The following is a 56,329-nucleotide window of genomic DNA, read 5'->3' as shown; positions in this document are numbered from 1 at the left end:
TTTTTTTCTCTTAATTAATTGGCCTCTCAGAGTTGGTAAGACAACTCCCACCTGTTCATGCTCTCTGTATGTGTGTATATATATCTCCTCAATATATGTTCCATTCTATATGCATCCGAAGAAGTGGGCTGTAGTCCACGAAAGCTTATGCTCTAATAAATTTGTTAGTCTCTAAGGTGCCACAAGTACTCCTGTTCTTCTTTTTGCGGATACAGACTAACACGGCTGTTACTCTGAAAAAAGTTCTCTTATGTGCCATATAATCTGCTCGTGGGTAGACCATATCTCAATTTCCAATGAAAAAACATGCTGGGAAAAAGCACAGACATTTATGCTTCACAAACAAAAATGTAGTCCAACTTTGACTTTGCTTTGCCTGTTATCTTAAAAGAGAGCAGTTCTGCAGAGACGGGGGTGGAATACAGCACGCAAACTGCTCTTCAGCACGGAGCTGCATTCTCTCAGCTTTGCACAGAGCAGTGCATGTCACAAAGAAGGCAATCACGAGACCACACAGCACCCGTCTGGCCTCATTCATTGCACAATGAACTGAAAGATTTGCTCCCAGAAAGATAAAGAACCAAAGAGCAACTGTGCTCTTCACTGTGCCTGTAGGGGTGCACTGGGTTGTGTCTCCGCTGGGCAGAATGGCTGAGGAAGACCTGACTGAGCAAGCTGTATTGCGTTTCCCATACGGAGTGACATGCACTCCGCAGTTCCTGATAACCAACACTAGCAGACCTCAGGAGGCAGGATCCTAATCTGCCTGGGCACACACTCTTGGCGCCATGACGTGCCATTGGCTGCACTAGTGCTGTTGCATTCACCCTGGATCCTGATCCTTTTGGCAGTAGATGGTGTGTTAAGACTGATATCCATCGTCATCATATTGCAGTTCAATCATGGGCATCTGGGCAGACATGCTCAGTCCTATCGAACCGTCTTGACGATGATGGCTATCAGTTTTAGTACACTATTTTCTGCCAAGCGCCCAGTATTTTCTGCCAAGCACCCAGAAGATGCCGAGGGCTATCAGTCATGCTGCACCGTCGCCTGCCAGCTTAAGATGTAAAAAGTAGATGGACCAGATTTGTTCTGTATTCATTTGCTTCCCCCTCTCTCCATGAAATCAACGGCCTGCTAAACCGAGGGTTTTGAGTTCAATCTTTCGGGGGGCCATTCTGTGTGACAGTTGTTTGTGTTTCTCCCTGATGCACAGCCACCTTTCTTGATTTTAATTCCCTGTACCTGTACGCCATGTCGTCACTCGCCCCTCCCTCCCTCCGTCAGATACTAGTTTGGTGCCTTTTTTCAGACCAGACGCCATAGCACTGGGATCATGGAGCCCGCTCAGGTCACCGCGGCAATTATGAGCACTATGAACACCACGCGCATTGTCCTGGAGTATATGCAGAGCCAGGACATGCCAAAGCAAAACCAGGACCAGCCGAGGAGGCGATTGCAGTGCGGTGACGAGATTGATGAGGAAATTGACATGGACATAAACCTCTCACAAAGTACAGGCCCCAGCAATGTGCAAATCATGGTGTTACTGGGGCAGGTTCATGCCGTGGAACGCTGATTCTGGGACCGGGAAACAAGCACAGACTGGTGGGACTGCATCGTGCTGCAGGTGTGGGACGATTCCCAGTGACTGCGAAACTTTCGCATGCGTAAGGGCACTTTCATGGAACTTTGTGACTTGCTTTCCCCTGCCCTGAAGCACCAGAATACCAGGATGAGAGCAGCTCTCACAGTTGAGAAGTGAGTGGCGATAGCCCTGTGGAAGCTTGCAACGCCAGACAGCTACCGGTCAGTCGGGAATCAATTTGGAGTGGGCAAATCTACTGTGGGGGCTGCTGTGATCCAAGTTGCCAGGGCAATCAAAGACCCGGTGATATCAAGGGTAGTGACTCTGGGAAATGTGCAGGCCATAGTGGATGGCTTTGCTGCAATGGGATTCCCAAACTGTGGTGGGGCGATAGACGGAACCCATATCCCTATCTTGGCACCGGAGCACCAAGCCACCGAGTACATAAATCGCAAGGGGTACTTTTCAATGCTGCTGCAAGCCCTAGTGGATCACAAGGGACATTTCACCAACATCAATGTGGGATGGCCAGGAAAGGTACATGATGCTCGCGTATTCAGGCACTCTGGTCTGTTTCGAAAGCTGGAGGAAGGGACTTTCTTCCTGGACCAGAAAATAACCGTTGGGGATGTTGAAATGCCTATCGTGATCCTTGGGGATCCAGCCTACCCCTTAATGCCATGACTCATGAAGCCGTACACAGGCAGCCTGGACAGTAGTCAGGACCTGTTCAACTATAGGCTGAGGAAGTGCCGAATGGTGGTGGAATGTGCATTTGGACATTTAAAAGCGGGCTGGTGCAGCTTACTGACTCGCTCAGACCTCAGCGAAAAGAATATCCCCATTGTTATTGCTGCTTGCTGTGCGCTCCACAATATCTGTGAGAGTAAGGGGGAGACCTTTATGGCGGGGTGGGAGGTTGAGGCAACTCGCCTGGCCGCTGATTACGCGCAGCCAGACACCAGGGCGGTTAGAAGAGTGCAGCAGGGCGCGGTGCGCATCAGAGAAGCTTTGAAAACGAGTTTTGTGACTGGCCAGGCTATGGTGTGAAACTTCTATTTGTTTCTCCTTGATGAACCTTCCGCCCCCTCGCACCCGGTTCACTCAACTTCCCTGTAAACCAACCACCCCACCCTGCCCTCCCCCCTTTGAGCACCGCTTGCATTGTTACTTCTCATTCATGCAATCTTTATTAATTCATCACACAACTAGGGGGATAATTGCCAAGGTAGCCTGGGAAGGGTGTGGGAGGAGGGAAGATAAAGGACACACTGCAGTTTAAAACTTTAAAACTTTAGCACTTATTGAAGGCCAGCCTTCCCATGCTCGGGCAATCATCTGGGGTGGAATGACTGGGTGGCCGGAGGCCCCCCCACCGTGTTCTTGGGCGTCTGGGTGAGGAGGCAGTGGGACTTGGGGAGGAGGGCTGTTGGTTACACAGGGGCTGTAGTGGTGGTCTCTGCTCCTGCTGCCTTTCCTGCAGCTCAACCATACGCTGGAGCATATCAGTTTGATGCTCCAGCAGCCGGAGCATCGACTCTTGCCTTCTGTCTACAAGCTGACGCGACCTATCATTTTCAGCCCGCGATTCATCCCGCCACCTCTCCTCTCATTCATATTGTGCTTTTCTGTAGTCAGTCATTGACTGCCTCCACGCATTCTGCTGTGCTCTGTCAGCGTGGGAGGACATCTGGAGCTCCGAGAACATATCATCCCGAGTCCACCGTTTTCTCCTTCTAATCTTCGCTAGCCTCTACGAAGGAGAAACATTTGCAGCTGGTGGAGGAGAAGGGAGAGGTGGTTAAGAAAAGACACATTTTAGAGAACAATGGGTACACTCTTTCACGTTAAATTTTGCTGTTCACATTACACAGCACATGTTCTTTTGTTACAAGGTCGCATTTTTCCTCTTATATTGAGGGCCTGCCGGTTTGGTGTGAGAGATCACTCACGCAGTGCCAGCAACAGATTTCGGCTTGCAGGCAGCCATGGTAAGCCACTGTCTTTTGGCTTTGTTAACCTTCTTAACATGTGGGAATGGTTAAGAAGGTTAACAAAGCCAGCCCTTAACAGTAGCGCCCTCATTTCCCATACCAAGCACCCGTTGGGTTGGCCATTTAAAATGGGTTTGCAATGTAAAAGGAGGGGCTGTGGTTTCTGGGTTAACATGCAGCACAAACCCAACTAACCTCCCTCCCCCCCCCCAATTCTCGGGGATGATCACTTCACCCCTCCCCCCCACCGCGTGGCTAACAGTGGGGAACGTTTCTGTTCAGCAGAGCAGGAATGGGCACCTCTGAATGTCCCCTTAATAAAATCGCCCCATTTAAACCAGGTGACCGTGAATGATATCACTTTCTTGAGGATAACAAAGACCGATAAGGAATGGATGTTGTCTGCATGCCAGCAAACACCGGGACCATACGCTGCCATGCTTTGTTATGCAATGATTCCAGACTACGTGCTACTGGCCTGGCGTGGTAAAGTGTCCTACCATGGCGGACGGGATAAGGCAGCCCTCCCCAGAAAACTTTTGCAAAGGCTTTGGGAGTACATGAAGGAGAGCTTTCTGGAGATGTCCTTGGAGGATTTCCGCTCCATCCTCATACATGATAACAGACTTTTCCAGTAGCTGTACTGGCCGCGATTGGCAGGGCAAATTAATCATTAATTATTAAACACGCTTGCTTTTAAACCATGTGTAATATTTACAAAGGTACACTCACCAGAGGTCCCTTGTGTGCCCTCAGGGTCTGGGAGCACGCCTTGGGTGAGTTCGGGGGTTACTGGTTCCAGGTCCAGGGTGATAAACATATCCTGGCTGTTGGGGAAACCGGTTTCTCCACTTCCTTGCTGTGAGATATCTTCATTGTCTTCATCCTCATCTTCCTCATACCCCGAACCCGCTTCCCTGTTGCGTGATTCTCCATTGATGGAGTCAAAGTACAGGATTGGGGTAATGGTGGCTGCACCCCCTAGCATTGCATGCAGCTCCGCGTAGAAGCGGCATGTTTGCGGCTCTGCCCCGGACCTTCCATTTGCCTCTCCGGCTTTGTGGTATGCTTGCCTTAGCTCCTTAATTTTCACGGGGCACTGCTGTGCGTCCCTGTTATGGCCTCTGTCCTTCATGGCTTTGGAGACCTTTTCTAATATTTTGTCATTTCGTTTACTGCTACGATTCATCTCCCCATATGGCGAGCAGATCCCGTACCTCCTGTTCGGTCCATGATGGAGCTCTTTTGCGATCATGGGACTCCATCACGGTTACCTGTGCTGATGAGCTCTGCATGGTCACCTGTGCTCTCCACGCTGTGCAAACAGGAAATGAAATTCAAACGTTCGCGGGGCTTTTCCTGTCTACCTGGTCAGTGCATCTGAGTTGAGAGCAGGGCCGGCTCTAGGATTTTTGCCGCCCAAAGCAAAAACAATTTTGGCCGCCCCCCTGCCCGTTTTTTAATTACCCCACCCCCGGCCCCACCTCAACTCCGCCCCTTCCCCAAATCCCCAGCCCTGCCTCCTCTCCCCAGGCTCTCAAGCCTAGGAGGGAGGGAGGGGGAGAAGCGGCGCCTGCGCCGCGGCCACTTGGAGTCTCCCCCTCCCTCCCAGGTTTGAGAGCCTGGGAGGGAGGGGGAGACCCCGAGCGGCCACGGCACGCGAAACAGCTGATTCGCGCGCCGCTGCTCCCCCTCCCTCCCAGGCTTGAGAGGCTGGGAGGGAGGGCGAGTAGCGGCACGCAAATCAGCTGTTTTGCGCGCTGTGGCGAGCTAGGGCGGCCGGGGCACATTTTTAGGGGCGGCATTCTGGCGCCGGCCATGCCTCCCCTAAAAATGTGCCGCCCCAAGCACCAGCTTGTTTTGCTGGTGCCTAGAGCCGGCCCTGGTTGAGAGTGCTGTCCAGAGCGGACGCAATGAAGCACTGTGGGATAGCTCCCGGAGGCCAATAACGTTGAATCCCGTTCACGCTACCCCAATTCCGACCCGCTAAGGTCGATTTTATCGCTAATCCCCTCGTCGGAGGTGGAGTAAAGAAATCGGTTTAAAGGGCCCTTTAAGTCAAAAAAAGGGACTTAGCCGTGTGAATGTGTCCAGGCTTAATTCGATTTAACGTTGCTAAATTCGACCTAAACTCGTAGTGTAGACCAGGCTCAAGAAGAGGCAGGGAATGTCGAATTAACTGACCGAAAGTTATTTTTCAATCTGTTCTTCACGTCCATTAGCTCGTAATCTGGGCTGAATGTTGATACAGTGACACAGTGAGAAGCATTGCTCCAGGTCTATGCAAGGCGCGCTATGGACGTGTGAGTCCTTTTCACTATGGTTGTGTTTATCTATCCAATGTGATACTGTACCCTGCTGCCACTCAATGTATCTCATTAGAGGAGTGATTCAGATCCAGCCTCCAGCACTTAGCTAACAATTATCAGCTCTAGACATGGACACCTTTCATTAGCAAGGCAATTGCTCTTTTTACACTTCTGAAGGACATGTCTTCTGCAGTGCAAGCTATGCTATGGGACATGGTGCTCTGTAATTACAGTGAAATGTGCTTCCCTGATAAGCTGGGAATAGAAAGATTATTACTGACACTGCAATATTTTTTGCAAACATAATTAGAGAATTATCTGCTTTTACCTTGAGTAAGCCCCTTTGGGCAGAATCCCTGACTTTTATGTGACTGACATCTTGCTCCGTGTCTAGGGTCAGATTTTCAGCAGTGCTTAGCATCCATTTAGTCACCTAACTAAAGTGGCCAGATTTTCAGCTGGTGCTGAGCTCCTTTGAAAATCTGGCCTTTGACTGGCCAGGCCCATGGAATGCTGTAATTTGAAAACCGTGCACTGCTGGAAATCTACTTGGGTGAGGAGAGCTCCTGATTAGCCTCAGTTGTTATTGGAGTCTCTTAGGAGTGCCCCTTATTTATGTATCATTGTAATGGTCATTACTGAAAAATCATCTTTTAAAATTGCATTTTCACAAAATGCATGTTTATCAGATCACAGTGATCACAATTTTCAGATGTGCTGGATTCATACTCTCTCGTTTTGTATTGGACAAAGTGTTAAACAGCTGCTCTGCTGACTAAAATCCACTCACTGTGTTTGTACAACAAAGAAATACAGATTCTGGCTGTTAGATCAGACTGAGGGGGCTCTTTCACCTTTTCTCCTTTGTGGTCTACTTTAGACTAGTATAAAATGGAGGGAACTTCCATGGAATACCCTCTAGCATGTAAATCACCCCAGCCATGTCTGTGTGCAGCCAGTCATGCCTTTACTCTTACTAGCCTTAAAGATTACTACAGGGTGATTCCCCAACACACTCCCAGTCCCAACTTTCCCCCCAGAAATATATGTCCTGTACTGCCGAGCCCTCTCCTGGACAGTACAAATATATTGAGCTCATTATTCCTTGGGGGGTATAATATGCACACGACTTGTCACCCCAAATGGAGTTATCCAGACACTTCAACTTGAACACACAGGATTAGAGAAAACAATACAACAAATGTATTAATTACAAAAAGAGAAAGATTTTAAGTGAATACAAGTAATAATCCAGCCAAAGTCAGAAATGGTTGCAAAAGAATAAAGATAAAATGTGAACTGCTGACTAACTTAACAAACTATGTTAGATTCAATGCAAAGTTTTTCACCACATGCTTTCAGCAGTCTTACTGATCAAGCTCTTTAGGTCAGGACCCTTCCCCATGAGTCCAATGGTTGCCTTATCTGTGCATTTCCATAGTTTAACATGTTTGGATTTATTTTAATTTAATCTTAACTGTGGATTTCTGAATGTAGATTTTTCATGACTAACTAGTTGAGAAAAGGTGTATCTGAACCTTTGTCTCCACAGGTGCAGTGAATGTGAAGGGCAGGGAGAGAGAGAGAGGGGGATGTCTGTTCCTTCTTTTTATAGTCGTACTCCCCTACCATTTGAGAAGGATTTCTAGCTGGGAGCAAGGTGATAGGCTGTCTGTGTGGAAGGAAGTTCCATACTGTTCCCTTGAGAAGATGTAGATTTTTGCCCCTGCCCCCTTTCCTGCCAAATAATGGCCACTTAGCTGGTAATGGTCCATTAGCCTTGTTGACACCTGGCTGAGGCATTAGATTGCCCTATGTTTTTGAGGAACAGGTTTGCCCACTCCCCAGACTTATCTGGAAAACATACTTTAGTCATGATTTCAGCTTGTGTGTATAACTTCACATATAAGGCTGCTACTTGCATTTTGCTGTGCTATTATTGATCAGCAAATTATGAGTTTTTAAATGATCCCTCACAAGACATGCCTTGCAACAAACATTATTACAATAGTGTGTAGGGTGTGAACATAGGGAACACATACTCTGTCACAGTGTCATTGGAACACTGTCAAGGTCCTGCTCACCTTGGACTCTAGTCCTTCTACTCCTTGCAGAATGGTCTGTCCATTTTTCTTAGTATGGAGTCCCCAGTGAAGATTGTCTGTCTTCTTTGGCCAGTTGTGGATGCTCTCTTGGGTTTGTCCAAGGTCAGTCTGGTTTAAACAGAGCAGCAGTTCTCAATTCCTTCCTGCACTATCTGTAGGTCCTTTCCTCCAGTTGGTTCTTGCAGCTTGTTCTCTTCAGACATCTTGCTCAGCCCCCAGTAGTGATTCCACACATCCATCTGTGAAGTTTTTCTTTGGGGTCTCCTACTTCTGTTGCTGATAAATGTCCAGTCTTCTTCATTTCCTTGCCAACCCTTATCATGTGACTCCATTGCCTACATGTAGGTTGTGCTCTGTTATACAGAAGATCTTAACTCTGCCCTGTAGTGCCATCATCCTGAGGGGAAAAATAAATAACTCTGAAAACAATGTAATATGTGTTTAAAAATCAATTAAATCTATAAACATAAACCATAAACACTAAAATGCCTTAATCATAACTGCATGGTTATTGCAACACATCATTACAAGGCAGAGTTAAGGCTATTTGGATGCCTTACCTGTGTATTTCCATAGTTCAATATATTTGGATTTATTTTAATTTAATTTGAACTGTGGATTTCTGAATATAGATTTTTCATGAATAACTAATTGAGAAAAGGTGTATTGGAGCCTTGATCCCTTATTTTCTCTTGTTTTCCATTTTTGGTGGGAGGCACGTTGCACTCCCACCCCAGGGGCCAGCTCCCCGCTGCAGGGATGGAACATCCCTCTTGTGCTAGAGGAGAAAGCTGCTTGCAAGGTCCCTTCTGGTGCCTCATGCCCACTGCCCTCAATGGAAGCCAGGCAAGGGGCCCTCCTGCCTGCAGGGGAGGTGGGGTGTGGTAGGATGAGGGAGCAGGCAGGGAGGATTCTCTTGTTCTTTCATCAGTTGTTGATTCTCAGCTGCCTACTTGTAATGGCAGACTGTCACACAAGCCTTGGCCCTCTATGACTCAGCCTTAGCCCAGGCCTGGCCAGCATTAGCTGTACCCCAAGTAGGGCTTAGCCATCCGCCTAAGGTTTCCATGCTGGCCATGTGTGAAGGGACTCCAGGAAGTCAAAGAGGACCGTAGAGAGCCAGCAGGACTCCCTAAACTCTGTCACTGTGGGTATCATTTCAGGACATGCTCCCTATGTTTGGCTCCACATCCAGGGAACCAGCATAATCACATAATTGAAGACTATATCATAATACATAAACACAACAGGGGCAAATTAAGGTTGCATAGGAAAATGTAACGCTGTATTTCCTAACTTTTGTAAAGTCAAGGCACAGCCGTAACATTCTTTTAATGTAGTGTTTTGGATGTAATTTCCTATGGTTTTAATAAACTTAAACACTGAAAAAAACAAAAATGTCATTCCATGGGACCACACTGGGGCCCCCTGATGGATCGTCAACAAGGTTGCGACCTTTGGATTCACAGCGCACACTTCCACCACTAGAGCTAACAGAGTAACTGATAGCAGTAGAAGGTTGTTATCTTTTATGTGAACCAGCCACTAAAGGGGGATAGGACACACACTTTGCCAGTGGGTTTCACAGCTACTGCTAGACAGCAAAGAATGTTGAGACTCTAAACAATGGGTTCTAGTTCAGATCTGGAGTGGAGCGTTCTCTAGTGGTTACCAAGCCTTGTGTCTCTGCCCCCCCAAGCCTCTACCTGCTCCCTTCTGCTCCTATCCCCCTTCCAATTCCTGCCTCTTCCCCTTCCCTGCTACTATCTCCACCTAGCTCCCGCCCACCCAATTCCTCCTGCTTTCTCCCCTCTGTTCCTGCCTGTCCCTAGCTCCTGCCCATGTTGCCCTGCTCTGGTCCTATCCTATCCCGCCCCCAGCTCTTGTGTGTCTCTCCCATTTGTTCCTATTCCCCCTCTCGTCTATTCTCCCCTGCCCACATCCCCTTTCCCGCCAGGTTTGTATCTCTCCCTCTCCCTGCATCTCTTCTCACCCACCCCAGAACTCCTTCACCCCTCTACATTCCAGCCAGGCTGCTCCTCCTCCATGCTGCCTGGGGTCCAGCAGGTTTAGCATTCAGAGCACAGAAGCACAATCACCCTGCTCTCAACTCTGGTGCCTGGCCCCACAATGGCCCCTGACAGCTGGGACCAGCAATTGCAGGGAAAGTCCTGCTCAGTCCCTGCTTCCCTAGGTTGGTGTATGCACAGCTGCTTAGTGGGATGGCTTATTTGCAGTCCGGGTGGCATGTAGGAGATGGGAGGGGATGCAGCATACACAGTTCCAAGTACGCTGCTGGGGGGGGGGGGGGGGGGAAATTGGGGGGGGGCACGCGGGGGGGGGGGGGGGGGGGTATTTGGGGGGGGGTACAAATGGGGGGGGGGGGGGCAGTGTTGCTCCCCGTTGCGGTGGCAGGGTGGCTGGTGGACGCCCAGGATTCAGCAATAGCCATCACTCAACACATTCCTGTGGGGACCACCTCCCCAGGGCTGGGAGCCAGGGCCTGGGTGGGCGGGATCTGGCAGCTGTGGCTGCAGGAGAATGGACCAATCAACCGTGGATGCAGGGACGGGACCAATCAGGAAGCGGACCAATCCGGGCTCTTTCTGAGCTGCAACGTCTGCTCTGCAAAAATCCTAGACATTATTTGAAATATCTGCCTGGACAGAGGACTAGGATTGCCAACCCTCCTGGTTTCACCGGGAGTCTCCCGTAATTGGGCTCTATCTCCCGGAGGCTACTGAACCAAACTGGGAAATGTTAGGTGCTAAAAGTCCGGCAGCGCAGCAGGGCTAAGGCAGGCTCCCGGCCTGCCCTAGACCCACACCACTCCTGGAAGTGGCCAGCACATCCCTGTGGCCCCTGGGGGTGGAAGGGCAGAGGGGGGGTCTATGTGCTGCCCCTTTCCCAAGCACTGACTCCGCAGTTCCCATTGGCCGTAGTTCCTGGAAGTGGCCAGCACATCCCTGTGGCCCCTTCCCTAGGGAAGGCAGGGAGGCTGCCTTAGTCCCGCTGCGCTGCTGCCTGGGAGCTTCCTGAGGTAAGCGCCTCCTGGCCGGAGCCCATACCCCTCACCCACTACTGCAGTCCTGCCCCAGACCTGAGCCCTCTACTGCACCCAAACTCCCTCCCAAAGCCTGCACCCCACATCCCCTCCTGCACCCCAATCCCTTACCCCAGCCCGGAGCCCCCTCCTGCACCCAACTCCCTCCCAGAGCCTGCACCCCTTACCCCCTCCGACTCCTCAATCCCCTGCCCCAGCTCCGAGTCCCCTCCAGCACCCAAACTCCCTCCCAGAGCTTGCAACCTGCACCCCCTCCTGCACCCCAGCCCAGAGCCCCCTCCTATACTCTGAACCCCTGGGTCCCAGCTCAGAGTCTGCACCCCATCCTGCACCCCAACTCCCTGCTCCAGCCTGGCGAAAGCGAGAGAGGTTGTGGGAGAGCAAGTGACAGAGAAAGGGGGGGATGGAGTGAGCAGGGTGGGGCCACAGAGAAGGGGTGGGACAGGGGGCAGGGCCCTGGGGAAGGGGTGAGGCACTGGGCGGAGCAAGGGTGTTTGGGTTTGTGTGATTAGACAGTTGGCAACCCCACAGAGGATGGAGCCTCAAAAAAGAGGCAATGTCTGGGAAACCCTGGATATATGGTAACCCTAAGACAGAGAATTTAGCTGCCGGACTCTAGCATGTCTCTACTTAGCATGTGCACACTGAGATTTGTCAAAGATTTATTACTTGGCCAAATGTGGGTGAATTTTCATAGGACTAACATAAGGCACATCCCTGTCACAAAGGCCACCTCTTTGTCAGGTTTCACTTCCCTCTTCCAAACCATGGGGTTGCTACAGCTGCTTCATTCAGTGGGTGTCAGAAATTTTTTTAAATAGGGAAATCAATGTATTTCCCCCAATCTAATTTTCAGCAACACCTGATGTATTTTTGCTGAAATTCTGTTTAGAAATCTGGCCTGAGGCAGATGCCTGGCACAGAAAATTTCAGCCTAAACAGTTTAAGTTTAGTTATAATCAATTGAAGGTGTTGAGCAACTTTAGCTGTGGGCAGTGCTACCTGCTTGGCCTAGAATAACAACTAAATACAACAATAGTTGATAACTTTGCGGGGATGGGCCCTTCAGGGCACTCAGTTGGTGGGATGGGCATTTTGATTACTGACTATCTACAAACTGGTAGTGACAGCCATCTTGGATACCCAGAAATCTACCCAAAGTAGAGGGTTCATGAATGACACTGGAAGCATCCAATGCTAACTCCAGAAAGTATTTTTGTCCTGGGTAAGTGTACTGTTTAGAATGACAAAAGAAATGGCATGTCCCCTTGGATCTGTGTGTCTGTGAAAGGCAGGGCATTTGGTGTATGCACTAACAGATTCTAGGCTTTGTCTTTAACCTGGACCTGGAGCAGGTATGGAATTTCTCATTAATGCTGGCTATTTTTCCTATTAGATGATGGCTTTCAAACTGTTTAAAACAGGAAGTGATAGAAATGTATCTTCTCTGGTAACAGGTGAACTGAGTCGTCAGCTAGAGGAAAAGGAAAGCATATTGTCCCAGCTAACCAGAAGCAAGCAGGTACTTACTCAGCAACTAGAGGAACTGAAGAGGCAGCTAGAGGCAGAGACCAAGGTATTAATAACTGTTGAGTGGATGCTAAGCTCTAAGGAAATATTTGGACCTGATTTCATTAAGAAAACATTTTATATTCTAGATTTGAAACAGCATTGATATCTAAATCTTCATCTTTTAAATGCAGCATTGATGCATTTTAAGCATTGAAGCCTAAATCTTAATACCATATATTGTCATTCTGGAGAGATATACACAGTAAGAATAGAATGTTCATAGTTTAACAGGAGTCCTGTCTAATTCTAGGTCTCTGATGGTGACCCACTAAAATTAATTTCAGTGGTAGGTAACCTGTCCCCTGGATCTTAGTCTTAACATTGTTGATCTGTAATCTGTTAGTGTTGAGCATTTCCAGTCAGGGAGATATACAACCCACAATAAGGAGCATTCATCTTTGTCTTCTAGTGGTCAGTCCACATAAGAGATTCATGAGTCAGCAATAGGTACGGCAGTGGCTCTCAACCTTTCCAGCCTACTGTACCCTTTTCGAGGGTCTGATTTGTCTGGCATACCCCCATATTACATGTCACTTAAACTACATGTCTACAAAGTCAGACATAAAAATAAAAAAGTGTTACATCACTCTATTACTGAAAAATTGCTTTTTTCTCATTTTTACCATGTAATTATAAAATAAATCAATTGGAATATAAATATTGTACTTACATTTCAGTGTATAGTATGTAGAGCAGTATAAACACGTCATTGTATGAAATTTTAGTTTGTACTGACTTCGCTAGTGCTTTTCATGTAGCCTGTTGTAAAACTAGGCAAATATCTAGATGAGTTGATATACCCCTGGAAGACCTCTGTGTATCCCCAGGGGTACATGTACCCTTGGTTGAGAACCACTGAGCTAGGGGACTTAGTCTTTTGCTGAAGCACTAGAAGCACATGCTTTGAGTTTGAGAGGATCTGGGTGCATTCATTGCCACTGGCCCAAGTGCGGTCAGTTACAAGTTGATAGTATTTTGTTCAAGTTCTAGGCTAAGAACGCACTGGCCCACGCCTTGCAGTCCGCTCGCCATGACTGCGACTTGCTCCGGAAGCAATATGAGGAGGAGCAGGAAGCCAAGGGTGAGCTGCAACATGCCCTGCAACAATGAAGTTGCCCAGTGGAGAATCAAATATGAGACAGATGCCATTCAGCGCAAAGAGGAACTGGAAGAGGCCAAGTACGTGCTGGGGTGGTGGAAGGACTGGAAGTGTCCAAATTTTCTTTAGTATCTATATAGAGCCTCTTATTGGAAGACACTGCATCATTTCATCTGAGATTTCATGAATCTTCTGTAGTTCAAATAACAATCATTTATTGAAAAAAGAACAGGAGTACTTGTGGCACCTTAGAGACTAACAAATTTATTAGAGCATAAGCTTTCGTGGGCTACAGCCCACTTCTTCGGATGCATATAGAATGGAACATATATTGAGGAGATATATATACACACATATAGAGAGCATGAACAGGTGGGAGTTGTCTTACCAACTCTGAGAGGCCAATTAAGTAAGAGAAGAAAACTTTTGAAGTGATAATCAAGATAGCCCAGTACAGACAGTTTGATAAGTGTGAGAATACTTACAAGGGGAGATAGATTCAGTGTTTGTAATGGCTCAGCCATTCCCAGTCCTTATTCAATGATAAGTTGATTGTATCTAGTTTGCATATCAATTCCAGCTCAGCAGTCTCTCGTTGGAGTCTGTTTTTGAAGTTTTTCTGTTGTAAGATAGCCACCCGCAGGTCTGTCATTGAATGGCCAGACAAGTTAAAGTGTTCTCCCACTGGTTTTTGAGTATTATGATTCCTGATGTCAGATTTGTGTCCATTAATTCTTTTGTGTAGAGACTGTCCGGTTTGGCCAATGTACATGGCAGAGGGGCATTGCTGGCACATGATGGCATATATCACATTGGTAGATATGCAGGTGAACGAGCCCCTGATGGTATGGCTGATGTGATTAGGTCCTATGATGATGTCACTTGAATAGATATGTGGACAGAGTTGGCATTGGGGTTTGTTACAAGGATAGGTTCCTGGGTCAGTGTTTTTGTTCAGTGGTGTGTGGTTGCTGGTGAGTATTTGCTTTAGGTTGGGGGGTTGTCTGTAAGTGAGGACAGGTCTGTCTCCCAAGATCTGTGAGAGTAAAGGATCAGCTTTCAGGATAGGTTGTAGATCTCTGATGATGCGCTGGAGAGGTTTTAGTTGGGGGCTGAAGGTGACAGCTAGTGGTGTTCTGTTATTTTCTTTGTTGGGCTTGTCTTGTAGGAGGTGACTTCTGGGTACTCGTCTGGCTCTGGAATCGGAACAACAATGCATTTGACATTGAAGCAATTTATTAACTGCACAGACACAGCGATATCACATACAGTTAGGACCAAATTTCTAGTGTTTTTTATTTTCACAATGACTGCACTGAAAAAAACAATGACACTGGAATAGCACAAAGATTTCCTTACTTCTGCCTGGTCTCAGGACAACTGTTTAGTAAGTTTAGAAAACAAGTTAGACATGTAAATATATAAAAATAGCAGTTCCACTAGCTATCAAAGCTATTACAAAGACTATTGGTCCTCATGTTTTAGATCATAATTTCTTCACTAGATGTACTCAGAATGAAATTTGCACCTGCATTATAATACTGCACAAGCAAGTGCATTATGAGGCTTTTACACTTCTCTTCACATTTACTGCGGAGCTCTGTCTAATTCTAGAAGGTCTCTGACTTTGGCTACTAATGGAGAAAGAATACCAGATTAATCGTTGGGCTTCTCTGGTGCTTCAGTTTCTTGTGAAGACATGCATCCAGATGTAAAGATTTAGAAGCAGGGTAAAGTGTTAGAAGAGCATGTACTTAATTACATAAATTGATTATTATTTACTTTCTTTAAGGAAAAAACTTGCTCAGCGCCTGCAAGAAGCTGAGGAGCAGGCTGAAGCGGTGAATTCTAAATGTGCTTCACTGGAAAAGACTAAGCAGAGGCTCCAAGACGAAGTGGAGAACCTGAGATTGATGTTGAGAGAGAAAATTCCCTGGCAGGTGCTCTTGACAAGAAACAGAGGAGCTTTGACAAGGTGCCATATGAGCTTTGAGATGAGCAATGGTACCTTTTAAACTTCTCAAGGGCCCAAATCTACAGTCCTCACCCAAGACAAAAACTGGGGCTGTAGAAGAGCCTAATCATCTGTAGATCCTTCAGAAGGTGGCTATGTAGTGAAATGGGTTTCAGATGATATGGAGACATGAACAAAATAAACAATAGTTTTAAACACTGGTAGTTAATCAACCATCTTTGATGCCTTTCAGGTTCTGGCTGAGTGGAAGGCAAAGTATGAGGAGAGCCAATCGGAGCTGGAAGCTTCCTTAAAGGAATCACGGTCACTAAGCACAGAACTTTTCAAAATGAAAGATGCCTATGAGGAAACCTTAGATCAGCTTGAAACAATCAAACGAGAAAACAAGAATTTACAGCATAAGTGGTTTTCTTTGGGCTGCTTGTTTCCTTTTCATATTCCTATTAGAACAATGATAATGCACAATACAGAGCAAATCTGGACAGAATCAGGAAAATAAAGCAGAAACCCTGGCTCTCAGTTACATGCTTTAGCGCCAGATTTTCAAAGAGAGTTAGGCACATAGGCATTTTTGAAAATCCTATTAGGTTCTGTATTGTTTGTTCTGTATTGTTAGGCACCCAAATACCTTTGAAAATCTGGCCCTTAGCCATAAGACCTATTGTAGCCAGGATACAGTGCCATGTAGGCCTAGAAATACTGAGATTTTTACTGTCCAGTCCATACCCCCAAAATATCTACGTGCCCTCTGGCCCATCAGGTATCTTGCTGTGGTGCCAGAAATCCTGGCAAAAGAAAGCAGTACTCAAGAGGCTGATCTGATGTCACTAGCAACTCAGCTTTTTGAAAGTTTCGTTTTGCAGAAGTGATGCTAACAAATATTAACAAGGACAATGTCAAAATAGTGGATAAACAGACACCGTCATTAAAATAGCCTCCAGCCTGTGGATAGGCCGGAGCTATCTGAAGCTTCATTGAGGCACTTGTCCTAGCTCTTTTGATGTCCCTAGTCTGTATTAGCTGTACGTTCTGCAGCTTTATCTATTTTATTTTCCCATGTGTATCTGTATAAGGTGCTGATCTCAGTCACTCGAGCTACATTTTAGTGCTTCTCACTTTTCTCTGGCTCCTTTTCACTTTATTTCATTTGTGGTGTTTATTTCGTAGTGAAAATAGCTGACTTTACTGAGGAAATTGCAGAAAATGGCAAAACCGTCCATGAGTTTGAAAAGGCCCAAAAACCAGATTGAGATAGAAAAATCTGATATGCAGATGGATTTGGAAGAGGCAGAGGTGAGTTCATTTGAAATATCAAAGGAAGAGAGGAATATTCTGTGCAGGGTTCTGGACTTGCACAGAACATTTATGTGGGTGACCATTGCTAATACTCCCTAGTCAGATCAGTGGGAGAATAAGAACATAAGTGATCTCTCTCCTGCCATCCATCTCCACCCTCTGACAAACAGAGGCTAGGGACACCATTCCTTACCCTTCCTGGCTATTAGCCATTAATGGATCCTGAAGAATATTGTTTTCCTGAAATTTAATTTTTGCATTATTACCCACTCTCCTAAAGGCAACTCTTGAGCATGAAGAGGCCAAAATTCTCTGTGTTCAGCATGAACTGACATAAGTGAAATCAGAAATTGATAGAAAGATCATTGAGAAAGATGAAGAAATCGATCAGTTAAAGAGGAACCATCAAAGAACTGTGGAAATCATGCAGAGTGCTCTAGATGCAGAAATACAGAGCAGAAATGAAGCCCTGAGGCTAAAGAAGAAGGTGGAGGGGGATCTGAATGAAATGGAGATCCAGCTGAGCCATGCCAGCCCCCAGACTGCAGAGGCACAGAAGCACAAGGAGTGCTCAAGGTCTTTGCTTTAACTCTCCAACTGATACTTTTTTTTATGAATCATACAAACAGTTGCCAGCATGCTCAGTAACAAAATCAACTCTCCTTTATATGTAGGACATGCAACTGCACTTGGATGATGCTCTCTGAGGCCAAGACGACCTGAAGGAGCAGGTGGCCATGGCTGAGCGCAGAGCTAACCAGATTCAGGGTGAAACTGAGGAGCTAAGAACAGCTCTGGAACAGTCAGAGAGGAGCAGGAAAGTATATGAACAGGAGCTCATGGACACCACTGAGCAGGTGCAGCTCCTGCATACCCAGGCAGCTCACATTGCAGGGCTATACACATTCCTGGTTCTACAGAAACACCGAGTAATAACCAATAATAATTCCAGGATCTTTTCATATCCTTTCCCAGGACAAAGGATCAGAGACTCAAGAGTTACTTCACTCTCTCTCTCTTTTGTAGAACACCATCCTTATGAATACAAAGAAGAAGCTGGAAACCGATATTGCCCAAATCCAAAGTGAGGTGGAGGAGGCCAGTTAAGAGGCAAGAAATGCTGAAGAGAAGGCAAAGAAGGCAATCACAGATCTAAATGTTTCATTTCATTTACTTCTTTTACCATTTAGTATTTGCCCTGTGTGCTGTGAGATAAAGTGTGTGGTGTCAGAATCTAGATGAGAGATCTGTTTGCAGCCATGTATGAAGATGCAGGGGGTCACACGGGGCAGTGGGGCTGGTGTGCGAGGGATCAATGCAACCGTTAGCAGTTTCACAGAATCATAGAAATGAAGGGCTGGTGGGGAACTCAAGAAGTCATTTAATCTGTTCCCCCCAATGAAAAGATTAAGTAAACCTAGGCCATACCTGACAGGTGTTTGTCTAACATGTTCTTAAAAACCTCCAATGATGGAGATTCCACAACCTCTCTAGGTAACCTGTTCTAGAGCTTACTATCCTTATGGTTAGAAAGTTTCCCTAATATCCAACCTGAATCTCCCTTGCGGCAAACTAAGCCAATTATTTCTTGTTCTACCATCTGTGGACATGGAGAACAAGTGATCATCATCTTCTTTACAACCTTTTACCAGTTTGAAGGCTGTTATCATGTCCTCCCTCAGCCTTCTCTTCTCTAGACTAAATTCAAGACTTCCTTTCAACCTTTCCTCATAAGTCATGTTTTCTAAACCTCTCATCATTTGTGTTGCTCTCTTCTGGACTCTTTCTAATTTGCTCATAATTTTCTTAAAGTATGGTGCCCAAAGCTGGACACAGAACTCCAGTTGAGGTCTCACCAGTGCTGAGTAGAATGGAACAATTACCTCCAATTTGTGTGACTGTGTAAGAAATAAAACCCAAATTGAGTACCTGTACTGAGCCCACAGGTTCCCAGATCAATGTAAGTGTTTCTGTGTAATAAGTGCAGGGAGAGGTTACTGATGTTTTACAGAATAGTACATACCACTAAGGAACAATTTGTGTTTAGTTGCAAAAGAAAAGTTAAATCATAAATATTGTTAAAAACATAGCTAAGGCCAACATATTAGTCTGGAAACTCATAACATCTCCAGGGGCAGTCAGTGAATGTTGCTGATACTTGGATTTAATTCCTAAGGAAGAAAACTCAGAAGAAAGGAGATAAAAAATTTACACAATTTAGAAATAATGGTCCCTTGTGGCTTCACAGAATAGCAGGTGCGACAAAGTTCCTCCTCTGCCTTGGTGGGCCCTGTGCTTTTTGCAGATTTGCTCGCCTCAGAGATTCACGGCCGCCCTCAGTTTGGCCCCTTCTGCTAGAGGCTCAAACCTGCCATTCACTCAGCTAACCTCATCACTGGCCAGCATGGGGGAAAGGGAGAACAATCCCAGCAGTCTCTGTGTCCCACCTAGTGCGTCGGGGACAGGCCAGATCTCTTTCCAAATTAGACCTTCCCTTCTGGTGTTGCTCACAGATCAGGTCAACTCCTCCTGTGTCCGATCAGGAGTTGGGGGGAATGGGGTGAACCCGGGTCCGCCCTCTACACTGGGTTCCAGCCCAGAGCCCTGTGGACAGCAGCTGTCTACAATGTCTCCTGTATCAGCTGCATGACAGCTACAACTCCCTAGGCAACTTCCCCATGGCCTCCCCCCAGCACCTTCTTTATTCTCACTGCAGGATTTTCCTCCTGAAGCCTGATCACATTTGTACTCTTCAGTCCTCCAGCAGCACACCTTCTCTCTCCCTCCTTGCACACCCCCTCACTAACTGATGGGAGGTCCTTTTTAAACCAGGTGTCCTGATTAGTCTGCCTGCCATAATTGATTCTAGTATGTTCTTAATTGACTCCAGGTGTCTTAATTAGCTTGCCTGTCTTAATTGGTTCTAGCAGGTTCCTGATTGCTCTAGCACAGCCCCTGCTCTGGTCACTCAGGGAACAGAAAACTGCTTATCCAGTGGCCAGTATATCTACCTTCTATTACTCTGCTGTACCCAACTGGCCTGGGTCTATCACACAGGTTAAATGTTCAGCTAACTTGTTCACTTTATATTGTGCACCTAATGACGGCCATCACCTTTCCCCAGAACTAGTTGCCTTGCACAGCTTAGAAAATACGCCCTGTCCGTATGTAGCTAGCATCACCTCTTTAGGCAGCTAATATACCTGTTCAGCTAAACTCTGCAGGTGAAGCTCCTTAGCAGCTAGTCCTTGTTCTGAAGTTAGTGGGCATGTGGAGCTTAGGTATGCAATTATTGACCTAGCACTTGTGTGAGACACAGCCATTCCTACACGTACAGCTCAGAACTTCATGGAATTTTGTATTGTACTTCGTAACTTTAGAATCAGTTCTTTTCAAGTGTAGCTGTACTGCTCACTAAGGCCTATTATGATATATTCCCTGAATTTCCCTGGGGATAGTCTGAGCTTTGGAGACCAAAATGCTAGGCTGCACACACGCTAGTTTTGTTTTAAATAACATTTATATTGTTTTAAATCTTTTCTGCAACCTCAAAGGTAACCACAAAAGTTGGCCGTGTCTCTGCATGAACAATGTATGCACATATACAGTACACACATATTGACATACTCGACACACCCTGTGAGTAGAGTCCATTTGATTGTGCAAATGCCTTGCTTCCATTATCAGGACTGTAGCGTCCCCACTCTATCCCATTGCAGGTGGAAGGTCACAGTAATAAGCATTCAGCAAGCAGCTAATAAGGTAACAGGAATCCTGTGGCTGGAGTCATAAGCAACCCCTCAGACTGCCCGTATCTTTGTATCTGTTTGTCCGAGTCCCTTACTGAGTTCATTGTGTGGTTTACCTTTCAAGGCAGCCATGATGGCGGAGGAGATGAAGAAGGAACAGGACACCAGCACTCACCTGGAGAGGATGAAGAAGAACCTGGACCAGACAGTGAAGGAACTGCAGCTCTGTTTGGATGAGGCAGAGCAGCTGTCACTGAAGGATGGCAAGCAGCAGCTTCAGAAGTTGGAGTCCAGGGTATGTGCTGGAGCTGAAGGCTGGTGGCGAAGAATACAATTTCAGCCTCTGCCTCCTGTAGTAGAGTTGGTGCCTAATTTCTCAATTACTTCCCCAGATCCAAGAGCTCGAGTCCGGGCTGGAAGGAGAGCCGAAACGAGATGCAGATGCCATCAAAGGCATTCGGAAATATGAATGGTGCATCAAGGAGCTGACTTTCCAGGCAGGTGCAAAAGAGAAAATCCACCTGAAATGTTTTTTTCTCATCAAAAACGTAAAGGTATGGCATGGTCTCTTTTCAATAGGGTGAAGAGGACAAAAAGAATGTGCTGAAGTTACAGGACTTGGTGGATAAACTTCAGTTGAAAGTCAAATCCTACAAGAGACAAGTTGAGGAGGCTGTGAGTCATTTAACAGGAACAAACATTCATTTACAATTTGCTGAGATGCCCACTTCAGCTCTGATACTCGATTCCAGGATGTCACTTCTCCTTGGGCTTAGTTCCTTTTGTATTTTGGTTACAGGATGCACAAGTCAATGTTCACCTCTCCAAATTCAGGAAAGTACAACATGAGCTGAAGGAGTCTAAGGAACGAGTAGATATTGCTGAGTCTCAGGTCAATAAGTTTAGAGCTAAGAACCTAGAAGTTATCTCCACAAAGGTAAGCCATTAATGTTAGACGGAACTGTGCAGTTTGCACTGAATGCTTGAAGGTGATTAAGTTATCTTAGAAATCACAGCTATGCTCACCAGTAAGATAGACTCCAGGCTTCCCTATGACAAACAAAGGAACAAACCTCAAGAAATTGGTGTACAAAAAAGACAGAATTAAGACTAAGGAGCCACAATCTTTGCTGGTGTAACTCCATTGAAATCACTTTGGCCCTAAGTTTGTAATGGGATGTGATCTTTTATCTTGGTAGTGTCATCGGTATGGCCAGTGCTCAGAAGCTACCTACAGAAGAGGCGTAGAAATAACATGATCACCCTAAAAATGCCTAATGTAACTTCCATTTAAGTAACTACTGCCTCCTCATAATTTACCTTAACATATTCTGTATGAGTACCTGGTCAAAGCTGCATTGCCAGTTCCATTTTCCTTTTTTTCTATACTGCAGCCCTTTTTTGCTTGCACTGTTCATAGTATCTCCTACTTGCTTTCACCTTCCCCGTCCAACCTTCTTAGCCCCTTTCCTTCTGAACAAGAGGCAGTGGATGGGAGGGACTGACCCCTAGTGGAGCCTACTCACACTGCTCCTTCAATTCTCTCACCTCTTCAGCACTCTCAGGACACTAGAAAACCGGAGCTGGTAGAGCTGAGTGAATAACTGATTTTTCAGTTCAAGTTTTGCCCTGAAAAAAAACAACAACTGGTTCAGGGGCTGAAATGAAAAACCAAAAAGTAAATTGTTTTGGATCAGATTAATCTTTCCTTTGACCCCAAAGGTTTTTTTTTATTTAGTTTTTTATTTAGTTTTCAGTTGTTTGGGGGTGTTTTTCACCCCCTATTTGTTTAAAATTCTAAACAAAACCATTTTAAAATGAAGTCAAAATTTCTAGTTTTGAAATGGTCAGAAACAAAACATTTCAAATTTTTTTGAAGAAAAAAAAAGTTTGCACAAAACTATTTGCTGCATTTGACGTGAATTTGTGAATAGTTTCAGTGCCCTGGAAAATGCATTTTTAAGTGAATTTATTATTTGCTGGAAAATTTCTACTCTTCTGTAAGGGCTGGATATTTCCCACAAGGTTACTGTTATATCCCCACAGTTTACCCTTCTACCGCACATTTTTAGGGACAAATTTCAAAAGTAGCCTGTATAATTAGGGTTATAATTTTATGACTGAAACTATTTTAAGTACTAAATCTGCCTTTGCATGCCCATTCAGGCAGTTACATTGGGAATGCTGGCAGTTACATAGGCAGTTACGTCACACTTGCATGCCCATTCAGGCAGTTACAGAAGCTGTCATAGAATCACTGAAATTAGAAATTTAAAAGACCCGTTAGGTCAGCCAGTCCATCTCATAGGGGCCAGGGCAGGATTATTCCCAAGTGATGGAACTTCCCCTACTGCCCTGTGGAGATTATTCCAAAGTCTAATAGATCTCATTGTTAGAAATCTTGTCCTGCTATTTAGCTGAAATTTGCCTTAACAGAAATTTTATGGAAAATGATCTTTTTGCTAAGGCACCAGACTGGGACTCAGGACAGTCAGGTTCAAATCTTGGCCCTACCACAGGCTTTCTGTGTGATCTTGGGCAAGTCACTTAGGACTAGATTCAGAAGGGTACTTAGGTGCTTAACTCCCAGTTTTAGGCTCTGCTGCGACGCACAAAACCCCAGTCAAACCCTGTCGGTGCTAAACGCACTCAGAGCCTATATGTTCAGGGTAAAAGTTCCCTTGGTGCCTAGGAGTCTGTTTCTGGGCATGTGCCTAGAGACCTGTCTCCTGCCTAAGCTGCAGAGTGATTCACGAACAGGGGGAAGAGAGGCATTTGGCTGCCTATTCTCTGTGCGGGGCCAGATCCAGGCTGAAGTTCTCCTGTTGAAGCTGTCCCACTGTGGATAAATAATTAAATGATCAGTGGCATGCTCAGATACTCTCGTGATGAGCAGCACTCTAGAAAAGTCAACAAATACTTTTCTCCATTACATTCCATCTCTCCTAGGGTATCACACTCAATAACCCCCGCATCCCCCTCAGCTGCTTGCACCGTTCAGAAACTCAAAGATTATAGTCCTGTTTCCTCCCGCTGTCTCTTAGCAAAGCTAGACAGTTCCATCCAGCCTCACTGTGCTCCCCTGTATGGCTTTTGAATATGCAAACAAGTGAGTGCACAACACTTGCAGGTGCCATTTTAGAAATTGGCTGAGGGCAGCTGAAAATCCAATCTTAATGTCTAAAAGGAATAAATAATGTTTCTCTCTTTCCAGGTAGTAATAGAAAGGGAAGCGTGAGTTTCCTTCAGGACAAAAACAGGAAACATGCATAATGTATGTTTCCCCTGTTGCTGACTGTAGCTGTTGTGTGGTTGTCCCTCTTTTACACTTACAGAAAACAAAATTCCCTTTGCTTACAGAGATGACCAGTTTCTTCTCTCTGTCTCTGCTGATGTACATGTCTCAATAAAGCAGTTATTTACTATTTGAGTTGCTCAAAACTGACCTCTCAGGAGAGTACAGATTTTTTTTTTTTGCATGCAGAAGTCATTTCATTCCTTTACTACTGCATCCCTCCACCAGAGAGCAGCGTAGGTGCAATCTGTGAGCAGAGAGCCATCACGGCTTTGGTTCCCACGAAAGTAGGGTGACCAGATGTCCCGATTTTATAGGGACAGTGCCGATTTTTGGGTCTTTTTCTTATATATGCTCCTATTACCCCCCACCCCCATCCCAGTTTTTCACATTTGCTGTCTGGTCACCCTATGCGAAAGACACTGTTATTGCCAGGAAGTTCCAAGATGATGCTATATGGTCGTGTAGCTAAAAGAGATTTATCAAAACTGCTGCTCAGCCTACCTGACTCCACAATGTAGCATCACCTACAGCTGCATTTGTCATAGTGTGATCAGCAGAGCACATACAAGAACACAAACCTCACTACTGTATGAAAGAACAATAAAGAAATGGCTCTCTTTTGGATTCCAGTGGTTTTCAGGAGTGAGAGACCTAACAAGGCCAGGTGGCAAGTGGCAGAAATCTCAGCATATACTCCGCTTCCCATTAACCTTTAGAGCAGGGGTTCTCAAACTGGGGGTCGGGACCCCTCAGGGGGTTAGGAAGTTATTACGTGGGGGGTTGGGAGCTGTCAGCCTCCACCCTAAACCCCGCTTTGCCTCCAGCATTTATAATGGTGTTAAATATATAAAAAAGTGTTTTTAATTTATAAAGGGGGACGCACTCAGTGGCTTGCTATGTGAAAGGGGTCACCAGTACAAAAGTTTGAGAACCACTGCTTTAGAGAGCCTGCTTCACTGGCAGCCCATAAAATCCATGAGTGTCATCACAGTTGCTTCTGCACTCTAGTTCCTTGGTTGAGAGTCAGAGTGGCTTTGTTATATCACTGAATGTCTCCCTGCAGTTGAGGTTTGCTAGTCCTAGACCTTCTACGCCTTTAATGATTTTATGGGGTAATGCAGGGGGGCTGGAACAATTTTTATAGTGGGGAGCTGAGAGCCATTGAACCAAACTGTGAACCCTCTATATAATGGAAACCACTTCAAAACGGGGGTGTGGCAGCACCCCTTCACTCCTAGTCCCAGCACCTATGTTGTAATGTACTCTACAAGGGCAACACCTATAAACCACTCCAAACTTCAGCTGGTGCAGGTTGTGACTGCTGGGAATAAATACCTCTGCTGCCAAGGAACACCACTGGCTTCCTAGTGATCTCCAGGAACAGATGTTGGTCTGCGTAGTGTGGATCCTGGAAGCTGAGAGCCATCACTCTCCCTCTCCCCTACCCATGGGCTCTACTAGGGCTGGTCAAAACACAGAATTTCCATTCTGCAGGAAATTCCAACACTTTGAAACTTCCTTTCATCCCAATTTGGGATGAAAATCACAGTTTTGAAATGTCCTGCCAAAGGACAGCTCTGAAAAATTTAGGTAATATCAAAATGACTTTAACAAATCAGTGTAATTGTAGCTGTGTTGGTCCCAGGTTATTAGAGAGACAAGGTGGGTGAGGTAATATATTTTATTGGACCAACTTCTGTTGGTGAGAGAGCCATGGCCCCTACACATGCCTATCACAACATGTGGTGTACTTCATCCAGTGTATTAACTCCCCTAATACGTGAGTGAAACCAATCACTATGCTCTCCAATGAACTCAACTAAGAAACTGACAAAAGACAAAACCACCCTATCATCTGTGGGTGGTGAAGCACTGGAATGGTTTATCTAGGGAGGTGGTGGAATCTCCATCCTTATTGGTTTTTAAGGCCCGGCTTGACAAAGCCCTGGTTGGGATGATTTAGTTGGTGTTGGTCCTGCTTTGAGCAGGGGATTGGACTAGATGACCTCCTGAGGTCTCTTCCAACCATAATATTCTATGATTCTATGGTCCACTCCAAATAATTGAGGAGGAGGTGTCAATACCAAGGCCTTGGCTACACTGGCGCTGTACAGCGCTGCAACTTGCTGCACTCAGGAGTGTGAAAACGACCCCCCCAAGTGCAGTGAGTACAGCACTGTAAAGTGCCAGTGTAATCAGAGCCTGCAGCGCTGCACGCTCGCTCGCAGCGCTGCAAGCTACTCCCCTCGGAGAGGTGGAGTACATACAGTGCTGCGAGAGCTCTCTCTACAGTCGCGCTTCACAGCGCTGTTGCGGCACTGCTGCCGCGGCAGCACTGTGAAGTTCCGAGGGTAGCCAAGGCCCAAGAGAGGCAAAGTTGCTTTTGTAGTGAGCCAGCCACTCCCAGTCCCTATTCAAAGCCCAAATTAATGGTGTTAAATTCCACCACCTCCCTAGGTAACCCATTCCAGTGCTTCACCACCCTCCTAGTGAAATACCACATCCAACCTGATTGAATTGGCCCTGTCAACACTGGTTCTCCACTTGTAAGGTAACTCCCTTCTCTTCATGTGTCAGTATAATAATGCCTGCATCTGTAATTTTCACTCCTTGGCAGCAGCTAAAGGACTTTATTACAGGGCCTATGAATAATTATTTTAAATGATTTCTAATGCTTGTGCCTGTGCTTACTGTTTCTCAAAGCCAGGTTCCTGTGGGGAATTCGGCAGATGGTCCAGTGCTTAGCTCTCTTTTTCTTTGTGGGTTCCATATAAGTGGCACTATATCAGATTATGCAAAAGTCTCCCAGGAGAAATGCTGGACGGACTTGGGCTATTTGAATGAAAAATGGACAAAGCGCTAGCAAAAGTACAAAGGTGGCAGGAGGAGGGACTAGCTGACCTAGCAGATCTTTTCCATTTCAATTTTTTGGGATAGTTTAGTTCCAGAATGTGACCAACATTTACATTGTGTTCCAAATACATTAAATAATATGGCCAGGGCCACTAGTTATATTGTAATTCCAGAGGTTTTGTTGTGATGTAACAAAGGGAGCAAAAAAGTAGCTAAGAATTCCTGAGCTCAGAGCTGGGCAGATATAATCAGTCCGCATTTGCCTGCAGCACAAGCAAAGTCTTGTGGACTTGAGACTTTGACTTCCATGGAAATTTACAGACTTATATACTAGCCTCTAACTCCTGCAGCAGTGGGAGGACTCAGCTCACCAGCACATCTCCTAACCCTGCTAGCCATACACATAGAAAGGAAGCCAAATCAGGGCCTGCTTTGCTCCCTTCTGGCTGGTTGGGGCAGGGCACTGCGCTTCCTTGGGGCTCCACTGCAGACTCGTTATCAACAATGCTTGTACCAATCTTAAATTGCTTTACAAAGCCATGATCAGGTCTGTGCAAAAAGGAGCATGTTGGGAATGGCTGAACAATGATGAGGGGAGGTCGCTGTGCTTGGAGGGGCTTGGATGGTGGCCTGCTTGAAGCAGGGTCTGGCCTGTGTTCTCAGACTCTGCAAAGGGCTGGCTTGAGGGCTAAAAATAACTGTCCCTTACAAGACTCCTGAGCTGGCTCATGTCTGCTTATGCTGGTGACACTGTTCTCCTAATAAACATGGAAGACATTCCGCAGGGGCTAGATTGCCTCCTGTATCACACTGAAATGTACCATGATGTCAAGATGTTGGCAACTGTGTCATGCCCTAAAATGGCAGATTCTATTCTTATCTCAGAAAGATTTACAAGTTAACAGTTCCTTCCCCAGCTGAAATGATGGTGTAAATTAGCAACAGGCCTGGTTGTGCTCGCACTCCCCTAACTGTAAATCAGGAGTGACCCCTTTGAAGTCAAAGGAATGACACCTACTGTCAGTGCAGAATCTGGCGAGGACTCTATCCATGCTCTCTTCCATGTGCTCACAAAACTGAGAGCTGTGTATTCACTTCAAGGAGAGAAGAGCTACCCAAATATTTGTGACAGCTGATCATAGAAATAATAGAAATGTAGGGCTGAAAGGGACCTCGTTAGGTCATATAGTCCAGTCCTCTGCACTACGGTAAGACTATTATCAAGACCAGTCGGTTTTTCAGTCTTTTTGATACCAGGGACCAGCTTGCTGCCTTCCTAAACTGTGTCAGGGAGATCTCAAGGACTGGCGCTGGTCCCTGGGCCGGGTGTTGAGAAACACTCATCTTTAGATAGCGACATCTTGTGGTCAGAAAGATTGACAGCAAGGTTTTAGTTTTCTTTTCCTTTCCCCGTCCCCTAATTCTGCTCTCAGAGTGGTGAGTGCACGGACCTCCAACTCATTCTGTGAAGAGGGACACATTAAGTCTGTGGGCTAGAGACTGAATCAATGGGAGTTTGGCACAGAGATTGAGGGTAGGCTGTGGCCTTAAGTCTTAACTAATTTAACATGTCTCAGTTTCTTTGTGAAACAGGACATTTCCCTACAGGGCCTGGGGGTAAAGCCAAAGATTTTATAGATGGGGCTAGAAAAGGCCACCTCAGCCCAGAGACACTGAATGGGAGGATGGTCTTCGTGTACACACACACCCTCTCAGATTCTGGTGCTGAGGGCTACATCAGCTAACACATCGAACCAAGAGGCTATAACTCTCAGTGTAACACTCTGGGTTCCCCAGAGGTCTCCTCATAGTCACAGCATCTCAGTAAGATGGAACCTGGATATCTCCATTATGCCAGGCATGAAATGCCAGGGATTGGCAACAGAGATCTATGGAGTTGACTCTGTCTTGGGAAGGACAGAAGCATCAGGAAAAGGAGCTAGTTTTAATTCATACAGAAATTATGTAAAAATTTAGTGCACACAAGGGAAAAATCCCTGATACACATGTCACCAAACCCAACCAAATATAAGATTCAAGTCCATTGGGAAACTGGATGAGAATGGAGAGACAATGTTAGAAGGCAAGGGAAGAGATATAAATGCAAAGGCCATTTAGTAACCAGGACAGGAAGGCCCCAGTGGACAACATAAGCCCTTTACCCCTAGGGTATGTCTCCACAGCAATTAAACACCCATGGCTGGCCCATGTCAGCTCATGGGCTCAGGCTGTGGAGATGGGAAATTGGAGTGTAGACATTCAGGCTTGGGTTGCAGCCCAGGCTCCAGGCACCTAAAGAGGCAGTTAAGTGCTTTTGTGGATCTAGCCCAAGTCTCCAGCCCATTAGACTCTTCCCTGTTCTTCCCTCCCACACAAAAATGCTGGAGAGGAAGATGTGCTTGCAGCATGCTTTGTCAGACCAAGCAGGGAGGCGACAGCCACAGCCAGGTGCACTGAAACCAATCCCAAGACATTTACAGCTAGGGAATGATTAGCAATGCAGTTTACATTAGATTCACCGATGAGTTCATATAATAGAGGAAATCCTTCTCTTCAGCCCCTTCTGGACACTCTTCTGAAGGGCATCCTACAAAGATGCTCCATCATGGGTGGCGTGTGGACCCCCCACTTTGGGGAGGCTAGCCCCTGGCCCCGGCCCTTCTGCCCCAGGCCTCACCCCCACCCACCAGAGCCGTCGCACTGGTTGGCCTGAGCACTTATTTCCCCCAGCCCTTAGTTTAAAAACTGCTCTACAAACTTTTTAATTTTAAGTGCCAGCAATCTGGTTCCATTTTGGTTTAGATGGAGCCCATCCTTCCTGTATAGGCTCCCTCTTTCCCCAGTTCCTAATAAATCTAAACCCCTCTTCCCTACACCATCGTCTCATCGATGTATTGAGACTCTGCAGTTCTACCTATCTAACTGGCCCTGCGCGTTGAACTGGAAGCATTTCCGAGAATGCTACCATGGAGGTCCTTGACTTCAATCTCTTACCTAGCAGCCTAAATTTGGCCTCCAGGACCTCTCTCCTATTCCTCGCTTTGTGATTGGTACCTACATGTACTATGGCCACTGGCTCCTCCCCAGCACTACACATAAGTCTATCTAGATGTCTCGAGAGCTCCACAACCTTCGCACCAGGCAGGCAAGTCACCACGAGGTTCTCCTGGTCATCACAAACACAGCTATCTATGTTCCTAATGATCAAATCACCCATGTCTCTTCCAAATAACTGGAGTTCCCTCCCCCAGAGAGGATAGTTCAGTGTGAGAGGATACCACAACATCTTCTAGAAGGAAAGTCCCAATTATGGGATCATTTCCCTGTGTTCCAGTTGGATGTTCTTCTTCACTGAGACTTTCATCCTCCTCAACAGCACAGAGGCTGTCAGACCGGGGGTGAGACCGTTTTACTATGTCCTGGAAAGCACCCCAGTAGCACCCCAAAGGCCAATCAGAATTTGGAACCCACAGCACTAGGTGCTGTACAAACAGAGTGAGAAACAGTCCCTGCCCTAAAGAGCTTAGACGGTAAGGGGAGAAATTAACAATAACAGGTAGACATTGGGGAGTGAGAACAGAGGAGCCAGGTAATGGTGACAGGAAGGTGGGAGTTGGAAGTGAGTATGTGAGTAATTGTGACAGGAAAGTTGGGTGGTGGGGAGCTAGGATGCAGGTTACAGTGACAGGAAGGCGGGAGGGAGGATGCAGGTAACAGTGACAGGAAGGTGGGAGGTAGGAGGGAGGATGCAGGTAATAGTGACAGGAAGATAGTGGTTGGAGGAAGAATGCAGTTAATGGGACAAGGAGGTGGGGGTGGGAGGGAGGATGGAGACAATGGTGAGGAAGATGTGAGGGAGGATGCAGGTATCGGTGACAGGAAGGTGGGAGGTAGGAGGGACGATGCGTATAATGGTGACAGGAAGGTGTGGCGTTAGATGGAGGATACAGGTAATGTGACGGAGGTGGGGCGGTCGGAGGGAGAATGAAGGTAATGGTGACAGGAAGGTGGGAGTTAGGAGGAAGGACGTGAGTAACAGTGACAGGAAGGTGGGAGGGAGGATACAGGTACTGGTGACAGGAAGGTGGGAAGGAGGATACAGGTACCGGTGACAGGAAGGTGGGAGGAGGATGCAGGAAATTGTAACAGGAATGGATGTAGGGTGACCAGAAGAATTGTTTCATGGGCTTAGTATCAGGAGAATTTGTATTGAGGGCTATTTTTAAGGCAGAAATATAAGATTGTATTAGTGATGAGATACTCATAAGGCCTTGACAGCATCACTTATCCAGGAGGAAAGAATAATTCTAGTATGAAGAGGGCTGCATAGAGTGGGTGCTACTTTCTAATGTGATAATTATGTCACATTTTAGTGAGGTGCCTCAAAAACCAATCTCCGGGTCAGCTTGAATCTTTTTATATCATGATACTGCCCGAAGACACCCACAATGCCAACTCTTACCTGGACACTAAGTACATGTTAGTAGGGATGCATTGTGCAGTATCAGCCATTGCTGGCTGCACTTCTCCAGCATTGCTTTAATCTTATTCTGTTATTAAACTCTCAACAAAGGAGCATTTCATTGACTAAATCCAGGGTTTTCTGGGTGCACCAGACTCCCCATTCATAATGCCTGATCCTAGCTGCCTACATGCTAAGGAGACGCTGCTCAGTTCTTTGGGATCCCTGGGGACCTAGCTGCCCAACACCCCTAATGGGGCAATAAGATAGTCATAAGAACACAAGAACAGCAATACTGGGTCAGGCCAAAGGTCCATTTAGTCCAGTATCCTGTCTTCTGACAGTGGCCAATCCCAGGTGCCCCAGAGGGAATGAACAGAACAGGTAATCATCAAGTGATCCATCCCCTGTCTCCCATTCTCAGCTTCTGGCAAACAGAGGCTTGGGATACCATCCCTGCCCATCCTGGTTAATAGCCATTGATCCTCCATGAATTTATCTAGTTCTTTTTTGAATCCTGTTATAATCTTGGCCTTCACAACATCCTCTGGCAAGGCATTCCACGTGTTCACTGTATGTTGTGTAACAAAATACACCTCTACCCCGATATAACGCTGTCCTCGGGAGCCAAAAAATCTTACCTCGTTATAGGTGAAACCGCGTTATATCGAACTTGCTTTGATCCACTGGAGCGTGCAGCCCCGCCCCCCCGGAGCGTTGCTTTACCATGTTATATCCAAATTCGTGTTATATCGGGTCGCGTTATATTGGGGTAGAGGTGTACTTCTTTTTGTTTGTTTTAAACCTGCTGCCTATTAATTTCATTTGGTGATCCCTAGTTCTTGTGTTATGAGGAGTAAATAACATTTCCTTATTTACTTTCGCCAGTCAGTGCTGGAGCATTTTTAGTTTTAAATGCATAATGGCTGATGTACAAGTCTGTTTGTTTAAAAAAACTAAGATAATACCATCCTTGGGTAGGCTCAAATCACCAACCTATTTGTTATTAGCTGAATGACCCTAGTAATTGCACCATCGAGACAGCTATCACATAAATAATAGTAATCAAGTGCCTTTTGATGTGATGCACTATAACAGCAGCAGCAGCAGCACCAAAAATGCACTCAGCAACATTTTTGACCATCTCCAAGTTGTAGGTTTGGAATAACTCGTGAACCCTCAGCAGGGCTTTCAATGAGAACCAGATGTTGCTGAAGGTCACAAAGCCTTCTTTGATGAAGCTTTTCCACCATAACAAAAATTACACTCTCAACCCTAACACCTTTCTTCTCCACAAAAACTTGACCCCCCCCCCAAAAAATCTCCCCCAGAACACTATCCAACCAACCAGCCAAAGAAAATCATAACCCTAGCACAAGCAGAGATTTCATTCCGTGAAGAGAGAAGAGCCAAACATTATCAAGTTCATGAAGGACTTCACTATTTCTAATTGATTTTATGTGGAAGGTGCTCAGATGCAACAGTGCTGGGTGGGAGTTCAGAACCCTGAAGCTATATAGATGTCATGGGTTTGTGCTCCCCCTTCTTTCTGCCCTAAGCCACCTCATGCAGACTGTTCTCTTCATCAAGCAAATGTTTCCCTGTATAAAACTGTGCTGGGTGGTGATACGTAAGGCCTTTTGCAATGGTTTTAGTTAGTGTTGTGACACTCAGCATTGCAGCACCTAAATTTTAGGCACCTAGAAAATCACAGGAACGCACTGCAATTCACAAAGCCTGAGTTAGGAACCTGGGTACCCTATGCAATGTGTGAGGAGAGACAGGGTGCTTTATCCAGGGCCGGCTCCAGGCACCAACCCTCCAAGCATGTGCTTGGGGCGGCACCTGGAGGGGGGCGGCGCTCACCCGGGGAGAGCGGGGCCGCGGCCGGGCTCGCCGTCCTTCTCTGGCGCTCCGGCCGGTCAGGGAGAGTGGAGCCCCAGCCTGGCTCGCCGCCCTCCTCCCCGCGCTCCAGCTGCCGGGGAGAGCGGAGCTGCAGCGGGCTCGCCCCCCTCCCCCGGCGCTCCGGCCGGTTGGGGAGAGCGGGGCCCCGGATGGGCTCTCCGCCCTCCTCCCGGCGCTCCGGCCAGTCGGGGAGAGCGGGGCCCTGGCCGGGCTCGCTACCCTCCCCCCGGCGGCCAGAGCGCCGGGGAGAGCAGAGCCGCAGCGGGCTCGCCGCCCTCCCCCAGCGCTCCAGCCGGCCAGGGAGAGCGAAGCCCCGGCCGGGCTTGCCGCCCTCCTCCCGGCACTCCAGCTGCCGGGGAGAGCGGAGCTGCAGCGGGCTCGCCACCCTCCCCCGGCGCTCCGGCCAGTCGGGGAGAGTGGGGCACTGGCGGGCTCTCCGCCCTCCTCCCGGTGCTCCGGACGGTCGGGAAGGGCGGGGTCCCGGCCAGCTCTCCGTCCTCCTCCCGGCGCTCCGGCCAGTCAGGGAGATGGGGCCCCGGCGGGGCTTGCCGCCCTCCCCCGGTGTTCCGGCTGGTCGGGAAGAGCGGGGCCCCGGACGGGCTCTCCGCCCTCCTCCCGGCACTCCGGACGGTCGGGGAGAGCGGGGCTCCAGACGGTCGGGGAGAGCGGGGCCCCGGACAGGCTCTCCGCCCTCCTCCCGGCGCTCCGGACGGTCGGGGAGAGCGGGGCCCCGGATGGGCTCACCGCCCTCCTCCCGGCGCTCCGGCAGGTCGGGGAGAGTGGGGCCCCGGCTGTGCTCGCCGCCCTCCACCCTGCTTTCCGGCTGCCGAGTAGAGCGGAGCCGTGGCGGGGTCGCCGCACTCCCCTGGTGCTCCGTCTGGCCGGGGAGAGCGGGGCCGCGGCCGGGCTCGGCGCCCTCCCCATGGCGCTCTGGCTGGCCGGGGAGAGCGGGGCCCCGGCCGGCCTCACCGCCCTCCCCCTGGCGCTCTGGCCACTGGGGAGAGCGGAGCTGCAGCGGGCTCGCTGCCCTCCCCCGTCGCTCCGGCTGGTCAGGGAGAGCGGGGCCCCAGGCTCACAGGAGCATGTGCTAACCACGGAGCTATGAGATAGCAATCTCTTCTGTTGAAGCAGTTCCACTGGGGAGCAACGGACTGGCCTGTTGGTCCCCCACCTCCTACTTGGGGGCCCTAACCACCGGGCTACAGAGTTATTTCCCCCTTCACTGGCCCAGTGATGCTTCCATCATTTATCCACAGTGGAGTCACATCAACAGGGGGGTTGAGGGAGCTCCCATGTCAGAGTGCCCCACAGCTCAGTGGTTTGAGCACTCACCTCAGAGATGTGGGTGACCCCTGTTCGAATCCTTTCTCCCCTTCTGGCAAGGGGGTAACTGAACATGGTCTCCCACATCCCCAGTGAGTGCTCTAACCGCTGGGCTAAAAGTTAGAGTGCGGCTGGTGCCACCTCCTCCTTGTCTAGCTAGATTCTGAAGGGGACATGATCAAGTTGGCAGTCTCTGAGAACAAGGGTCATGGTGGATTCTTCATCAGTGCAACTTTTAAATCAATATTGGCTGTTGTTCTAAACAATCTGCTCTAGTTCCCAGTCTCTTCTGAATCATGCTCCACTTTAATAATTTTTTTTAACGTGGAGCCCCCCCACCCACGCCCGCTTACTGTAGCCACAAGGATATTGCCACCAAGCATTGCTAATGTATTTGTTCAAGAGATACCAGGCCAATTACTCAAAATACAAGTCAAATTGTATTATAAAAATACCCCTTACTTGTATTAGTGCTGGACTCCAAGTAACGGGAGAATTTACCACTTCTCTTGATAGTCTGTTTGATGGTTAATTACATTCACTGTTAAAAATGTGCATCTTATTTCCAGTGTACACTTTGATGACTTCAACTTCCTGTCAGTGGATTATGCCTTAGTGTCTATTAGATTAAAGTGTCAGATATCATCTTCCTATGTAGGTACTTATAAACCATGGTCAACTCAACCCTTAAACTTCTCATTTATCACCTAAATGGATTATGTTTCTTTAGCTTCTTATTGTAAGACATGTTTTCCATACTTTGAAATTACATTAGATTTAGCTTTCATCTCTAGCTGTGAAATTTTTAGGGCTGCTACTGAACTTGTTGTGATGTGTGGTGTGTTTAGCTGTTTAACTGTAAGGCTATTTTCTATGAACTTCACTTTAAGTATAAAGTAGACACACTAGCCGGTCTGTAGGGACACTACCCACTGAGTCTGTTTAAGATGGCTGCTATAACAGAGTGAGTCACACACACTGTGCTCTCTCACAGAGACTTTATACAAGTTTTTTCTTGGTTTGTTGTTTCCCCTGAATCTAAAATAAGACTAATCCTCTTGGAATGTACAGGTTTGCTTTTTGTCTAAGGAAAAACATAGCAAAAAGAAGGTAATGATGAAGTTCACATCTATTTAGACACTGGTGACAATATTTGACAGCCAGATCTCAGTCCTGAATGGTACCAGTGTTCCTGTTTGTGGGAGGCTGTAAATGTCTCACTATGCCTGATAATTGCAAATAACAGGGACGTTTTGTTCCCAGGGAATGTTAATCTTGGAGTGTTCTGTATGTGTTGCTGTTGTGAATCTGTAAAAATTCCTAGTGAGGAAATAGTTCTAATTTCAGGAGTATATTTATTTAATTAGTTGAATACAAAAGATACTGATTACAGTTTGCGGAATATATTTTAAAACAAATTAATTTATATTAACTTTGGATAAAGTTTCAGTGACCATCTGGAGTTGATGAACTGACAGATATGTGACTTAACTTTTAAATGATCTTGAAATCTGCTTGGAAAAATGTAGGCTCTTTTATTTTTCAGAATGTGATTGTTTTAGAAGAAATTCATTCTAATTTTTAACTTGGAAAATATAAATATTGTAGTTTCACTAACTTTAGCTAAAAATCTCAGTCAAGGTATTTTATGCTAAATGTCATCTTTAGAAAATTCACACTAGTCCTATGTGTTTTGCTGTGCTGAGCTGGTTGTGCTATTGAATGGAGGATCTCATAAAGCATGATGGATTATCAGGATCAAAGTGAAACATTAATGAGAGGGGAATGGAAAATTAATTTCTCCTCAGTTTGTGATTTGCTGCCATACATGGAGGACAAGAGTCACTTTGCATCAACACACTATTTCTGGACTCAGGCTGTGCGTCAGCTGGTAAGTGCTGATGCAAAGGTAACTGATCTTGAGAAACATTGGTCCATAATGGCCATAAAGGAACATCACTGGGAGAAGGTTTAAAATAGATGCTGCTAATGTGCTGCACCCAAAGCTGCTGCACCATTTGCACTACAGAGGCTTTTAAACAGTATCAACAAGAGAGAGTGGTGTGTATTTACGGATGCACCAAAGCATCATTCCCACTAATACCACCAGAATTTCACAAAATGCCCCTGGGATGCAGAAAGACATTTTCATTCAGAGCCTTCCAGTCTACAAAGCCAAATCCAACGATTCAGTTCTCCATACACTGCCTAAACAGTGTGCTAGTACCTCAGCAAACCTACCTGCTGCAAGAGCTGATTTCTCTCTCATGCATGAAAGAAAGAAAGAAAGAAAGAAAGAAAGAAAGAAAGAAAGAAAGAAAGAAAGAAAGGTTTGTCAAGCTGTTGAAGTCTGACTTTAGAGCTGTACCTACTCATATTTGGTAGCATTCACACATGTGAGTAGTCCCTTTGAAGTCAATAGGGATACTGGTGTGAGTAAATGCTATTCAGTATAAGAAGAGATTACTGAATCATGTCCCTAATGGGCAAAGTTGAAGGGCAAAATGTGTAACTGAGAGAGCCCAGTAACCTAGAGGAATCTTTGGGAACATCTGCCCATGGGGTCCTCTACATCTGGGCAAGTGGATTCATCTGGGTCTTAGGCTATACTGTCTCTCTGACCCTTTATTTTGTGCCCATCACCTGCCTTCAGATGACTGGTGTGTTTGGAAACAAATGTGGTTTCTGAATGTGTACTTTCTCTTGGCATTCAAGGGGTTAAAGTAGAGTATATAGCACCCAATACCTAATTTTCATTTTGTAGCTCCAAGCAACAAACAATCCAAGGGGCCTAGCCAGGGGAGAACCATGGGCAGAAACTAATAAAATGAGATGCATCCTGCCAATGAAACATTGGAACAACTTACCAAGGGCTCTGGTGGATTTCCCATTACTGGCAATTTTTCAATCAAGATTAGATATTTTTCTAAAAGATCTGCTCTACTTCAAAAAGGAATTATTTTGGGAAGGTTCTATGGCCTATAGGGAGTCAAACTAGACAATCACAATGGTTCCTTCTGGCCTTGGAACTGAATCTATGAAACATCCTTCATGAATTGGGAGGCTATGAGTCCTTCACTATGCAACTTTGGTGTGGCCTCAGATGGAATATTAAATTCAGTACTAGGCAGGGCCTTCCAGAAAGATCGTGACAAATGAGGGAATTCTGAAGAGAGCAAAGCCAGAGGGACTGATTTAGCAGGAAAGAGAGAAATCTGTCCAGCTTGGCAAAGCGATGACTAAGTGGCATGGGCATTAAATTCTTTGGTGATACAATGAGTATAATGATGTGAAGTTAAATAAGGAAACATTTAAGCTGAATACCAGGAGATGCTGCCTGGTAGCATGAAGTATAAGGCTGTGGATGAGTCTCCCAGGGAAGTGATAGGGGCCCCATTGCTTGCCACTGTAAAAACTAGACTGCAGCAAACATTAAAAAATATACTATAGGGACCAATCTACTCTGCCACTTGGGAAGTGGCCTGGTAGTATAACAGGTATTTTCCCTCTATTCAATATGGTCAAGTGTATGTTAAAGGCTTGGATAAGTTACAGTGTAGGTATACCATCCATTAACAGCATCCACAGTCAGACATCAAAGCTGAACTAAGCTTTCTTCATCCTGGGATCTCTTTCCTTATGTCCCAGATGGAATGTCAGGGAAGGAACGTGTCACCTACTCCCTCTTTTTCTAGAAGCCAGTTGCCAGCAGCTGCTGTTGCTAATATTATACTCCTAGCCTCCTTTACTCTCCTTGTCACTTCACTGTCCCTCTCCTTCTTCCTTCTCCTCCTTGTCTGCACTCCTTCTCCTAACCATAGGCTTCTCACTCACCTGTTCTGTAACTTGAGCCCATCAGCTGTTCTGCTGTGTGATGAGAAGGGCATTTTGGAACTTCATCCTCTTCTGCTAGGACTCGCTGCCCAGATAGCTTTCTCTGGTGTTTACTATAGAGATAGGAGAAGTTTGATTAACCAGGAAACTCTGATGCATGATCAAGAGCTGCCTACCCTAAAATCCCTGGTAGCTGGGTTTTTTACCTGTCTCTCTACTGTTCAGAAAGTTGCCACTTGGCCCCTCCTGGCGTTTCACTCTCTCCCACTCTCTAGCTTCCAGAGGGAAACCTTTCAGATGTCATAACTGGAAACAGAAGACATCACTCACCTGGAAATCCCTCATCTGCCTGGCTGTGGGGCTGAGGCAGAGCGCTCACGGCCCGTTCCTGGGAGAGTGCAGGGCCAGGGACAGAATTAGAAGAGAAGGCAGCCATGTCAGTCCCCTGCATGCCCAGCCCATTTGACACAAGCAAGGGTTCAACAGCTAAACTCTCCATGGGATTACATTTAGCCTCAGAACCCTTAGCTTTCATGCACTATAAGCCAGAACAATAGCTGGCCCAAATTGCCCTTCAGTCAGGACAATTAGTTGAAGTCTCTTGTCAGTTATGAGCATCAATTTGTTGTTCTCTGAAATCAGTTAATGTTTCCAGCTCTGCTGTCGCCCCAACAGCATGGGACTCTACTCATAATGGTATATCAGACCCCTCGAGGACATTTCTTAACTAGACAATACAGTATTCTGGCAGCAGACGGAATAGGTTAGTGCTGCATGGAATACACAAAGCTCTCTTTTTATATGACTTAATCTGACCCAGGACATCTCAGCAGCATAAACAGAGCCTTTTAGTATGGAAAATGTATTCTTACCACCTCCAGGGTCCAGTGCCCAGCAGTGTCTTAGCAGAAGTGTAGGGGTTGAGACGTTTTGCCGGCAGGATTACCATGCCAGCATTTCTGTTTGACTTATGCCAAGATTCCTGGTAGCTCTAATTTTACAGGGAGAGCAGCAGAAATGCTGCTGCAATCTGAGGCTGTGCATTCCTCTTCACACTCTCCATAAGGGACCTGCAGGGCAAAGAAATCTCTCCAGGCATGCCCTACTAATATTGACAGCATGGCAGACAGCAGCATTTGCAAGCTGAAAATCCCACAGGGACTGTTTTTAGAAAATAATTAATGTACCAGCTAATCCAGAAGCAGTACAAAATCTGGCCAGCATCTCAGAGTTTCACTGGAAATCTCGAAAGGTTCTGCTCTGTTTTCGGTCATGTTTTACTATATGCCGATAAAGGGCGTGACGTTGTCCCAGCCTCTGCTCTTACTGGATGATGGTTTTATTCTTGTATTTGGAAAGCAACATGTCCTGATCCCATTGCTCATGATGAGGGATAGTTCCACTGATTTCACTGGCATAAAATACTGCTCCGTGTCAGGAAGGATAACAAAAGCAGGCCCAAATGAGTCGAAATTCAGACTTTTTGAAGCTTGGTTTCACTGGGAAGTTCATGTTGCTGGGTCAGTGTCAAAGCACCGAAACAAAACAATTGTTTTAAACAGAATTAAATATAATATGTTTAAAATCCAAGATCTTTATAGAGGTGGAACTAGGTGATTTGGATCCAGGGTCAGATTATATGTGTTTAAAAGTGATTCCTGATAAACATTACCTCGAATCGGGACAGCCTGGCCTGGGTGAGGCTGCCAATTGGTGACCTAGACCCTCTGTACACAGTCTGATGTGCCACTGATTTTCTCTTAGAGAAAAGCCTGAACCAGAATGCCCAATATGGATCCCTCAGAACTTTGGGAAAATACAGACCCCGTCCCAGGAACTCTCTGTAATGGGGCTGAACTAAAACTGGTTCTGCTGAAGCTGTGCTAAAGCCATTGAGAATCCTAGTGCTGATGAGGTTCTGGTGTCTGGACCCCTTTTTACCCTTGCCTCCTGTAGCCTTTCTGTTCAGTAGGAGTAACTAAAGTGGTAGCAACACAAGTATGGCTGCCAGAGAATTGTCTTCACTGGGGCTCCCACTGGCTTAATGACAGTTCATTTGAAGACAATGTTAGGGTCTGTGGGACTTTTTGTAAGCTCCCCAGTGTAGCCAGAGCCTTACAGAGCTTCTCCTTCCTTTGCCCCAAATAGGAGATGACCCAAGGGAAGCAGAAGCTGCTACACCCCCCCAATCAGTTTAGGAAGGGGGCTCTGCCAAAAGGCAAACTGAGGTTTATAACTGGCTCAGCAGGGAAAGTTCATGATCTCAGATCACAGAGGCTGATTCCAGGGTTCCCTTACTCATGCTGGGTAACATCTTTCTCCACAAGTAGCCCCAGTGAGTGCAGTACTTTAGAAAGAGTAAAGTTATCAGAAGCTAGTCCACAATGGGAAAACCTTCCACGAGATTGTCAATGTGGTAGTAGAAACTTCTGTTACCTTAAAAGATGCTGATACCAACGGAAGCAGGGAATGCTAGTGAAGTGGTTAAAATCTGGAGGAAACACATAGGGAAACTATTCATGTTATATCTGGGATCAGATGGGGGAGACTACTTCCTTCCCCCAAAGAGGCTCTCCAGTCAAAAGACATTTGCAGGCAATATGGAGATAAAGACCACTAGAAACTCAGTCAAAGGGAAATCAGCAGGGAATCCCTAGGCTGCTGATGTGATGGGACCACCCAGCAGCTGTTCCATAGACAGAACACCCATCCCAGGCTCAGAGGGAGCCCACGTTCTCTGATACTGTAACATTCCTGTGTCACAAAAGCAATTTCCCCTCAATCTTCTTTTTCCACTGCAGCATGATGGTAGGTGGATGCCATATAAACTACTAAAATAAAGTACCTTTTCCACTTACCCAGGTGTGCTAGGAAGCTGCGGTAGGAAGTTAGTGACTATTAAACTGTCTGGCTATTAAGTGTCCTATAGTTAACTCAGATACTTAGGTCTGTATTAGACTTTCTGACCATTACAATGGCTGGAGATGCTTGGATAAAGTAGATTGCTCAGTAAACCCTCCTTTAACAAACAGTAATGTTGCCCTTTCGACCCGAGTGACTAGTCAAAGTTGGGGGTTCTGTGGGATATTCCAGTTGGAAGTGGAAACTGATGGTGTCTGATGTTTTCTTTGATGCCATTGTGTTTATTTACAAGGAATCTGCAAAGTCCTGTGTCCCTGAACACAGAAGGAATCAAATAGCAAGAAACAGCTTCTTTTGCCCATAGCACCAAGAGTTGGCTTTTCAGCCGGCACCCCGACCCAAAAATCTCTTCCAAGTTTCTTCCAGGGTCAGCCACCATGCTTTCAGCTTGTGCTTTCAGCTGTCTCTCTCTCTCTCCAGTCTTTCTTGTCTGTTCTCAGTTTCTTTGTGTTCTGCCTTCTCTCTCTCTCTCTCTCTCACACACACACATACACCCTCCTCCCCACCCAAACAATACTCCTGGTTGGGTTCACACATTCCTTTTGCAGGTGGGTCTTATGCTTACAGTTATGTTCACTGAAGGGTGAATTCATACACCTATCAATCTCACCCTTCATAACATTTCACTCAGCTCATAACAGTAGCTTCTCATTCAGATATGTCAGGGCTATCTGAGATGGGTGCTGTATTTACACTCCCTGAGTTAAAGACAATCTAACACTGCTCTCAACTCTATCTTCTCAACTACACAGTTGAGCTGTTTATTTTCTCTTAAACAATTTGCCATGCTATAGAAGCAACAGTTCTAATTTCTTCCATCGCTTTCACCAAGTCTTCCATCAAGTTTACCCCAAATCTTGCTCTGTATGCTGCTTTGCAGCATTTAGCCTCTGCCTCTGTCAGAGGATGTGAGACAGCATCTGTGTGACATTGTCCCCAGGTTCTGCTTTTTCACCAGCTGAACAGCTTTATCATACAAGCTTATTGTTCTTCCCCAGAACCCTTCCCATGACGCTGCTTGAAACAGAACTCTTGTCTGTAGCAGATGGGCCTAAAAATTCAGAGCTTTAACATTTGTCCAGGTCAGCCATTATTTACTGACAGAGCTACTAGTGCATAATAATTTGGCTACATATTTACTCAAGACCACCACAGGGAGGAATTCCCTGTCCACTTGTTAGGATGGCAGGAGCACTTCTAAGGCTTCAAGAGATGTCCCCCCATCCCAGGATCCGCATCTCTAGCTACCAAGATCCTATAGGATATGTTGTCCAAGACAAGATTTGAGTCATTAATACCTCAAGGGCTCTTGTGCTGGGCTCTGAAGTCTGCTCCCACAGCAACAGCATGAGAAATAATTGTTGCTACAAAGTGTTCTTTAATATGCCGAACCTGTTGTATTTCTCCTGCCATTTTCATGGGCTGATTATTAATGGCCATCAACTTTACTCCTGTGGAAGTAGTTCTCTTCCCCTTCAGCACTCAGGGTTCTCCAGGAATCAAGTAAATTTGGGAAGCTGAATCCAATAATAGTGTAGTTCGCCAGTAATTAACCACCCTGGTGACAAGCACATCCACTGGTTCAGATGCCAGTTGTGGTGTTTGTCAGAGCTAGGATAAGGTGGGAGTTTTAAGCTGGAATGCAGTGCTGACTGCTGATTGCTATGTGATAACTAGGGGAGAAAAAACACTGCTGCTTTGGTTGATTTTTGTATTGAATTTAGTTTGCTGTTGTGCAGATATTGGAGAATCATGACCACTCCATCAACTTCATTCCTGTATGACAGGTTTCAGAGTAACAGCCGTGTTAGTCTGTATCCGCAAAAAGAAGAACAGGAGTACTTGTGGCACCTTAGAGACTAGCAAATTTATTAGAGCATAAGCTTTCGTGGACTACAGCCCACTTCTTCGGATGCATATAGAATGGAACATATATTGAGGAGATATATATACACACATACAGAGAGCATAAACAGGTGGGAGTTGTCTTACCAACTCTGAGAGGCCAATTAATTAAGAGAAAAAAAAAACTTTTGAAGTGATAATAAAGCTAGCCCAGTACAGACAGTTTGATAATAAGTGTGAGAATACTTACAAGGGGAGATAGAGTCAATGTTTGTAATGGCTCAGCCATTCCCAGTCCTTATTCAAACCGGAGTTGATTGTGTCTAGTTTGCATATCAATTCTAGCTCAGCAGTCTCTCTTTGGAGTCTGTTTTTGAAGTTTTTCTGTTGTAATATAGCCACCCGCAGGTCTGTCACTGAATGACCAGACAGGTTAAAGTGTTCTCCCACTGGTTTTTGAGTATTTTGATTCCTGATGTCAGATTTGTGTCCATTAATTCTTTTGCATAGAGACTGTCCGGTTTGGCCAATGTACATGGCAGAGGGGCATTGCTGGCACATGATGGCATATATCACATTGGTAGATGTGCAGGTGAACGAGCCCCTGATGGTATGGCTGATGTGATTAGGTCCTATGATGATGTCACTTGAATAGATATGTGGACAGAGTTGGCATCGGGGTTTGTTACAAGGATAGGTTCCTGGGTTAGTGGTTTTGTTCAGTGATGTGTGGTTGCTGGTGAGTATTTGCTTTAGGTTGGGGGGTTGTCTGTAAGCGAGGACAGGTCTGTCTCCCAAGATCTGTGAGAGTAAAGGATCATCTTTCAGGATAGGTTGTAGATCTCTGATGATGCGTTGGAGAGGTTTTAGTTGGGGGCTGAAGGTGACAGCTAGTGGTGTTCTGTTATTTTCTTTGTTGGGCCTGTCTTGTAGGAGGTGACTTCTGGGTACTCATCTGGCTCTGTCAATCTGTTTTTTCACTTCAGCAGGTGGGTATTGTAGTTTTAAGAATGCTTGATAGAGATCTTGTAGGTGCTTGTCTCTATCCGAGGGATTGGAGCAAATGCGGTTATATCTAAATAACTAAAACCTCTCCAGCGCATCATCAGAGATCTACAACCTATCCTGAAAGATGATCCTTTACTCTCACAGATCTTGGGAGACAGACCTGTCCTCGCTTACAGACAACCCCCCAACCTAAAGCAAATACTCACCAGCAACCACACATCACTGAACAAAACCACTAACCCAGGAACCTATCCTTGTAACAAACCCCGATGCCAACTCTGTCCACATATCTATTCAAGTGACATCATCATAGGACCTAATCACATCAGCCATACCATCAGGGGCTCGTTCACCTGCACATCTACCAATGTGATATATGCCATCATGTGCCAGCAATGCCCCTCTGCCATGTACATTGGCCAAACCGGACAGTCTCTACGCAAAAGAATTAATGGACACAAATCTGACATCAGGAATCAAAATACTCAAAAACCAGTGGGAGAACACTTTAACCTGTCTGGTCATTCAGTGACAGACCTGCGGGTGCTATATTACAACAGAAAAACTTCAAAAACAGACTCCAAAGAGAGACTGCTGAGCTAGAATTGATATGCAAACTAGACACAATCAACTCCGGTTTGAATAAGGACTGGGAATGGCTGAGCCATTACAAACATTGACTCTATCTCCCCTTGTAAGTATTCTCACACTTATTATCAAACTGTCTGTACTGGGCTAGCTTGATTATCACTTCAAAAGTTTTTTTTTTCTCTTAATTAATTGGCCTCTCAGAGTTGGTAAGACAACTCCCACCTGTTTATGCTCTCTGTATGTGTGTATATATATCTCCTCAATATATGTTCCATTCTATATGCATCCGAAGAAGTGGGCTGTAGTCCACGAAAGCTTATGCTCTAATAAATTTGTTAGTCTCTAAGGTGCCACAAGTACTCCTGTTCTTCATTCCTGTATAAACCTGAACTCTTGTGCAACCATGTGGCAGGAGGTCAAGTTGAACAGGAGGAAAAGAGAATAGAGACAGCACTACAGACAATGGCTATCATCATTGATAGTGTCTGTGGGGAGTTTACTTTGTACCTTTGAAAAAAATTTCTTATTTGTTTTTTCCCTGTCTTTGATAGTGATAAAAGTTGTTCTGTGCACAGTTGAATGTTTATATAGATCACTTGGTTATTTATTATTTGGGTTTTTTTGCACAGGTGGAAGTTATGGTGCACTTATGCTTTACTGAACACTTAGTTATGTATTTATTTTCCCCTTGTTTGTTTGCTATTAAAGCTGTAGTTTGGCACTGATGGAAGTATTTCACACCTGTGCTTTACTGCAGTGAAAGGGTGAGAGATTGGCAGGATCATAATAAAGTGGTGCAGCTTCACATTCAGGGAAATTACACATACAGCTGCATCCAAGACCCTGTAAGTTACCAGACACCTACACAACCATGTGTGTGGTGCATGCATCCATCTCTGTTCACTACTTACATGCCTGAGCACCTGTGCCATCTATCCACCAAAACAGTGCACATGGCTTGGTCATCCACTCATGAACCCATGATGTGTGGTGCATGCACCTTCCCCAGCATTACAGTGTCAACCACGAACCAATTCAAGCATATATTGATGTAATATGTAAATGGAAAAACTTGAATTTATTAACAGTCAAAACAGTTCCGGATCCGATTACATCATCAAATGTCATTAACTTTACCCTGGATTGCAAACATGTGGGCACACAGTGCATCCCTTATTTCCCTTGCACTCTAGGAAGCAGCCTCAGAAAGGACAGGTGCACTTTTTGGTTCTATGTACTTGGCCAGCAAACCAGCATTGTCTTGCACCCACCCCATATGAAAATGTTCACTTTAGCCTCACAGATGTTGTGGAGGGCACAGCAGGCCACAATCATATGGACAGAGTTGGCGACATTGGCATCCAAACTGTTCTGTAAGCACGCTCCACAGTCACCCTGCACCTGCTGAACATGTAACTGAAATGAACCTGCCAGGTCCTTTGTTGCTGGGGTAGGCTTTCATGAGCCATGGTAGCAACAGGTAGCCAGGATTCCCCCCAAATAACAGCAGGCACCAATACCCCATTTATGATATTATCTAGTTTGTTTTTGAACCCAGTTATACTTTGGGCCTTCATAACATCCCCTGGCAATGAGTTCCATAGGTTTACTGTGTGTTGTGTGAAGAAGTACTTCCCTATGTTTGTTTCAAACCTGCTGCCTATTCATTTCATTGAATGATTCCGGGTTCTTGTGTTATGTGTTACCTTTGTCTGCCAATTTGAAGAGCCCTCTATTATCAAATTGTGTTCCCCATGTGGGTACTTACAGTCTGTGATCAAATAACCCCTTAACCTTCTCTTTGTTAAGCTAAATAGATTGAGCTCCTTGAATTTATTACTATAAGGTAGGTTTTCCAATCCTTTGATCATTGTTGTGGCTCTTCTCTGAATCCTCTCCAATTTATCAACATTCTTCTTGAATCATGGACACCAGAACTGGACACAGCATTACAGCAGCAGGTGCATCAGTGTCAAACACAGAGGTAAAATAACCTCTTTGCTCCTACTCAGGATTCCCCTGTTTATGCATCCAAGGCTCACATTAGCCCTTTTGGCAACATCATCACATTGGGAGCTCCTGTTCAGCTGATTATCTATCATGACCCCAAGTCTTTTTCAGAGGCACGGCTTCCCACGAGAGTCCCCCATTGTGTAAATACAGCCTGCTTTCTTTGTTCCTAGACGTATGTGTGATGTACAGGGAATTGTTATGTATTAATCTCTGAAGACTGATATATAATAATGGAATGAATATTGTAAGTGATCTGGTGAGTGAGTGTATTCCTATGGTGGGTTATTAGAATTTCCTGTATAAATGGCTAGCTGCAGGAAGAGAAAACAGGAAAGCAACACAATATATCTAGGTAAGGACCCCAGTATACACTTGAAGGACAATGGGGCAACCTGTAGCTTTAAGAAATCCTGACTTCTGTTTCCAACAGGTTGAAAACCTTGTTTTGCCAGAGCTGAGAGCCTGGAGGTCAAAAGAACCACTAACCAGTGGTAAAGCCCTTCTCAGGGGCCAAAGGGTTTATTTGTCAGAAGCTAGCTAGGGGACAGGCTGACACTCTGAGGACAGTGTCTTAGCCATAGAGCCATCCCCAGCCCAGGGAATGCTAAGCCTTAGGGAAGGGCAGGCATGCATACAGCTGATGTTATTGCTTGTAACTTCTGCTTTCTCTGAAATGTTTTTGTGCTAAATAAATAATAGTTTGCTCTCGGAGGCTGTTTGATCACTGGATCCCACTGCCTTTGCCCCAGAGTGAACAGACCTGTAGGTGCAGGAGACAAATCAGACCTGCTGAGATACACAGGGATTGAAGCCCAGGGCCTGGTCTGTGAGGGCAAGAGTCACATGGTCCCACCCTGAGAGACAGGTGACCACTTGGAGCCTGAGAGCTAGAGGGGGCATGCTTAGAGAGACCAGGAGGGGTCAGAGGAGCAGTTTGCCTGGATTACGCATGTTAACAGGAGACCCACTCTCATTGGCGTAGGTAGTGTCTACACTGAAGCACTGCAGCGGAGCAGCTGCAGTGGTGCCTCTGTAGTGTTTTAAGTGTAGACAAGCCCTCAGACACCCCTCTGATGCACAATTCCCTTCCGTGCTTCCCCCTTGCTCCTGGGGCAGGTAATTTGTTGCTGGCCTACCCCAGGAAGTCATCCCAGGAAGCTGTCTCCTCTGAGACAAGGGATTCACTTTCATTCCAAAGGCTAGTTTTGGACATTTCATTTCAGGTGTTTAGTTAGGAATGAGAAATGGGGAGCTGAATTGGAGAAATAAATTCTGCTAGTCAATTCTGCTGTCTGGAGTGAGGAATATTTGTTGTCTGCAATGTTTGTTAAGAGATTTCTTCCTCAAGTAGGCTCCACAGTCTACACCACCCAGCAAGGTCTATTCAAAGGGAATATTTGGAAGCCCCATAAATGGTGTGTGCGTGGGTGAAGAGAGACTCCTTACTTAAAAAGAACTTGTAATGTTTAAAACAAATGTATAAATCCCTGAGTTCATATATTTGGCCCAGCTCATATTCCCACTGCAGTTGGCAAAGCCATATGCTGCACTCACTCACTCCCCTGAGAGGCCCAAACTCCCCCTCAAGTATTAAGATGTCAGCGAAAAACTAGCTTCTTTCTGCTGAAACCTAACCCCAGGGAGCAGGGATACCGCTGCACATAAAAATAGCTTTCTGGTTCCTTTGAGACATGCTTATGAAGGAATTGCTGAGCCCAGGATAGAACACAGATTTTCATACCAAATCAGACCATGGTGGGTCACTCTGATCTGGAATGCTCCCTGTGGGGGAGATCCCTGCACATCCCCCCGTGTTGGGGACAGAGGGGCAGCTTTCCCTCGTGTCTCAATGTGCACCCCAGTCAAAATGCTGGTGGTTCTGGTGCACTCAGGGTGTGTGTCCTGCCAACAGAGGAGATGTCTGAGGAAAGTGGGGCGTCAGTGGGGTATTGACAAATATTATTTCCCTTGAAAACACTCCTGCTGTTGTTACTGTTAATATTACCACTAATACTGCAGTAGTGCTCAACGGCCCCCGCTCAGGATCAAGCCCCATTGCCAGTGTTCGGCCCTAGACAAACACAGTCAAAGAGACAGACCCTACCTCAAAGAGCTTAGGAGCTACTCTCTGCTGTTTAATTAGTCTGAGGGAGACATTGCTCCACTGGGCTTCAGACAAGGACAGAATACACTTCCCTTTTCAAGGGGCATGTAGACTGGGCAGAGAGAACAGGCTGAGTCTCTCTAGACACAGCAGCTGTGAATGGCTCCAAGTGAGGTGTAAACATTGTGAGGTGGAGTACACGATGCACAGATCTGGGAGCCCATAGCCACATGACTCCGTGAGAGAAACAGGGCAGCTTTCTCTTATTTTTGCCAACTGCAGAAAGTAGCTAAGCTGATGAGGAATTCCTGTCTTTACCAGGATAATAACACAACAGATGCACAGCAAATACCAACATACCAGTTAGTTTTTCCCACAGCAAATATTTCTGAAGAATTCAGACTAGATGTTCCTATGGTCACCTCTCATTCTGCCAGAATCCCACCCTCTCCTGCCTTTAGTTTGGGAGCCAGAGCTGTTTTATCATTTCTGGTTGTAGCTGGAAATTCAGTGTTTAATAAATAAATATATGGAGATATACCTATCTCATAGAACTGGAAGGGACCTTGAAAGGTCATTAAGTCTAGCCCCCTGCCTTCACTAGCAGGACCAAGTACTGATTTTTGCCCCAGATCACTAAGTGGCCCCCTCAAGGATGGGGCTCACAATCCTGGGTTTAGCAGGCCAAGGCGCAAACTACTGAGTTATCCCTCCCCGCACATATGTGTGCAGGTGTGTACGTGAGGGGACCCATCATCTCTGTTGTCATGGTCAGACACCCTGGCTGTCAGCTAACTGTGCACATTAGACATGACTTTCTGCTCCAATAAGACAGGCTCCTCTCACCTGAGCTGAAAGAGTGTCTCCATGCACTGGCAGTATTATGAAAGGAAAAAATGGCTTTGTGCTCGTTATTTCTTCCTCGTGGTATATGCAGCATGAAAGATTTTTAAAAAGCTATCTGCTCACAATTCAGGTCTGGCCTGCACTGGACGGCTCTGGCAGCTGGAGAGCCAGTGACATTCTGACACCACAAATGTGCAGAGAGTGCAAGCTGAGACATGAGGGGGCAGGGATTGCTGTCAGACTCTTTAACACCTTGGGGACTGACTGGTTTTGTTAACACCTACTGAACTGCCTACTGAAGGGCCCAGTAGAGGCAAGGATGAAATGACGGCCCAGAAATATTCAGTACCTCGTCTGCTCTGCTGTTGGGGAGGTCCCAAGAGCATCCTCAGAGAACCACCTGGTAGCCCAGAGTGACTCGAGTAGATTGTAATGGTTTCACCTCTCCCTCCCCATTGCCTTTCACTCCTTTCTGAGCTGCACAGAAGCAAAACAGGACATGGTTATACCCACCTGGGCCTCCAGCCACTAAGGTTATGTCTGCACTCCAGCTGGCAGCCTGGGTAGACAGGGACTTAGCTAGTGTGCTAAAAATAGCAGTTGCAGCTTGGGCTGGAGCTTGGTTCTTAAGTCCACCCAGGAGTGGCGTCAGGGTATTTGCTGCCCTAGGCGGCAGCGCTCCTCCTCTGAAGCTGCGTTCTTGGCGGCGGGGGTCCTTCAGCTCCGGAAATTCAGGGCACTTCGGCGGCACCTCCACTTCCTGGAGCGAGTGAAGGACCCGCCACCGAATTTCCGCAGAAGACTCGGAGCGGAAGAAGCCCCTCTTGGTGGCCCTGGTTCTCGGCGGTATTTCCGCGGCTGCTTTTCTTCCCACCCAGAGGAATCGCTGCCGAAATTCCGCCGAGGGCGGCAAAATGCTGCCCCCCACATCCTGCCGCCCTAGGTGACTGCCTAGGGTCACCTAGTGGAAGCGCTGGCCCTGAGTCCACCTCTATGCACCAGCCCCAGCCACAACATCCACATTGGTACTCTTAGTGCTCTAGCTCAAACCCCACTAGCATGTGTCTGTCCACTGGGCTGGGAGGCTCGATCCCCGCTGCGGCACAGCTGTACCCTACTGGGCAGGACAGTTACAAACGACTCAACACTCCATTGGGCAGGTGGGACAATCCACTGTGTAGAGAGCAGGCGGCACAAACACACTGAGCCCAGATCTTCCCCGCCAAGCTCCTCTGCTGGCATCTGGGGTTCAGAGGAGATCAAACCAGCTGCCAGGAGCCAGGCACCCCAGTACCAGTCTGAACCAGGGGCCTTCTCATAGAGTCATAGAGTGAAGGCAAGAAGGGACCACTAGAGCATCCAATCTGACCTCCTGTATATCACAGCTCACCACCACCAGCAGCCCCCCCACACTAAACTCAACAATGGAAAAGAGACCAAAGTATCGCAGCCCACGGGAGACTAGACTAGTCTGTGCCAAAGGCAGTGAATAGGAGGGACCGAGGTGCACCAGTGTCCCAGGCCCCAGCTAGGGCATGGAAATGATTAAGTGAGATGAACTAAGATAAGCCTGGCAAGTGTCCCGCATCCACATGCTGCAAAGGAAGGTGGATGCCCTCCAAGGTTACTGCCACTCCAACCTGGGGGAAATTCCCATCCAACCCCAGATGTGGCAATCAGTTAGATCCTGAGCATGTGCATAGAACCAGCCAAGCACCTGAGAGAGAATGCACGGTGCCACCTCAAAGCAATATCCCTCCCCAATGTCCCATCTCCAGCCATGGTCATCCCTGATGCTTCAGTGGAAGATAAAAAATACCCTCTCCGAATACACTGGGGGAGAGTCCCTTTCTGACACCGGCTGGTGGCCAGCTGACACCCTGGAACATGAGCTTTAGGAACATAATACATACAACTCCCCCATCATCACAAACAGCCCCGTCAAACAATTGCATTCAAAATTTGTCCAACTCTCTTTTAAAAGTACTTAAGTTGTTTGCCTCACAACTGTTAATGGGAGGTTGTTCCAGAACCTCACCCCTCTGATGGTTAGAAAGCTTCTAATTTCCAGCCTGAATTTGTTCATGGCCAGTTTAAATTTGTTCTTGTGCCAACATTGGACATTAGCTGAAATAACTCTTCACCCTCCCTGGTGGTGTTTACCCTCCTAAAGTATTTCTAGAGAGCAATCCCATCTGCCCTCAGCCTTCTTTTGGCCAGGCTAAACAAGCCAAGCTCTTCCAGGCTCCTCTCATAAGACAGGCCCTCCATTTCCTTGACCATGCTAGGAGCTCTTCTCTGCACCTCCTTCAGTTTGAATTAATCTTCTGCACATGCTCAGACTGCCTCTCTGGTAATGCTCCCCCACTTACTGGTGTTAAAGATACTCCTCCTGATTACTCGTGAGATGATGGATGGATTCTTCTTGTATGTGTGATGAGTGGCTGGAAGGAGAGCAGGCCTGGGGCTGTGATATGGAACAGTTCCTTCACAGATTTTGGCATCCGTGCTGAGTTTTCAGTTTCACGATCAAGCGGCGGGGCGGGATGCCTGGGAACTGTAGCTCTTATCTCAGGCTGAGCACTTCATCTCTTCCTGCTTGTTTGCTAAGCACAGCCCTCTGCATGTCTGTCAGCCCTGGTGGGGGAAGAGCTGTCACAGAAGAGAGAACAATGCCCTTGTTTCCCACTGGAAAAGAGTTGTTCATTTATTTTTCTAATGAGGAAGAGGAACAGGGAGGGAAGGTGTTTGCTCCCATGCACACAGCCCCGAGCGACAATATCCACTGCAGAACCGGGTTGGTGTTGTTCTGATAGATACATGGTGGGTTCACTGGTGTCCTGGCAAGAAGAGTTTACCGTCAAAGTGGCTGGGATATGAGAATATCATCAAGTGTCAAAGGAAGTGTGGGGACTGAAGTCACCCCATTATCTCTACATTGGGAGTGTATCCATGTCCTGGCTTGCGGGTATGCATCCATGTGTTAGCTAACCCTGCTGCCAGAGTCCATACTGCAGAGACATGTGTATGCCACCTTCCACGCTGACACTGGAGCTACAAGTTGTTCTGCACCTAGCTTTGTAGGTGCCTATCCCATAGTCCTTAGCATCTTTGCCTCGTGGAGCCACTCTATTACTACAACTTGTCTGTGCTTTTCCAACACCTGTGCAGAACTGCTTTCAGCCCGTCATCCTGTAGGTCTCTTCTGCCTGTGCAATGTGCTCAGCTTGTCGCTTCTAACCCAGGGATGAGCCATAAATCCATTTGATCAGCTGCTCCTGTTTGCAAGTGAATGGTTTATGCAGCAGCACCAATCTTTGACGAGATACTGGCTAGCATTTCAGGAACAGTTTCTGAGACAAGGCAGAAGGACTCAGGGGTGGGATCCTTTCACATCAGACCATATAGACCTATTGAATGCAGCAATTACAGCTTATTTTTTATATGTGGAGTGGTGGTTCTGGTGCAGGATAACTAGCATAGTGTGCTGGGACCTCATCAGGCCTGGGATGACCAGCCATGGGTCCAAAACTTCTACATGAAGGAACAGACCTTCCTGGAACTGTGTGAGGAGTTTGTCCTGACCCTCCACCACCACCCTCTATTGAGGGAGGCCATATCAGTGACGAAGCAGGTTGCAATACCCTTGACTGCTTCTGGTCCATGGATAGCCAGTCAACTGTGAGGGTTGTAGTAGTGGAGATTTGCCAGGTGATTGTTACTGTGACATACCACTTGTGACTGTCATTAGAAGTGTGCCAAAAATAATAGCTGGCTTTCCAAGACTGGGGTTCCCCAAGTGTGCATCGATGGCATATGTGCCTGTAATTTGCCTACCACAAGGACAAGTGAATATATAAACTGCGAAGGGTACTACACCATCATTCTGCCGGCCTTGGGAACCACAGAGGCAGGTTCATGAACACCAGAATGGACAGTTCTGGCAAGGGGCATGGCACAAGGGTTTTCAGGAGATTTGGACTGTACCTCTTGGGAGAAGCAGGCACATTATTTCCCCCTAATAATATCGTCATCAATGGGGTATTGGTGCCTACTGTTATTTTGGGGGACCCTAGCTACCCACTGCTACCATGGCTCATGAAAGCCTACCCCAGCAACACAGGACCTGCCAGGAGAAGGTTCAATCATGTGCTCATTGGCTGCAGGATAGTTGTGGACTGTGCATTTGTCAGGCTGAAGGCAGCCTGCCACAGATTACAGAACCCTTTGGATGCATATGGAGTGGACTCAAGACAGCACAAGTTTGCACACCGAGTAACACACAACCGAAAAAGGCACCTGTTCTCTCTAGGTCTGCTTCCCTGCATGCAAGGGAAGTAAGGGGTGCCTCTGGGCCCCTATTTGTGCACATCACAGTGAACTTATTGACATTTGATGATGTCCTGTTGTCCTACACTGTGTGCTCTGTTAATTATTGTTACTTCTGTTGTCAGTTTTCCAGTGTTAATTACCAATCCATACATTTCTTTATGGTTAGTTGCGGGGAGGTGTCAGGGTTCCTTCCCCACTCTGAACTCTAGGGTACAGACGTGGGGACCCGCATGAAAGCCCCCTAAGGTTATTTTTACCAGCTTAGGTTAAAACCTGGTACGCTGCCACTACCAAGTGATTTAACAAGAAACAGGGAAAGGACCATTTGGAGTTCCTCTTTCCCCAAATTATCCCCCCAAACCCTTACACCCCCTTTCCTGGGGAGGCTTGAGAATAATATCCTAATCAATTGGTTACAAAGTGATCAAAGACCCAAACCCCTGGATCTTTGGACAATGGAAAAATCAGTCAGGTTCTTAAAAGAAGGATTTTATTAAAAAGAAAAGGTAAAAATAATCTCTGTAAAATCAGGATGGAAAATAACTTTACAGGGTAATCAGATTCAAAGAGCCCAGAGGATCCCCGTCTAGCCTTAGTTTCAAAGTTACAGCAAAACAGGGATAAACCTCCCTCTAGCAAAGGAACATTCACAAGTTGAGAAAAACAAAGATAAACTAACACGCCTTGCCTGGCTGTTACTTACAAGTTTGAAATATGAGAGCCTTGTTCAGAAAGATTTGGAGAGCATGGATTGATGTCCAGTCCCTTAGTCACAAGAGCAAACACCCACCAAAACAAAGAGCACAAACAAAAGCCTTCCCCCCCTCCCAAGATTTGAAAGTATCTTGTCCCCTTATTGGTCCTTTGGGTCAGGTGTCAGCCAGGTTACCTGAGCTTCTTAACCCTTTATAGGTAAAAAGATTTTGGTGCCTCTGGCCAGGAGGGATTTTATAGTATTGTACACAGGAGGGTTGTTACTCTTCCCTTTATAGTTATGACAGGAGGGGAGACAGTACTGCATGGGGCCATTGCTGCTCCGGAGCCTAGCACACACCCTGGGTTCCCTTTGTGGGTGAGCCCACCACAACATGCAATGGACAATGAGTGTACTCAGGGATCATAGTGAAGGGGTTCAGAATCACAAAGGAAGAAATGACACATGGAGCCCTATGCAAAGCCAGTCACTAGACACCTGTACAACTTTGTGAGTTGCCTGCATACATCACTGTCCACTTCGTAGACAGAGGAGCCGTCAATCCACTACCCACCAAGACAGTGCATGTTGGGGTGTGGTCAGCCATAAAGGGAACCCAGGGTGTGTGCTGGGATCTGGGGCAGCAATGGCCCCACACAGTATGGACTCCCTTCTCCCCCCATGAACCCTAAAGAAATGCATGGATTGCTCTGGTGTCTGGTGGCTGTCCTGCTCAGCTAGCAGCCACAAAAATCTTTTTGTAGAGATGAGGATTATGGGAATTCCTGCTAAAGTCATGGCTCTGGATGTAGTCACCCCACAGGGTCACCAACACCCTGGTATGGCTCTCCAGCCAGCTTGCAGCATGCTGAGGGATGGAAATCTTTTTTTAAATGGCAGGGCAGGTAATAGTGGGAGCCAAATGTTGGAGCAATCCACTTGCACAAAAGGAAAGGCTTCACCATGCTCAGGAGAATGTGAAAATGGCAGTAAACTTCTGGAGAAAAAGTGAGAGGCATGAAGATACAGGACAGGGAATTGTGGAAGTGACGGTGGAGGTCTATGGGGAGTAGAGAGCAATTCACTGCCTCATTGCTTTTTCACATCACAAAATGGGCGGGTACAGAGGCGGCCAGATGCTGACATGTAGTCTTACCCAGACCCCGGGCAGGTATGCTACCTCGCATTCTACATGCCCCTGGATGTGTGGCTAAGGACTTCCAGTGTGGTTGCTGGAGAGGTAGGGACAAAAACCTGCAGCTTGCTGTGCCAAAAGCTGGAAGTGTAGACAGGCCCTGAGAGAGGGTTACATTTTCCAGACCCAGAGTCTGGAAGCCTTTCAGGGAAAATACAATTTACCCCCACTACCTTCTTACACCTGGAATGTGCTTTTCTGACTGCTTTTTCTGTGCTGAGCCTCTCACTGCCCTGAGTGCTTGGTTGAGGGCAGCTGTCACAGACCCTGGACAGACAGAGAATTAACATCTCCAGCAGGGGTGTTCTTTATCACTCTGCTCGTTATCTGTTGCCCAAGCTTGGCCCAAC

The 56,329-nt window shown here is 46.5% G+C and overlaps 1 long non-coding RNA gene and 1 pseudogene across 1 annotated transcript; one reads left to right on the top strand and one right to left on the bottom strand.

The window, feature by feature from the left end:
- The first annotated feature begins 12,462 nt into the window (after positions 1 to 12,462).
- LOC117887610 lies at positions 12,463 to 24,302 on the top strand (annotated as a pseudogene).
- A 2,380-nt stretch (positions 24,303 to 26,682) lies between these two features.
- On the bottom strand, positions 26,683 to 52,307 carry LOC117887696. The gene is made up of 4 exons (XR_004648186.1): positions 52,131 to 52,307; positions 39,302 to 39,499; positions 38,430 to 38,542; positions 26,683 to 26,884 (listed from the first exon to the last, which is right to left on the bottom strand). It is a non-coding gene; the product is annotated as an uncharacterized LOC117887696 (long non-coding RNA).
- Between the last annotated feature and the right edge of the window lie 4,022 nt (positions 52,308 to 56,329).

The sequence above is a fragment of the Trachemys scripta genome, chromosome 14, assembly GCF_013100865.1.
Source record: "Trachemys scripta elegans isolate TJP31775 chromosome 14, CAS_Tse_1.0, whole genome shotgun sequence".
In the NCBI taxonomy this organism is placed as follows: domain Eukaryota; kingdom Metazoa; phylum Chordata; order Testudines; family Emydidae; genus Trachemys; species Trachemys scripta.
This window is presented reverse-complemented; position numbering and strand designations above follow the sequence as displayed.